The 70,281-nt window shown below is 50.4% G+C and overlaps 1 protein-coding gene across 1 annotated transcript; it reads right to left on the bottom strand.

The window, feature by feature from the left end:
- Positions 1–5,380: 5,380 nt before the first annotated feature.
- On the bottom strand, positions 5,381–17,555 carry ALB (albumin). Its single transcript, XM_084266978.1, has 15 exons — positions 17,434–17,555; positions 16,132–16,192; positions 15,231–15,363; positions 14,199–14,413; positions 13,365–13,497; positions 12,270–12,367; positions 12,050–12,179; positions 10,888–11,102; positions 9,719–9,851; positions 8,861–8,958; positions 8,589–8,727; positions 7,861–8,084; positions 6,788–6,920; positions 5,785–5,841; positions 5,381–5,575 (listed from the first exon to the last, which is right to left on the bottom strand). The coding sequence occupies exons 1-14, from the start codon at positions 17,516–17,518 to the stop codon at positions 5,791–5,793; spliced, it is 1,848 nt and encodes a 615-aa protein (XP_084123104.1). The 5' UTR covers positions 17,519–17,555; the 3' UTR covers positions 5,381–5,575; positions 5,785–5,790.
- Positions 17,556–70,281: the final 52,726 nt, after the last annotated feature.

Consider the following 70,281-nt stretch of genomic DNA (forward strand, 5'->3'; position numbering starts at 1 on the left):
ATGCTGATCTCTCCCCCATCCAGCTCTGTCCAAAGGTGGTCGCTGCGCAGGAGATGCCTTCCTGATGCGTTGCTGGCTGAACGGCCCCACACCCAACCAGTAACCCCCCTCCATGCCCTATGAGCTCGCTCAGGTGCACTGCCCCCGGGGTGTCAGGGCAAAAAGGCTGAATTAAGTCATCCCCTCCCCTTCCCAGTGCCTTTACAGCACTGACAGTTACCATCACCCATCTCCCAGTCTTGAAACACAAGCTGCAGGGAGAAGCGAAGGGCAGGCTGCAGCTCAGGCAGTTCTTTTACTGACTCTTAAAAACTCTGCTGGGACCATCAGCACGCTGAGAGGGACAATGATGGGGGATGGAATGGCTCTAGAGAGCCATAGTCGTGGTCACAGAGAGGGAGGTGGGCAGGGATCCCTGCCTGTGCTCGGAGGATGAGGCAAAGGCTCTTTGTTTCTTTAGAGGAAGCGGCTGTACCCCTGTGCTGTGCCGCAGGGAGAGGGGGAGGCTGCTCACTGCCATGTGAGATGGTGCCAGGGGCAGAAGGATTCTGGGTGGGAGGATGGAGATGTGATCACCAGAGATCTGAAATCTACAGGGACACAGGGTTGGGGCAGGAGGACACCGATGAGCTGTGTCATGCTGTTAACCAAAAAGCCCTATAGGGATAGGGAAACCCACTCTAAAGCACGAGGCCTGCAGGTCACAGAGTGTGTTCCTCTGTATGTGATGCACATTCATGCTGCAGGAGTGGATCAGAGAAAGCTTTTGTCACCCCACTGTTTCCAAAGAGCTCTCCATCACAGTTCCTCCTCCTGCCCTGGGACTCAGCAGCATCCTGTGGTGAGGCTGCTGGAGTGAATCCCCATGGGGACAACCTGGGCACTGTCCATGCAGGGAGAGATGTGGGCTGAGCCTCTTGTTTTCAGAGCAATGCCTTAATACACCCTTGTTCCTATATAAACACAAAAGTAAAGGGTGTATGGGGGTGTCACTTGAGGGAGGCAGGGCTGTGGAAGTGGCCGAGACCCCAGTGCCTGAGGATTTGGTGTGCAGGTGGCTCTTTGGCCCAGAGGAGTGTGCTGCAGAGGTTACATGTGTGTGATGTGTGGGTGGAGGCTTCCTGGGGGATGCACTCAGCTGCATCTAAACCCCTTGGGTTAAGTTTCTCTGCTGCCCCATGCCCAGCAGGATGGGTACCCGCTTCTCCCTTCGCTGGCTGTGGCAATGGCCCGTTGGCACTGGGTGCTCTGATCTGCAGGGGAGAAGTATTTGTATAGCATTCAGCTGGAGAGAAACAACCTGGCAAGCCCTAGAAAGAGAATCCCATGAAGAGCTCAGGTCCTGCTGTCCTCCAAGGCATGGAAACTACACAGCCCTACTCAGCCCCCCATGACAGAGAACCCAGCTGCTGCCAGGACTCCTCAGCCCCCACCCTGCCAGGTGCCGATGGAACAAAATCAGGAGACTGCCCTGGGCTGGGGCTGGGAGTTCCCCACAGCTGGGGATGCTCCTGCAGCCTTGAAAAGCCCCGGCAGTTGCCCCAGGGAGCCCCTTGGTTCACCACGTCACACAGCAGAGAGGTGAGTTATTTTTTCCTGGGTGTTTCTTTTTTTGGTGCCTTTCATGAATTTTTGGAGAAGGTCTCTGTGTCCTCAGCTGGTGCCTGTTCCTAGTAGCCCCCAGTCAGTGGTTCTCATTCTGTAACCCAGTGAGCAAAGCGTGTGTGGGCAGAGCTGGGAGACTTTGTTTCTGCTCTTACCCAGAGCAGAGCTTGTTGCTGACTCTTTTGCTTGGGTTGATCCCTCTGTGGCCACAGCATTACGAGCTTAGCTGGGAGTTGCTAACATTTCTGTAGCTCGTGGGGATCTGTCTCTGCAGAAAGCTGCAGTGTACAAGTGTCTCTTGAGTTTGGAGATCAGTGGACCCCAGTTACTCAAACCATTTGTCTGCACAGCCAAGAAAAGTGAGGTTTAGATCGTTGGCTGGAGAGGTGGTCAGTCGTAGCTGGGCTCTTTAGTCCTCGAGGCCTCTGCCTTGCTCAGGAGGTCCCCCTGCCCTGCTGAGCAGGACAATGTCTGTCTGGCTGCTCGTGAAAGCTTTATCCTTGTTGAAGTTGCTGCTGTTTCTGTGGGACTGAGCCCGCTGTGTCCTGTGCCTGGTGAAGCCTCCCCAGTCCTGTCTCACCTCCCACGTGTTGTTTTGGCTTTTCATGGGGTGGGATGGATGGAGAAGGTGGCTGTTAGAGAATGGGGGGCTGTTGGTGCAGTTCTTCATGGCTGCCCTGTGAAGGGCTGTGTCAGAAGTCAGTAAGCTCTTGGGTGTGTAACACACACACACATGGGCTCTGTCCATGGGCACAGCTGTACACGTGGGCAAAAGAAACAGAGGTTCTTTTAACTCCTGCTGCTGCTGAGTTGTGAGCTGGAGGCTGTGACAGGCAGCTCTCAGACATCTTCTCTGTAGGGTTAAAACAAAGCACCCACTGATCTGGAGCTTTTTGGGGTGTGGAAGCAGCGATGCTGTGGATAAGGTTTTGGGAGCTGCTGGTAGAAGCTGGCAGCAGAACCCTCTGCCTCCCTGGGAAGGAGGAATAGGTCCCTGCTGTGAGGAACAAGAGCTGGATTGAGTAACAAAGGCATAAAGGGGTGTTTTAACTGCTGGATGCAACCAAATCTGGTTTGGCTTTGCTGGTTTGTTTGTTTGTCAGGGAGAACCCTGCCCCTTTCCTCCAGGCCCTGCAGCAATCCTGCTGCAGCTGGATACAGAGTTTCCCACTGACCACCAAAGCCACCTTACTCCCTCCTGTCAGCTGCAGGTTCCTGATCACAGAATCCCAGACTGCATTAGGTCCCATGATGGGATGGCTTTGTAGAGCATCACCCTGCTTTGCCCTGGAGAGGTGGAAAGAAGTCACGGCTGGTCCTGGGTGGTTGCTGGGTGTTGGGGGGGATCTGCAGCCCAGTAGTTGATGTGGAAGGTTTGAAGTGGCAGCTGCACGCCTGTTCCCAACACAGCATCCCTTTATTGGGAAGCAAAGCCCATGTGCCAGCTGAGGATGAGCACGTGAGAACCCCTACCACTGCAGTGGGAGGAATCCCTCAAGTTAAAGTCCTTCTCCCCAGCCCACCGTCCCCGTGACTTGCACAGCAAAACACCCCTTTATCTCAGGCCCAAATCCTGCCACGGGCTGATTGCGACCGAGCTGGTCCCCCCAGAGTACAAAGGGTGACATTTCCAGCCTGTCCCTGTCTTTATCTGGCACCTGTGGGTGAGATGGTCTGGCCAAGCCCAACACGGCTGTGGGATGTCAACACGTTATCTCGGCGCCGCACGGCCGTTATCTCGATGGGAGGTGGACTGGCCTTGCAGGGACCTGCTTACACAGCACTCTGGAGCGAGGTGGGAGCTCACAACGAGTGCCTGCAGCTAAGGGAGCACAAAGTGCTTCTGAGGAGGCCTCAGGGAGCGTTTGTGGAGGGTGCTGCTCCTGAGAAGAGGAGCAGCTCCATCACTGGCCCCAGTCCCCTCCACTGAGAGAGACCAAGAGACAGTGTATGTGCCTAACGCTGCTGTGAGCCACCAAGAAGTCACTTGCTGACGCTGGGGAGTCTGAGGTGTGCTTCACTCAGGAGCTCTGGGCATCCTGAACACTGTCTGGCTCTGCCTCTGCCAGGGACAAAGTGAGATGGGCTTTAGCTTGCCAGGGGAGCCAGCCTCAGGAGCTGGGACCGTAACACACCCCCATGGAAAAGATACAGGGTGCAGAAAGCTCCACATCCCTGAACGTGGGGCCCTACTGGTCAGAGCTGTGCAGCCCTCCTGCCTGGGTGCTGTGCTCTGAGAAGGGACATCAGTGCCATATCTGTATCCCATGGGTGCCCTGTCAAAGCCTGTGCTTCAGCAGGGTGTCAGTCACTACGCTGTCCCGGCTGTTGGGAACCTGTAGTGCCAGTGGTACCATGGAGCACCCACCTCAGGGGAGAGGCCCAGCAGTTTTGAACTTGGGAAATCTTAAAGAGCCACCAGTCTTCTGCCCTCTGTTTCTTTTCCACAGCTTTGCTGTGCAGTGCTTTTTTCTGTCTGTCTCATGACACAAGGTGTTACATGTGATACTGATTTTTCCTGTGATTGTGTATGTAGTTGGTCTGAATACTGACATGTAGTAGAGGGCTGTTGCTGCTGTTCTGCACGGGGCTTTAGTCTGACACAGCTCTAAGTGTCGTGATGTGACAGTCACAGGGATCAGCTGGAATCCAAATGAGAAACTCTCACTTCTCAACAGATCTGTGGGGCTTGTGCTGGCTCCTGTGTCTCAGAACCTCCCAAGCTCTTCCTCAACCTGGCTAAACATGTCCTGGTTTCCAGCCATGCTCTCCTAGAGCAGGTTAGTTTTAGCTGCAGCGAATGGCTCCCGGCGCCTGGGATGGTGAATTAGCAGGAGCTGTGTTGGGAATCCTGCCTGTGCTCCCTCACACTGAGGGAAAAGGAGCTGAACTGCAGCTGGCAAGTGAGTCCTGCTCAAGTTGACACAGCTTTTGAGCCTTGAGGGATGCCTGTGAGTGCCCTGGGGGGTCACGTAAACTCCTCTAAGCCAACACCCAGCCGTGGCGTGCAGAGACTGTCTCCCTTCCTGATCTTCAACCCAGAGTCTCTGGGTGCCAGTCTGAGGGTACTCCTGTGGCTCTGGAGATGGTGCCTGGTTCATGAACTACAGGCACTGGGAGCCTCAAGGCTGAGGAAATGGCCCTGCTGCAACACTTCATGCTGCACAGGCTCTGCTGGCCATGCAGGGGTTGTGAGGGGCTCTCAGTCTCCGTTTGGGGTTTGTGTTCAGGGGCTGGAACTAAACATGTGGCCTAGAGCTGAGGAGTCTCTCTGGGGAGCTTCCTGCAATGAAGGGCAGGTTTAGATGTTGAGCTTTTCCAGGGATGTTTCTGAAGTCCAAAGCAGTTTTAAAACAACTTCTGGTGTGAAAAGGAGTGCCTAAAAGCTGGTGTTTGCAATGCTGGGTGAGTGAGGAGATACCAGGCTTGTGGCTGATGTAAAAGCAAACAAAAACCCAAACAATGAAATAAAAACCCCCAGAGAACCCCCAACCCTTTTCTGAGAGCTGGTCACTAATCATCTTACTCAGACTGACCTCACTCTTAGTAAGTAATTGTAATTGTGGAGTTAAAGCTGAACAGAGACCTGTAACTGATGAAGTCCACCTGAATGCCTGAGCCCAGTTCTTATCCTTTCATGCCTACCTGCCAGGAGCCCCAAACAGGAGAGAACCCCATGAGGTCCCTGTCTGTCTACACCTCCTGGATCAAGCATTTTGCATGGGGAGCACTGCAGGGCTTTGCCTGAGGGTAGTCACCAGCAGACAAGGACAGATGCAGATTTATAAAGCTTTTATTTATTATTCATTTTTTCCAAAGGAATAGGATTGAAAAGTTTCTGGAAGAGCATGTGGCTTGACAAAACACTGAAGATCTACCAAATACTCATTCAACACCAAAGGGAAAAAAGATAATGGGCAGGAGATGTTACACAGAAGTGGTTTTTCTTCACTCTTTCCCCACTGGCAACCTAGAGGGAGAAGCAGAAAGGGCTGCTTGGTAAAGGGGTAGCACACCTGTAGGCTGTGTGAGGCAGGCAAGCCAGCCATTAACAAAGATGATGTCTGGTGGTTAAAGGGAAGCTGGGTGTGTGTTTGAGTTGGAGGAGGTGAATTGGGGGAGAGTGAGCGGGGGGGTAGACAGGAGGATGACCCTATATATGTCCTTGCTGTTACTTACCAGGTGTTAAGCGCCGATCCCTAATGTGGCTCTGCTCTGGACTATTAGGTTTGCACCCTGGGAAAAGGAATACAAACAGCTGTGAGACACAAACCAAGGGAGTGAGATGTATAGTGCTTGAGTGGGAGCTTTTGCATGCTTAGCAAGCCTGCTGGGGGTTACTCCCCAGCCTCACAAGCTGTGTGCTCTTGTGTGTTGGGTGTTTTTCAGTTTCACACAGGTAGAAAACAAACTCAGTGAATTAGGGGTGAAATAATTCCCTCACTCTTCCTAAGAGATCTACCTATGCAATACTTGGGTAAGGCATAAGAAGGCTTTCCAGCAGTAAGCAGTTACTGTATCAGTAATGCAGTTCAGTGCTGTGAATGTAACCTGGTTGCTGTTGGGAGCTGTCACTTGTACCTCTGCAGATGCCCTGTGCTTGCTCAGGGGTACTGCTGCAGGGAGCTGCTGAAGGAAGGAATGGATCTGTGGTGGTTGAGTTGGAAACACGTGGAATGAGTGTTCCAGGACAGTGTCAGTGGGACTCCCCTGCCCACACACCTGCAGTTGCTAGGCCTTGCTGAGAATTGATGCAGATGCACTTTTGCTGGTAATCCTGATCCCTCAGAGCTCTGTAAGGATCTGCAGCACTAAGGGAAGTTTACATGTGCTAGAGATAGTTTAAATTCTACCCATATGTATTTTGTTCAGCTATGGCTTGTAGATGCTCAGCTCTCCTGGACAAGGTCCTGAACCTTACCTAATCCTGACCTGAGTCAGGCTTTGAGCAGAGGGCCAGAGCCCCTTTCTACATGAAACTCTTCAGTGACAACAATCTGACTACAGCTGGTACAGACAAGGTACAGGCTGTGCTCTGCAGGCCAGCTTATTGTCAGGGCAGACAGAGAAGTAACCAGAGCAGTTTGCAGATCTGCTTTCCCAGTCTGTCATCTCCTGGTGAGTTCCCAGTGGTCTGTAAATGTGCTTCTGGGGCTGGCTTGTTTTAAAGGAGATGAAATACCTCTTCCCCAAAGCATGTCTCGATATCCGACTGCTTGCAGCACTTCTCTACCATGGCAGTGAAACCATCAGCAATTGTCTTGATCTGTTCTTCTGTCATCTGGGGCTTGCGCTTGATGAGGTTCACGAGCAGCCTGGAAGCAAAGGCACAGCTCAGTTCATGCTCCCTGCTGCAGCTGGGCTGCCGGAGCCCAACCAGGGGGCAGGGGAGCCACGGGGATGCTCAGAGGGCTGGAGCAGCTCCCCTACAAAGAGAGGCTGGGGGAGCTGGGCTGGGTCAGCCTGGAGAAGTGAAGGCTGTGGGGGGACCTCACTGCAGCCTCCCAGTCCCTGAAGGGACCCCAGGAACAGGAGGGGAATGGGCTTGTTAAAGGGCAGAGACTGGCAGGACAAGGGGCTGGAGTGAAGCTGGAGGAGGGAAGGGGGAGAGGAGAGACTGGGGGGAAGTTCTTTGCAGAGAGAGTGGTGAGGGGCTGGAAGGGGCTGCCCGGAGAGGGGGTGGGTGCCCCATCCCTGGGGGTGTTCCAGGCCAGGTTGGCTGGGGCCCTGGGCAACCTTGTGCAGCTCCAGGCCTGGAGGTTGGTGTCCCTGCCTGTGGCAGGGGGGTTGGAGCTCTAGGATCCTTGGGGTCCCTTCCAACCCAGACCAGGCTGGGATTCTATGATCCTGTGCAGGTCCAGCTCTGTTACGAGTTGGGCTTTGTCAGGCTGAGAGCAGCCTGTGTGTTTCTGTGTCTCCAAGTCCTGTCCCACCACAGCCACTTGCTTGCTTTTTGTCCTCCTGGCTGGAGGTGGGGAGAAGTTTAGTAACAGGACCTGTGTGTGGCCTTGTAACACCTGCTCTGGCAGTGAACCAGTGTGAAACCAGTCAGCTAGGACACTGCACTAGAAGGAAAGCCCCTGTTTTGCTTCTTCTAAGCTACCCAGCGTCATCCACTGACAAGGATGGCCCCCACACGTGGGTCCATCTGGCTTTCTCTGCTGCCAGTGAAGTCCCAGTCAGATGCTGACACAAGGCTGTGGCTTCCTCCTGCCCTCCCCCAAAGCTTTCTCTGGGGTGTTTCTCTGCGCTTACTTCATCTGCCCGATCTCCCGTTCAGCAGGAGGAGCAGTGCACAGCTTGTCATCAAAACTGAACATGTTGGGGTCGAAGGCTGGGGGCACGTATTTGGTGTCCACCCCCATGGCAGTGAAACAGGGTCTCCTGAGGGAGTAGGAGTTGCTGCAGCACTGTGAGACGTTGTCGTTTATCGGGGTGGTCTCCTGTTTCCTGCACATGTCATGAATCACGATGCTCAGCTGGGGAGAGAAGGGAAGCAGGACAAACAAACACCGTGTTACCCTTTTGCAACGACAGAAGAAATGTGTGAGGGGTGTGTCACAGCAGCACAGCTGGAAGGGGAAGCTCCCAGACCCAAGTGCTTGCTTGGAAAGGGCAGAGTCTTAACATTTAAAATAAATTTGAAGTATTCCTGGACCTGGGCATTTCTTAATCTGCAAGCAGTCTGCCCCTTGGGCTAGGTATGTTGTGGGTCAGGGTTTTTAAAGAGATACTGTTTAGCTTTTCCTAAAGCAAGCTGTGCAAACCCAGTAGGGGTTCAGCTGAGACTCTCACAAGCTTACATCACACAACTATTTAGGTTCTCAGATCTATTAAAACCAGGCAGTTAAAATGCTGTTTGGTAGATGCTTAGCTTGGGGTTTATGAAAAATCATCTGGAGTTTACTCTTGCCAGAGTGCAATGCTTTTGGGAGCAGAGGAGATCTCCAAGGGGCGCAGAAGGAGTAGGCAGAGGTACTCACGTATCCCTCAGAGCAGGGCAGGCGCCTGGCTTCGGGCAGCTGGCAGCACTTGGTGCCCACGGCTGTCATCTTCTTCCCGATCTCCAGCAGGGTGTCGGTTGAAACCTGAGGCATTTTCTTAGTGTAGCGGATCAGAAGGCTGGAAAAGTTGCATTGAACTGACTGTTAGCTCCCGTGGGCATCGCTCCGAGGGGGGCTGTGGGGCTGATGGGGAGCCCACAGCAGCCAGCATCCCCGCGTGCGCTCCGGGAGCTTGCTCGGGGGGTACTCACGCCTTGAGGAAGTCTGCCTCCCCGTGCGTGGTGAGGAGCTCGCAGTTTGTCTTCACAACATCCTGAGTTTCTTTGATATGCTTGTTCAGTTCCTCTTGCTGCAAAGGGAATAGATGTGTTAGTGATGTTGGAGCAGGGCATCCCGGTAGCAGTCATACAGATCCCCTCTTCACCTCCCCTCAATCTTATGAGCTGCCCACTGTGCAAGGCCGGTGACTTGTGTGCAGCCCCACTGGCAGGGCAGGACTTGGCTCTCCTGCTGGGCTCTAACAAACTCCACTGCAAAGGCTGCAAGAGTAGTAGTTCTCTTTCATTTCCCCCATTAGGCATCCTTGCCAGACAATGGGGTTTGTTGTTTGTTTAACCTGGGTGGATACTTTGCCAGTGTAGGCTCATCAACCCTGAGGGACCATCTTTCTATCCCTTGGGCAAAGCTGTCAGCAGCTCAGCTGGTGCTGTGTGTTGTGTGTGGCTCGGTGGAGCACTGGGAGAGCCAAGTCTTGGTGTGGCTATGGGAGCTGGCCGTGCCACTTCCCACCCTGGTCCCTGAGTGCAGTACTCAGTACAGGTGGTTGGGCCAACCAGCAGTTAGCAGGTGTCTTTAGAGGCAGAATCTCTTCTGAGAAGCTGCATCAGGCAGCTGAGCCTAGCCTGAAGTTGTGTGAGGTGAGCCCTGAAGTCACTCTGTCATCTGAGACAACTTTGAAGTCTTGTTGTGGGCCCTGAGCTGCCTCATCTCCTGTCAGACCACTAACTGCCCCTCTCAGAAGGTGCTGTCTGCTGCTCTGTAGGAGCTTCTTGCCCCAGTTGCTCCACGAGCCGGGGGTGTAGCTATCTGCCCGCAGGCTCTGCACGCACAGCGTTCCCGTAGCACTCAGCAGGGTTGTCTGTTTTGCAGCACTTCTCCAGGAGTGTTTCGTATCCCTTGGTGATTCTCAGGATCAGCTGAGTGGAGAACTCGGGGTGTCTTCGGGAGTATTCATAAACAAACCTGGGAGAGACACAAGTCGTCTGAGTTAGAGCTCCTTGTAACAGGCTGCTTGCTTCACGTGTGATGGAGTAGCTGACAGTGACATTCCTCAGGTGAGATCCAGGTGGGCATTGAGCTTGGAGTGTTCCTGGCTTGTTTTAGCAGAATCTTTTGGTCCTTCTGAACAAAACAGCTCCCCAGGACAGAGTACTCAGTAGATACTGTATGTCTGGTTCAGCACAGGACGGGAATGGTTGGACTTGATGGTCTTAAAGGTCTTTTCCAGCCTGGTGAGTCTGTGTGTGTGCACAAATAGAAGGAAGGTGCTGATAAACTCAGCTGTGATGAGTGGGATGAGGCTGAACAGAAACAGTCACAGAATCACCAGGTTGGAAAAGACCTTTAAAGATCATCAAGGTCAACCAATCCCATCTGAAGCTAAACCAGATCCCTGAGCACCTCATCTCCCCTCTGTTAAACACCCCCAGGGCTGGGGATTCAGCCCCTCCCTGGGCAGCCTGTGCCACAGCCCCACAGCTCTGCCAGGGAAGAACTTTGCCCTCCCAGCTGAGCTGACCCTGCCCTGGGGCAGCTTGAGCCCATTGCCCCTTGTCCCATCTCCTGGCCCCTGGCTGCAGAGACCATCGCCCACCTCTCTGCACCCTCCTGGCAGGGCAGGGGAGGTGGGGAGAAGGTCTCCCCTCAGCCTCCTCTTCTCCAGGCTGAACACCCCCAGCTCCCTCAGCTGCTCCTCAGAGGATTTGCCCTCCAGCCCTTTCCCCAGCCTGGTTGCCCTTCTCTGGACTCGCTCCAGGACCTCCATGTCCTTCTGATGCTGAGGAGCCCAGAACTGGACAGAGTCACAAAGCATGAATGAGAAACTAGGGCTTCCACTAGAGTTGAAGCTGCATCAGTTAGATTGGACTTCTGCATGGTCACCTCTTATCTCCAGAGGCACAAGAAACACCCGAGAGGGACAGTTTTTTCAGAGGAGCAAAAGGTCCAGGAAAAACAGGATCCTTCACACACAAGCGTGTGCTCTGCTGGCAGTACTTACTCTGACAGGAATGCATCGTGGCCGGCCTCAAAGCTTTTGCACACTTCCTTATCGTTGACGTATTTTTCAACCAGAGAAGGAAGATCTTCAGGTTTGTCATCAAAATCTGCTTCGATGATGCACTGGCTTCGTTCCACAACTGGCTTCTCACAGCAGTGTTTGATCTTACTTGAGAAAACCTCTTGTTTAGAGCATATGTAGGTCATGAGCTCTGCCTGCAAAGTTAAAACGTGATCAGACAAGCAATGAAATAACAGTTGAAATGAGATGAATTCATCTCCTCTCTTTTTAGGCTCTTCCCTTTCCAGGCAGGTTACCCATTTAAGTTTCCTAAAGAAATGCTGCCTTGATAAAGAAAGGATGTGTCCTGAGTGTGTTGAGCACAGCAGTCACAGATCCAGGGCTGAATAAGGTTCTCCCCCCTTAGATTTTGGAAACAGAGAAGACTAACTTTGGGAAGGCAAGGGGAGTCTGTGTGGTCTGTCCCAAGGATGCCTGATGGATCATGTCAGTCCAGTCAGGGGCCCAGCTCTGACAGAGCTCAGAGCATGAAAACCCCAGAGCTTCCTAATGGCAGCACTGGACAACAGCCAGTCTAAGAAGTGTCACAGAATCATTGAATCTTTAAGGATGGAAAAGGCCACTAAGATCATAAAGCCCCACCATCTGTCCAGTACTACTGAGTCCCTGAGCTCCAGGCAGGCAGCGCTGGAATTCTGTCACTGTTGCACAGCTTTGCTCATCCTCCTGGGCAAGCTGTGCTGTAGAGCTTGCTGGCACTCCAGGAAAGCTGGATCCATGGCAGTATCCACAGGCCAGCAGAAGCCATGTGGCCTTTCTGCCTCTGCTTTCTTTTGCCTTGTTCAGGACTGACCTGAACTGAGAACCGTGGAGCAGTCTCCCTGGTCCTCTGACTGCAGCCTAATGTATGTGTTATGCTGCAAATAGCAGCTCCTTGCTGTCATGACCATAAGGGCTGGGCCTGGTGCTGGTTCAGGTGTCAGGAACATTCACTCCAGCTGCCCAGGAGCTTTGCAGGAGCTCAGGACCCTTCCTGCAGTGTTAAGTACAAGTTCCCTGACTGCAAATTAATAGCTGCACAAATTAGTCTTCCTAGCCAGTGGTCAAGTATGTAAAGGCTTTTAAAAGCCACCCAGCTTACCCTGTCATCCATGCACTCCACCATGTCCCCTTCACAGCACTCTTTGTAGATGCCCGTAACATCGCCAAGGATCTTAATAATTTCTGGGTAGGGAGCCTTGGAGTATTTCTGGCTCAGGAGGACGAGTTTGCTAGGTGGGAGAGAGGAACACCACGCCTGTTCAAGCTCCATGCTGCACAGAAAGCTTGCAGGTCCCTGACACCAAGGGGCTGGCACTTACTCTGCTTTGAAAGTCCTCTCCCCGAACTTCTCCAGGATCCCGCAGGAGTACTGGTGCTTCACAGCCAGCTTCTTGGCTCTCTTCTTTATTTCCACTTCCTGTAGTAACAGGATGCACATGGTCATGTTACACTGCTGAGGTGTGATGGGCTGAGGGAGAAGCAGGTCTGAAAAACCCCACTTGAGAAACCCAGCAGGTCCTGCTCCAGGCAGTGCTGAGAAGCCGAGCAGCGTGAGAATGCCATGGGCAGTCCTGACCAGTGTGTGCCAGCACTTCACTGCCAGGCTAGATGCCATTCCTCCTGGCACAGATGTGCTGCTGCTGACCTTACACTTCAATGTCATTGCCACCCTGTGGCTCCAAAGGAGTGTCAGCTGTCTTTCAGAGCTCCACAGTGGTTACACAGAAGTCACCAGGACTGAGTTGGAGGTAAGGAGTAGTTTGGCTCATGCTGTTCTCAAGCTTAACATGAAACCTTGGCTACCTTCTCTAAAAAGCAAAGCTAGGAGGAAGTTACCTGCTATTGATTCACTGGGTTGACAGATGATTAACCCTGACCTTTCTCTACCAGTTCTTCACACAAAGATTTGCATGAACGGGAGGGTTCCACCTGTGTCTCACTCTGTATCTGTTTGGGTAGCAAATAGGGGAAGAGCAGGGATGAGCTCTTGTACTCCTACACCTTGGCTGTGGTGGTGGCATGGTAGCCTGTCTCTCCCTAGTGCCTCTCCAGTCGTGTGCCTTCTCCCTGCAGTTTGACAGGTGAAAGCTGGGTGCTGTGTGTTACTCACACAACACTCATCGCTGCCTGATGGTGTGTTAGTGAAGGGACAAAAAGACAAGCTTACTTGTCTCTGGTTCGGTTATTTTTTCACTTAAATCCCAATAGGACTTTTTGCTACCTTCATTTCTGTAAAGTCACACACAAACACTCCCTGAAAACCATGTAGGGAAGCACAATGTTGGAGTCTCAAACTCTAACTGAACATGAGCCTTTTCAATCCTCCTCTCACTTGAAAGGGCATCGCTGCTGGGCCCAGAACAGACCTTGGTGTAGCAGACCAGTTGCTCAGTTTTCACCTACAATGACTATACCTTGTCATCCAAGCAAGCTCCAACATCACTCTCTTTGCAGCAGGCTTGCAGTGCGTGTTCATACTCAGCAGCCAGACCCAGGATGGTTGGGGCATACATGAAGGGGTTTCTCCTGGCAACAGTATAGATGAAACTGCAAGGAAAAGGAAATCACAGGTTACACATTCCAGTGACACAGGGAATGGCCTTGGATCTCTTACAGCCTCTAACTTTTGTTTCTAGTTTAGAAATGTAATCTACTTCCCCAGCATTAACCCCTACTTGTGGTAAGTGCTCTGCTAAACGTGTTTCCAAAGCAGGACTCAGCCCTGTAAGAACAGTGGGAGGCTGAACTCTTATAAAGAGTCACCCACTTGGTTTGATGTACACATGCTTTTTAAAAATGCATTGTCAAACACCTGAAAATCCTGATGCTGAAATTAAAAAAAAAAACCCAAAACAATCCATGGCCAAGGTTTTATGGCCAATATGTTCTTTACTGTTGTCTGTCTTCATCCTTTCCAGTTAGAATGGGGGTAGTGGGAGGCTGGAGCAAGTCAATTCTTAAGCCACTGTTGGAAACACTGATTTTCCAGGGGTTTTTTGGGAAAAGGGTCTCCTGAGATTTATAAAATGGGATCCCTTAAAGCCCATTTCTTAGTGGAAAGCCCTGCTCTAGCAGGGAATGCAAAAATGTGATCAGAGCTTTGGGTATTTAATGACTGAGCAACTGCTGTCTGTATGCAGGTAGGAGAATCCTTTCAGCTCCTCCAAACACCCTGTGTGTCCACAGACTCAGTGCAGACTGGGGGCCCCCCTTCTGCACCACTGAATAGCACAAACTGGCCATCTTACTGTCCCAGGAGGGACACCCGGTTGTCCTGGTACTCCTTGCAAATGGCATCAGCAGCTGGTCTCTGGTAGGGCTGCACGAAGTCTGGCTGGGGGATTTTGAAGGCCAGGAAGCACTGGTTGCGCTCGGGGTCAGCCTTGCCGCAGCAGTCGGCCATCGCGCCGTACGAGTCCCGGAGCTGCTCTACTTGGCAGATTTCATCCAGGAAGATGGAGGGCTGGAAGGGAGATGCTGAGGGTCAGAGCTATGGCTTAGAGACAGTGGGACGTGTGTGCTGTTTAAGGGTAGAAGAAAGCCCAGGCTGAGAAGTAAACGCACATCAGACCATAAATCAGAATAACCCGCTGCTTTCAGCAGGATTCCATTCATTATTTTCTGTGGTGTGACATGACAACTGGTACAATGCTTCCTTAAAAGATAATTTTAATTATAATTTAAAATACTCTGTGCCAGGCAGTGATCTCCTTTTTACTTGCAATCCAGTGTAGCAGTGTCATTTGGTCTGGATGTTACAGCCTGCAAGAGCACGAGCACTTGCGGGTCTGAAGGGCTGGGCTGCACCTGCTACACATCCAGGGATATTACAGACCCACAAGCTTGGCTTTGCTGTCTGATCTTAGAGGATTTTGCTGTTAAACTTCCCAAATGAAGTCCCTTAAATTAGCCCACATACCTTTTAAAGTCACCCCAGGGTGAAAACCCACGTGCTTTGGTCACTGTAGTACCTAGAACTAGACCTGTACTATACAGCTGGGGTGTGAGTTCTGAATGCTAAGGCTTATTTCCAGGCAATGCCAAACTGCACGTGCCCAGGGGTGCTATCTGGGCTCTAATGTGTGGCTCCACAGATTATTTAGGAACTTCTGAAAGGCAGAGTTCCAGAACCTGGAAAAACCCAGTTCTTGGTTTGAGGGCTAAAACCTGGGAATTGAACAGCAATGCCTGAAAGGATGGGGTATCAGTCCTCAGTGGGGATGGTTCTGGTAGCTGCATCACATGAGGAGACACACAAGACCCAAGGATTTGCTGCCTACCAGTGATTTTGTGCACTCAGGAGCATCCTCATTGGCCACACACTTCTGTGCCAGGTCAACAACATCCTTCACCAGCTTGGACAGTCCTTCGTAAGAACATCTCTGGAGATACTGGGCAAATGTGATCATGGTGCTGCAACACAAAACATGCTTTGGAATACAGAGCTAGGAAACCTGACAGCATTTTCAGAGGTGCTTCTGGGTTCTGAACTGCTCCAGTGACCCACAGAGTCCCACATCCCACATCCTTCCTTCTCTCACCTCTTCTCAGAGACCTGGGTTCAGTTTTACTTCTCAAGAACAAAAGCCTTGAATAAGAGATTAGAAAACACCAAAACAGACTGTGGTATGAGTGGGCTGCCCCTCTCACCAGCATGTCTGTAATCACCATAAACTCAGCTGGCTCTTGCCCTCATTGCAGATGATGACCTTCAGGGTGCCATCTTTCAGGAGCAGCCATGGTCCTGTCAGGGCCCTCTGCCATCCCCAAATCCAGTTTCAAAAGAAAATAACTGACTCATCTCAAAACATGTGGCAGGCAGCTCTGTGTGTGGTTAGTGGTTTGGGGTTTCTTTGGGTAATGTCTCAGTTCAGCCTTAGGATGGGGATGAGTTATGCTATCAAAACTGTACTACTCAGGGCTGCTTTCCATGAGGAACACAGTTTTTCTGATAAGGTTTGCAAGGATTTCTTTCCCCAGAGAGCAAGGCAGTCATTGTGACTTCTGCAAGGCTTAAAATATCTGTAGGCTTTGCATACTGACATCATAAGAAACCCAACTCAATACTGTGCCTTGAGACAGGCACGTGCTCCTCTCCAGCTCCCACAGCGTGTCCCCTTTTAGTGCCCTGTCAGCAGAGATGGAAAGCAATCAGAAAATATAAGCTGGACAACCACTCACACTGCCTTAAATGTCTCTTCCTTCAAATCATTGTAGCGATGGGCAATTTCACTCTTGTGGTCTAGGAGGAAAAACAAAGAGACCAGTGATGCTCCTTCCCTGTCACGCTGGCTGTGCTTAGACCTCCCAAAGAATCTCTACTGCACCTTGGGGAACCAAGTCTAATGCTTTGTCCAGGCCACCCTGAACTCTTTGCTCTCTTACATGACTGTTCTTGTCCGTTTGTCTGCAGACACTTAGGTTAGGCAGGCTCATCCTTCTGAAGGAACCCCAGTATGTGGTTTTAGGGCTCTTAGTACAATATTTCTCTCTGGAAGCACATGGTGAATCCAAATAACTGCTGTAATTTACTGTTAAGGACTGGCCAAGGTGTCCTTGTTCCGGTGTTCTACCCAACACGTCCCAGGTGTGCCCTTGGTGAGAAGGAAACAGGTAAATCCCTTCCCTTGGTCCTGATGGTACCAAGTGCAGGTGGTTGTTACACCTTGCTCTTGGTGAGAAGGCTCCCAGGAGATTTCCCCAAGAGATACTGAGGCATATGGCTGCAGAATTTAATGAGCTAGGATGGGGTAGTGATTTTTTTTCCAGAAATACCACTCAGGAGCATCTGGAAATTGTGAAGAGTAATTCCTTTATCTCCTGGAACACACCTGCTTTGATAGCAAGGGTTTCAGTGCAGAGACTTGAGATTTAAAGATGTTTTGCTGGCATTTCCACACAGCTCCAGGAAACCCAGCTTTCAAAATCTGGCTATTTTCATATTTCAAACAAAAAACAAAGCATCAGTGGAAAAAAACCTCTAGGAGTGCCTGCAGAAGCATTGGTTTGACCCAGGTCTAGTTAGATAATCCAGGGAGAAATGGCATGGTGAGGAGTTTTCAGCTGGCTGCCTTACAGTCCAGGCTGATGTAGGTATGGATTTTGGTCCTACCTACATGGAAATCATTGTCTCTAACTGGTGAGGAGCTCACTGATGAGCTACCATTCTAAAGACAGCACTCCCAAAATCACAGTGCACCCACCTTCCCCATGCTGGCAAGTAACAGATGCTCAATCCTCAACATCTGTTCTCACCCTACACTGATGCTGCTAAGGGACATCACCAAATTTACCAGCCACTTCAGTTCTCTGGCACGTTCTACCCATCTCCTCACCATTTCTTTGTTTAGTTTTTTTCCCCAAGTCAACCAAATCTCTCTGTTCCTTGGCTCAGGCTCACGAGACCTGTTTGTGAAGCTGCATTAAAGTCATTACATTGCTATAACAAAGACTGCATAGACAGCTAAGGTAGCCCTTTCTTACCTGCATCACGGGCAACTCTTTGCAGATTCCTGGATGTAGCAGAACTAAAGAGGAAAATAAATGAAATTAATGTTACCCACTTCATGGCTGCAGATTAAGGAGTGGGCTAATTTGCTTAGAAGTGCTAGGAAGATTGAAAGGGAAGCATTTGCTTATATTCTGTTTCCTACCCCTGTCTGTCAAACATTAACCATGGAGCTGGCATCTGTAGATTTCCATGTGGGCTGAAGAAGATTACAAAACTTGGACTGTCCTTGCAAAAATGAATTTGATATTATTTGTTTATTATGTGCTACTCGGGGCCTTTTTGTCCCCAAAAGGTTGAACCTTCCAGCACCCAAATAGATAAAGTTTTGCGTAAATTTCCTTATCAAATGACAAACAAGAGGTTCAAGGCATCAGACAAAAAAGTCAAGTCTAATCCTATAGCTGTGCCTTTCCCCCCCCCCCTCATATTTGCCCAGCAGCAGAGCATGTTGGTATTGTACAGTAACGATCCACCCAGGGCTCAGTCCACAGACTTGCTCGTAGTTGGAGAGATTTAATTTTCAGTTGCTTAATGAAGGTGAGATGGCTCAGCTAGGCTTTGGGGTAAGAGATTGGTAGCACGCAGCAGGGAGCACGGAGACACTGGCAACTGTGCCAATTGGCTACAAAATTCTTAAGGAAAGGGAAGGTGAAGTGTGGAACTGGGTCCCAAGGATTCAGGATCTCCTAGTGTTTGTAGCTCCAGAGGGGGAAAACTTCCCCCAGGCAGAGGATCTGTGTCAGTAAGCTGGAGCTGTCACTTTTACATCCCACCTCGCTCCCAGTTCTGGGATGTAGGCTTAGGGAGGCATGAGGAGGAAGGCTGCTCGGAGAGCCCCAGAGCTCTTCTCCAGCCTCCCTAGACCTGCCCTGTAGATGTGTGCTCACCTGCAAGACCTGTCACTTCAGAACCTTCCCCATTCCACATTTCTGCTGACATCTTCCCACGAGTAACCACTTATTGAGCTCCCTTTCCCTCCTGGAAAATTCTCTACCAACTAGGGGATCAGACAGAGGAAGGACTGTGAAGCTTGCACGGAGCCCTGGGATGGGGGGTAACATGGAAAGGGGTTCTCCAGAACACTTGGTGAGAGGCTCCAAATGAAGTTACAGGTGTCAGGCTCGATCCTGACAGTGTGAGGTGATAGGGTGTGGAGACCAGCCCTTTATTGGGTGAAATCACAGGGATTATAGACATTTGTTACTGCAAACATGGCAAGCTAACAGACTGCTAATTGGTTACACACGCTGTTCACACCCCACTGATTGTTTAGTGATTATGTTCTGACAAACACATCTTATAGCTAAACGTTGTTAGTTTGCCTTTGATGTCTAAAAGCATCTGCTCACCTGTTCTACCATCTCATCATGGCTGGTTCTTAACGTGTTCTGTTACCCCCAAGTACCTTGTTCTTGGCTCAGGGCAGGCTGTACCCCTGTCATCAAGCCCGCTGTGTTTTGAGAATGTGATTATCAAAATCCTCTCAGTGTGAGGAACTTTTCCTGTCTGAGGGGAACTCGAGGATATTGTCAGGGCCTGTGTCTTCAGTGGAGTGAGCTAGGCTGCCAGCAGGCTGCTGCCTTCCCCAACAATAGGGTATTTCCCTCTATGGATCTATGATTACCTTTTAATGACTGTCTCTCGCCTGGGGCTGGGTGTAACCTGTACAGCCTCACTCTGTGTGTTGCTCTGCCTCATGTCTGGGAGACAGGACCCCAAACGAGTCCATTTTTGGTTCCCTGGCAATGCAACAGCATTTAGAAAAGAAACAAGGCTTCACTTTGCTTCTGAACCTGAGTTTTCAACAAAGTGTCTAAGCAGAAGATCCCTGCAGGCAATTTTCATTTCAAACCCCCTCAAGGTGGTGCATCCTGGTTTTGGGAGAGACCAGTATTTCTCCGTGGCAAAGCACCCTACAGGGTCTGATACAATGAAATGTGTTCGAGCTGCTGCTCTTGCAAACCAGCTTTGCATCTTCCCAGGCCTGCAGCTGTGTTCTTGCTAGTGCCTTAAAGGAACAAGGGTCTGTTTTGGGCACTGAGGGTTATCTGGGTAACTCTCACCTGAGGGATGGTGGGAGGAAAGCCAAGTTTGCAGGAAAGCCCCCTGGTTTTGTCATCATGCTAGAAATAGGGATTATTTTTCAGGTGGTTGTAGCAAAATCCCAACTTTCTGGAGACTGAGGGGAAATATGACCAACAATCTGAACCTGTGGGACCTGTGTGTTGCTTTAGCCTAACAAAATCCTGGGAAAGAGCTAGTGGAATGCTTCAGCCTGTGACTGGTCTTGCTGTGTCCAGGAACCCATTGATGGAACTACTGAGAGGGAGAATGGTGGATGCAGGCGCTTAACGAATCTGTTCCAAGGTGTCAGGCAAAGTGAGTGCAAGGAGCTCATGCAGCAGGCTGACCCAGTGAAAGCCCCTGCAAACCTGCTATGTAGCCTTCCTATGGACATCAGCTTCGTTTTCCTTGCATCCTGCACCCGTGTCTCCTTGCAAATCCTAACAGAGCATTCGGTGAGGTATGAACATATGTTTAGGTGTCTTGTTGATATCTGTAAATATAAATGGGCTCCTCACCAGGGTCAGCTCAGCTGGGAGGGAAAAGTTCTTCCCTGGCAGAGTTGTGGGGCTGTGGCAGAGGCTGCCCAGGGAGGGGCTGAGTCAACTTCCCTGGATGTGTTTAAAGAAAGGGGTGTATCAGGTACTTGGGGATATGGTTTAGCATAGAATGGTAGGGCTTGATGATCTTAAAGGGCTTTTCCAACTCTGATTCTGTGAAGAGACTAACAGGCACCCAGAGTGGGACAGGCCCAAGTCAGTGTGGCGAAAAAACTGTGGTAGTGGCAAGCGATGCCCTAGCAAAGCTGCCAGAATGCTCTCAGGGGGTATCAGAGCAGTCTTTGGAGAGGGACAGTGAGCACTGGGAGGGGAAAGCGTTTTCTCTTGCCCTGAGCCCAAGGAAAGGTCTCAGTGTGTAACGTTGCATCTTGGACGCGGTCTGGAATTTTCCCCAGCAGCATTGTGCAGTGTTAGCAAGAACACCACTGCTCCCCTGGAGTTAATATGTAAGTTGGTAATACAGGGTCCATGTTTATTTCCAGATATCTTCTGTTGTCTGTCCTGTACTTAATGCCAACAGTTCATATAACTGCTGGAAGGGAGATCCGAGCTCCGGTGCCGATGTTTGTTCAACAATATTAAATATTATACTGGGCTTCCTGTTGCCCAACTGCTCCGTACGGCGCTGGGGACGCGTCCAGCCCGCCTGTCCCAGGGCTGCAGGCAGGAGCGGAGCAGGGGGGAGAACACGCTGCCATGCACACCCCTGCCTGCGCTTCCAGGTGGGAACTAGTGTTGCTCTGGGTGTGGAGGACCGAGGGATGGTGAATGCAGGAGCGACTGGCCTGGGAAAAAAAGGCATTTGTAACATCCCACAGGCTCCTGCTGTGCAAAGAGGAGGTAGGAAGGGGGTTGCTTCATTTGCAGACTCCCCCTGGAGAATCATAGACTCATAGAATGGGCTGGGTTGGAAGGGAATCCAAGGATCACAGAGCTCCAACCCCCTGCCACAGGCAGGGACACCAACCTCCAGGCCTGGAGCTACACAAGGGTGCCCAGGGCCCCATCCAACCTGGCCTTGAACACCCCCAGGGATGGGGCACCCACCCCCTCTCTGGGCAGCCTGTTCCAACACCTCACAAGGTGATGGAAAAATCCTCCCAGGGAGACCTATTTAACCCACTTCTCCTTGTGTGTGGCCAGGCTCTGGTGTGTGCTGTGTGCTCTCTCTTACCCCGGATCCAACCCAGTTAGGAAGGATGAGGAGATGCCATGGTGGAGCTATTATAGCTCTTAAGGAGTTTCTGAGCCATGGCTCGTGTGGTAACAGCCTCTTTATCAGGAGAAACCCATCCATCCACCTCTGTGTTTGAGGTGGTTTGCACGTGAAGGAGACAGCGGGAGAGAGGAAGGCATTCAGAGGTGGAAGGGAAAGCTGGTCCTGTTTCATAGGGAGTAATGTTCCTGCTAACAGCTACCTGCATCAAACTGATGTCTTATGAAAAGACTGTTACTAACCCTCCAGTTTCATGGCCCTCAACTTTATTTACTGCAGCTTCTGCTTTGTTTTAAAGACCAAAAGTTCTGTTTGTGTGACCAGCCCATGAGATAAACACCGACCCTTGAGATGTTCCCGTGCCAGGATCATAATTGCTGCCAGCAACCCTGGTTCTGTTTTGGGGGTGGTTTTGGTCTTGGTTTTGTTTTGGCTTTTTCTGTATCTAATGATAACAAGAAAGAGGGCAGCCAATTTTTTTTTTTCTTCCTCAAAATACAAAACAGCTTTCTGCCAGAGTGGATGGATCCAGTAGAGAAATGCCAGAATCCCAGAACCCCTGAGCTGGGAGGGACCCCAAAGGCCCATCAGTGCCACTCCTGGCCCCACACAGCCCAGCCCAGTCAGAGGTGGCACTGAGCACATCGTCCAGACACTTCTTGCCCTCAGCCCAGTTCGGGGCTGTGACCCCTTCCCTGGGGAGCCTGTGCCAGCACCGACCCCCCTCTCAGCACAGAACCCACTTCTCATCCCACCTGTCTGCAGGTGAAGGTGAGAGAATGCTGGAAAAGGTGTCCCCACCTCCTCTTCCCAGTCCTGTGCCTACAGACATGAGCCTTAGCTGAGGTTTCTTGGGTTTCTTCATTGGGCAGCAGCTCATTTTTTGGCTGATCCTCAGCATGTTCCCAGCTGGATGCCCGGGGCTCGGGGCGCATGCTCAGGCACCAGTCTTCTCCTGCTCTGCTCTGCTGTTTGCTCTTCTTATCGCTGGTGTTTGGCTCCCAGGCAGAACAACTCAAACATCTCAAACAGATATATTTGAACAGAGATGGACTCCTAGATATAAAAGGAGCAAGAAGGCCCATCTGACAACCAAGCACAAACATGGAAAGACTCTGATGGCTGCAGGAGAATAGGCAGAGACCTGCTAAGGTGTGGCACACAGCGTTCCATGACAGGGTGTATCATCTGGGCACGTCCTCAGTTCTGGTGTGAAGTGATTTATCTTGGCCCATCAGCCACTCACCTGCAGTTTCATTCTCTCTTTGAAATGAGCATCCTTAAATCTACCACAATGACTGTTCACAGTCTCGCTGCACCTAAACAATTCAAGTCCCTAATTCCAATAAACTCAGTTTGGAATTTGCTGTCTTGATCCCACAGTCCTCTGTGGGAACAGAGTCAAGGCCCCAGCTCTGCATCTTCAACACCTGAAGAGCTTTGCCAACCTGCACTTCATGGCAAAATCCAGACCACTGACTCAAGCAGACAGAGCATGAGGTACTCAGTGCTTGCTTCAGGTGAGGGAAGAAGACCTTGGACAGGGGAATCACAGACTCAAAGGGGTTGGGAAGGGCCCTCCAGAGCCCATGGGGTCCAACCCCCTGCCAGAGCAGGGTCCCTAGGACAGGGCACACAGGGCTGGAATCTCTCCAGAGAAAGAGACTCCACACCCCCTGGGCAGCCTGTCCCAGGGCTCCCTCACCCTCACTGGGAAGAAGTTCTTCCCCATGTTGGTGGGGAACTCCCTGTGCTCCAACTTGAGCCCATCGCCCCTTGACCTGTCCCCACAGCCACTGAGCAGAGGCTGCCCATGTCCCTCTGTGTCCCACCCTTCAACTATTGATACCCATTGATCAGATCCCCTCTCAGGCTCTTCTCTCCAGGCTGAGCAGCCCCAGCTCCCTCAGCCTTTCCTCACAGGGGAGATGCTCCAGGCCCTTCAGCATCTCTGTCCCTCCTCTGGACTCTCTCCAGGAGATCCCTGGCTGTTTGATCCCAGGGAGCCCAGCACTGGACACAACACTCCAGGTGGGGCCTGAGCAGGGCAGAGCAGAGGGGGAGGATCCCCTCCTGTGACCTGCTGCCCACACTCCTCCTGATGCCCCCCTAGTCTCAAGGCTCTCAGAACACAGCTGAGCGATGTTCCGGTGTGAGCAGAGCACACAGCTCCTTCCAGAGCAGGTGTAGGAAGGAATCCTCCTGGGTGCAGCGCTGCCCAGTTCCCCAAGTCCTCATCACAAAGAACCTCTTGCCTCAGTAGTTTTTACAGATGTCTTTGATATGCTATCTGGGGTTTCGAGCGCTGTGGTGGTGTGACTGGTGTTTGCCTGGTGATACAACTGTCAGTGGCAAGCTTGTTTCTTCCTCTTACATAATTCTCCGGGGGCCTTTGGAATCCAGCACGTTCACTTGTGGCCCAGAAACTTTTTGGCACTCTTGTTCCCAGTTTCCATGCTGCTGCTGGAGCCTCACAGCCCGTGTTGCTCTGAGCTTTATCTTCCACCTGCCTTTGCCTTTTTGTAGCCTGTTGATGTGACACCTGCACAGTTCTCTTGGTGGCTGCCCGCATCCTCCTTTAAGGAGCCACTGGAAACCCGCCCACACAGCTAGTATTGGTGTGTTTTTCCAGGAGCACACAAAGCACTGGGTTTGTTTAAGCTCTTTTTTATTTCTGTGCTTCATTTCCCACCGGTTTTGATACATTTTTGATGTGTTTTCATGTTTGATAAACTGCTGGTGACTCTGTTCTGCTGGTGCTTATGTTTGGCTGTGAGCAGCTTCATGGAATTCTAATGATCCCAGCAGAGCTGCTGGAAGTTCCCTCACAGTTATCCCAAAGAGAGAACTGTGGTTCATCCTTTTCACTGGCCTGTCTCCATTGTGGCTATTTGGTTTCCAATAGCTTAAGTGGTAATGGATTGTACCTGCCAGGAGGGTGCAGAGAGGTGGGCGATGGTCTCTGCAGCCAGGGGACAGGAGATGGGACAAGGGGCAATGGGCTCAAGCTGCCCCAGGGCAGGGTCAGCTCAGCTGGGAGGGCAAAGTTCTTCCCTGGCAGAGTTGTGGGGCTGTGGCACAGGCTGCCCAGGGAGGGGCTGAATCACCACCCCTGGGTGTATTTAAAAGATGGGTAGATGAGGTGCTCAGGGATATGGTTTAGTAGAGGGTGAATACTGTTGGGCTTGATGATCTCAAAGGTCTTTTCCAACCTGGGGATTCTGTGACCTCAAAGAAATTGTTGGTGGCACTGTGCCTGGGAAAGTGCAACTGCAGGCACCTACCAGAGCTTGGTGGCCTTTGGCAGGAGAGAAGAACCATTCTGTGGACACAGCTCAGCCTAGAGCCAAAGCTGAGAGCTTGTGTTTGGCAAGAGCTTGGTTCATATTTCCTTCCCAGGTTTGATGCTTAGCAATGAAAGTGATATTGGAAACTTCCTGGGGATGGCAGGGACCGTTTGGAGATGGGTTTTGTTTGTCTTGGACTCCTCTGAGGCGTTCAGCTCTGACCTCCAGCTCGTAAGAGAATGGTGACAAACTCTTGTGTAAGTGGGTGTATTTGCTAAAATGAGAAGAAAAGCAAGTTGAAAGTGAACTAACAGCTCTGGGAGCTGGTGCTTTTGCTCCCAACTTGAAGCACTTTAAGAGCTGAAGGAAATTGCTTGATGTCCAGAGGGGCCGTGGGACTTGGGGGAAAATTCTGGTATTTTACATGGACCCCCCCATTCTGCATACCCCACCCAGCTGTTCCTGCATCCCTGCCAGCCTCTGCCCCTCAGCAGCACTGGCACAGTAATTTGCTCCTGGTTTTCATTTGGTTTCATTGAAAACTTACAGTTTGCCCCTTCTGAGCTGACAGATATTTCCTCCATCTCCATAGAAACAGGTTCTGTGTCACTGCTAGAACTGTTCTCTGATTTAGTGCTGGTTTTCCTGCTAGGGCTGTTGCTTGGCTGCTTGGGAAGGTACTGGCTGCTTGGGAAGGTACTGACTTATCTATCTGAGACAACTTGTAAGCATTCAGGCATTAAGGAGAAAAAGACTGAACCTGTTCTCATTCTTTCCTCTGTTTCTGAGTGAACTGTTCCTGGAGGTAAAACTTTGGAGGATGGAAAGCTAGTTAATTTAATTGAAGCCTTGGAGCAGGAGTGGTGTTTCCCACCTCTAATGTGCCCAGCTGCCTTCAGAGTTTCTGTAGCCACGAGCCAAGGCCTGAACTGGCACCTGAGCAGGAGAACAGGACCTTAGGGAGACATTTGTAGGTCTGTGATGCCAGAGGAGCACCTATAGCACAAGAGAGACAGATGACTGTGTAGAGGAGAATCCTTTCAGCCCCATATGTACTGAACAAAGCTCTGTCACAGCTGTAATCAAAACTATGGCTCCTTTCAGCACTCCCATCAGAACCCAGGCTCTCCAAGCTGGTATGTGGGGAGCAGTAGGGCTCAGCCCCCAGAGGAACAGGGCACAGAGCTCTGCAAGCCTGCTGCAGCCAAGGCTGAGGCTGACCCACTGCTTCCCAGTGCCCAGGGCACCATATCTGGGGCGTTAGCACTGCCGTTTACATCAAGGATAACCCAGCTGTGTGTGTTCCTCTGCTGCAGGGAGCTCTGAGGCTCCCTGAACCAAACCTGGTGCTTTCCGCCCCCGCAGGCGAAGCCCGGAGCCAGGGAGAGGTTTCAACACTTCTGTCTTAGGCTCAGAAGCAAAGTTCAACTCGCCAAACCCAAGCATGTGTACTTTGCTACCTGAAAAAATCAATTGTTTTTAAAAGCTGAAAGCTTTTCGAGCAGCACTGGAAGAGATCAGATCTATTAGGTGCCCTCTGGCTTGTGGTTCCAGGTCCAGTATTACCTTAAACCACCACGTAGTGATCTCCTAGAAGGGAATTTGATTTACAGCAGCAGCAGAACAACAAATCGTTCTGGAAAGCTAGGATTCCTGCTCTTAAGGAAAGGGCTGAAAAGTAGTGGGAAACTGAGGCAATGCCTTTTGTATTGTTTGGTTGGCCCTTCTGGAGAGGGGAGCCTACAAGTTCAGATTGTCAGAGGAGACAGGTGATGTGTGGTACCTATTTTGAAAGCCTTCAGCATGGCCTGGTTTTCAGTCAGAGGCTCCTCAGTATGTTCCAAGAACCAGAAGAAAATGACACAAAGAGCAAACAATGTGATTAAGCTTAGCAAAGATCTGTGCAGTCCACATGGTCCTGAAATGAGACTGGTCCAGACAGCCACATCAGAGGAATTAAGAAGAGGCACCAGAGAGATCTGTGGCTTGGCCAGGTCTGAATAGCTGCATTGGTTGGTTGTGGGCTTGGGTTTTTAATCTGAGTGCTAATCCCAGAATCCTTCTCAAGTCATGAGAAGAACAATTAACAATCTCTTTGCACTTGAAGCTTTTGGTGTTGCCTCTTGGATCAATTGGCCAGTGGCTGTGCTCCCTGGGGTGCTCCTCCTCACTGCCCTCCAAGCCCAGGCTGGCAGTCCTTGCCCTCTGCTTGCTGTTGCAATGCCTTTCATTCCAACACCATGGTTCAGCGTTGCCAATCAAGCCTAATCACAACCTATCAGGCCCAAAGCCAACTCGTGAAATTAAATCCTAAGAATGCATTTAGAATGGCCTTGACCTGTCTCCTGCACTCTGTAGTGAACTCAGGTTTCTGCCTGTTCTCTGTGACCCCAAGCACTGGGAACAGGGTGGGATTGGTTTTACTCATCCCAAGGAGACCCAAGGCTCCTCGAAGTCCACACAGATCTAGCCAATGCAGCCGTGGAGTGAAGGACACACGTCATCTGGCCAAGGGTAGGTGCTTGGTTTAGAAAGAGAGGAACCTGCCCTGTCCCCACTATGGTACAGAGGAGATGCCCCTGTCCCTGTTCATAACTAGCTGGTGTATTATGTGATGTAGAGGTTACATCTGGCTCCTGGGGCTTAGTGAGCATTTTCCATGCCAGGGTGTCCCAAGGCTGCCAGATTCCCAGCTCCCCAGGAAGGGAAGCTGGAAGCTCTGCAAATTATGTGTTGAAGCCAACTTCTCCCAGTTCCTCTTGGCAGGGGGGAGAACCCAGTGCTGAGCCAGGACCTGGGACTCGGCTCCTTGTGTAGGAACACCCTTGAAAATGTTGAGAGCCCACCATGAACATGAATTTCTTGGCTGCCAAGGTCCTGCTGCATGGTTGGGTACTGTAGCCTTGCTGCTGGCAGAGCTGCAAGAGTTTTGGGATTCCCAGCTCCCTGTCAGGGAGCCTGGATGCTTTGGCATCCCAGGCCTGTGATGTTCGTGCCTCACTGGACTGCATGCCCCAAAGCAAGAAGTCCTACAAGCACAGGGTAACTCCCTGCCAGTTGGTAAAGCCAGCGTGGGTCTATAGAACATCCCTTTGCATTCCACCAAAGGGTATCAGAATCCTGATGCTCCCAGTGAAACAGTTTGGTTTCAGCCAACAGGCATTTTACATGAAAACTGTCAGACCAGGTGATTTATGTCCCACTGGCTGCTTGAGCTGAAACATCACCAGCACTCCTGCTCCTGCTGAAGGCAGCAGTGAAACTCCCTGCTGGAGCCTGAGCCTGGGCAGAGCCCAATCCATGGCAGCCACCCCAGGGTGACTTTGCCATCCACCCCCAAAGCAGCTCAAGGAAGAGGGAATGTTTAAAACCCTCAAACCTTTCACACAGCAAACATCTTCTAATCTGCTGGCCCTGACCTATGTCCAATAAAAATTCAAAGCAAGTTAGCAAACCACAACACTACTACCCCAGAACCAGGACTCAACTCTGACCCACACGGACAGGTGCCCACTTCTCAGACCAGGAATGACAAAGTCCAGCTGCTCTGCTGACCTTGGTGTCCCTCCTCAGAGACCAAGACTGGCTATTTGTGAAAGGCTTTTAGAGTGGTTAAATGGGAGCCTGAGTGTTGAATTCTGCCAATTGTAGGGAACAATCTTAAATCTGAAAGCTTGAAAGGACTGAAATAATGGCCCAAAAGATGATTAATTCCTGGAGGCTGCACTCTGGCAAAGATCACAGAATCACAGGATGTTTGGGGTTAGAAGGGACCTCAGAAGATTATCCAGTTCAACCCCCCTGCCAGAGCAGGGTCACCCAGACTAAATCACACAGGGACACATCCAGGCAGGTTTGAATGTCTCCAGAGAAGGAGACTCCCCAACCTCTCTGAGCAGCCTGTCCCAGGGCTCCCTCACAGGGAAGAAGTTCTTCCTTATGTTCCCATGGAATGTCCTCTGCTCCAGCTGCACCCACTGCCCCTTGTCCTGTCACTGGACATCCCTGAGAAGAGCCTGGCTCCAGCCTCCTGCCACTCTCCCTTTACATATAAATAATTTTAAAGGATGTTGATTGTTGTAAGATCTCTGATATGTGAGGAAGAGCCATGGTATGGGGAGGGTATGGAGGTGCAGCTATGAGTTACCAAAGAGACTGGCAGTGCCAGGACCTGAAATACAAGGACAATACACATAAAGAAGTAATCTTTTTTTTCCCCAGGGATTTCTAGAAGCCCTGTAATTTCTAAAGGATTTGGTCCTAAAATCATGGGAAGAAATCTAAGACCTTGAGGGGGGTTGGACCCGATGAGCTCTTGAGGTCCCTTCCAACCCCTACGAGTCTGTGCTGCTGGGAAAGCGCAGGGTCCATGCAGGAAGCAGAGTTCAGGAGGCTCAATGCCATCCCTACCCACACACAGCACAACAGACCCTGCAGGGCCAGGCTGGGACCCACACCCATTATCCCCAAAACGGGGAGCATAGAGCCCGAAGCAGGGTGTGATGGTCTGCAAAGCCGAACTGGCTCAGCAGGTGCCCGACTTCATGTGGCTGTCGGGTGTGAGCAAGAAGGTATCCAGCAAAGGGACCTCTGGTCTGTGGGCACAGCACAAGGGGTGATGGGCTCAAGTTGGAGCACAGGGAGTTCCACACCAACATGGGGAAGAACTTCTTCCCAGTGAGGGTGAGGGAGCCCTGGGACAGGCTGCCCAGGGGGTGTGGAGTCTCCTTCTCTGGAGAGATCCCAGACCTGTGTGCCCTGTCCTAGGGACCCTGCTTTGGCAAGGGGTTGGACCCCATGGGCTCTGGGGGTCCCTTCCCACCTCTATGACTCTGTGATTCTGTGACCTTCCATTAAAAATGTGACCATAGGAACCCATTATACAGTTGAGAGAGCAAAGGATACCGAGTGGTCTCTGGCTCTGCCTCTGAAGCTCCAGTACCCTCTCTGTGGGAACTCATGAGTGACTTTCCCTTTCGTGAGACCCACACACTCAGATCCTGTAAAACATTTGGTCTCAGCTTTAGAACAACAGGCATGGCAGCCCTTGGCCAGTCACCTTCTCTGCTTTACTGATAACATGTTTTTATCAGCCTTTGTGGCATCTCTTCATGAAACTTTGCACCGAATTTTCTGTTCTTTGGAAAAAACAGTTATTGTACCAAGTGACAACAAACAGAAACGCCTCTGACATGGACTTAGGTCACTTCTATCCGCCCACAGGAGGAAAACTTTGTGATCAAGCTGGTTGTTAACTTCAATATGGAATGATGTAATGTTGGGGCTCAAAGTTATGGTGTGGAGAAGGGGAAACTTAGACAAGGCTTCTCAGGGAATGCCTGTGTAGTTTGTGTTTGGTTTTGCTGGGGCTTTTTCAAAGGAAAGGGCTATGTTGTTTGCTTCCTGGTCATCAACTAGGCACCATCCACTTCCGCTGCTGAAGGGAAAATCAAGCACTTCCTTCCTTCTGCCAGTATCTAACTGCACTTGAAGTTGGGTAAGGACAGATCTACATGAGACAAGGCAGAGAGCCCTGTCCATTGGGAGCTGGTATTGCCTAAGAAGCTATTTGAGAACTCAATAAGGTTATCAGGTCCCTGGTGTGGGATTTGGAAATGCATTCAGCATCAGCCTAATTCTGGTCGTGTCAAAGTCAGTGCTAAAACCTGCCTGACTTCCCTGGAAACACAGTTAGATACAAAAGCCCACTGCTTGCTTTGCCCAGAGAGATGGGTCATGAAGAAAGAAAGAAGAGAAACTGCTGAAGAATGAAGCAATAATCAAACTCTTCTTTTAGTAAAGTCACAGCTAGAATCATGGATCCCATCAGTTTGGGTCAAAATCCCAATCTGTGTCTTGCTGGGAAGTCTGGATCCGTGTGAAGCAGATCTTGCTCTTGCAGCTGGGAAGGGCGATGGGATCCTGGGCTCCATCAGCAGAGGGGGGGCAGCAGGGACAGGGAGGGGATTGTCCCTCTCTGCTCTGCCCTCCCCAGCTGGAGTCCTGTGTCCAGAGCTGGGGCCCAACACAAGGAAGATGTGGGGCTGTTGGAGAGGGGTCAGAGGAGCCCCGGGGATGCTCAGAGGGCTGGAGCAGCTCCCCTAGGGAGAGAGGCTGAGGGATCTGGGCTGGGTCAGCCTGGAGAAGAGAAGGCTGTGGGGGGACCTCACTGCAGCCTTCCTGTCCCTGAAGGGAGCAGAGAAACAGGAGGGGAATCAACTCTCTGATCCTTGGGGTCCCTTCCACCCCAGACTATTCTATGATTCAAGGATAAGAGCTACAAGCACTCTCAGCTGTGTGCACACCCCCATGGAGGCCGGCAGTGTGGGCAAGGGGAAACCCCAGCAGAGATGCTGCTTGGCAGGAATGATGCAGGAGCAGTTTTTTCTCACCCAGGTGGATACAATTCCATGTAGGATGCTGTTCTTCATGTCAAAGCTTTTCATTAGGCCCTGGCTTTGGAAGGTAGGGCTTTAATTTACCAAAGCACCAAGATACATCGTGTCCTGGATCTCTCCATACAGACTTCAGACTCTCTGACATTTTAAGGAGGTTACTTCACACCAAGTTACACAGATGCTTTTAGTCTGGTTAGTGGAAGAGGAGGAAATGTCCACGTCACCCAGCAAAGAATTAATATGTGTTTAATTACCCCCTGAAGGCACAGCCAGGCCAGCTGCTCACGCTGCAGCCATCCAGAGACCAGCACAGAGGGAGAAGCTGCTGCAGGGAGCTGTGGGAAGGGGCAGGGGCTGGGACGAGCGCTGCTCTTAATGCAGAAGGCACGAGTGTGGACAGGAGAAAGCAGCTCTGTCTCGGGGCAGATTGAGATTATGGCTAAAGCTAACGGCCAAGCCTGATCCCATCCTAAGAGGGAGCTCGGGCAGAGAAAGCTACCCCAGGTAAACATCGGGAAGGAACGGGTCCGTGTCCCCACGCAGCAGCCTTTGGGTGGGAGCAGCGTGCCACCTGCTGTTAGCAGAGCCCGTCCGCCCCGGGGCTCAGCGTGGGAAGGACGCGCTGCTGCTGCGGGCAGGGGGCTGACCTTCCCCTTCGCAGACACCGCTCAAACCGCTCCTGTGCGAGCCGTTCCGGCAGAAAAACCTTCTGCCGTGTTTCTCCGTGCTGAGAGAAGCTTTAACGCGACAGGAGGAAGCGAAGGACGCAGTGATGATGTTGTGTGGTGAGCTGCCTTCCTTCCAGCCAGGAGGTGCCATTGGCTTCTTGCTCTTCTAAACCTCTTTCACGGGCTGCAGTTCTGGCTCACAGTGCTTGCTCCTGCTCAGAGTTCTCTGGGTGTATATACACCACAAGTGTTTCACTGGCAAAGCTGTCCCCTAATGATTGCCAGTTCTAGGAGCTGTCACCTTGAATGCCCCTAAACACTTTGTAGGAGTGTAGCTTCCAGTAGAGAAGTCACTGGTACTGCACTAACCAATGTTTTAGTAACGAGCTCCTTCTGAATTTCAGCTCCCCAACACCACAGCAGAGCCTGGTATGGTCACACAGCTTTTCTGCTTAAGGGATGAAAACTGTATCCCACCAACAGCCCCAGTTCTGCAAACCAGCTCCTTGCAAGGACCTGATCCATTGCAGTCTCTTCTGGGCCAGCTAAGGCACAAGCAAGACCTATTCTGGGCAAGCTCCTGGCCACCCTCTGAGAACGCTTTTACTGAGTGCAGCTGAGGAAGCCTGAGGCCCCTGGGAGGCTGAAATGGCCCTTCACCTCTGCTGGAGCCTGAATGGCATCACAAGGTTTTCGATGTGGAATAGTCTCCTCCAGCTTGTCAGCAGCCGCATCCCATTGCAGCACGTGTAGCACCAAACCGGGGCACGGAGCAGGGAGAGCATCTCATGCTAAGAAAGTCGTCTCTTTGCCATAGCTGCCTGCTGGGAGTGGATCCACATTGCTTGGAGTCCACAAATAAGAGAAAAGCTGAACACTACCAGTACGTGGATCTGTCTGCAACGTGCTGGGGTTGCAAGTTCTCTGGGACACCTACGAGGCTGACAAGAAATGAGTCCCTTCCAACCCAGACCAGTCTGGGATTCTGTGATTCTGTGAAGGCATTGGGGGGTTGGACCCCACGGTCTCTTGAGGCCCCTTCCAACCCCTACCATTCTGTAAGCTGGCTCACCAAGCAGCTGCAGGTGAATGTGTGTTTGGAGTGCCAGCAGCCCCTCTTTTCAAGCTCCGCCTGGCAGCTCGCCCTCGTTCAGCAATACAACCGACTCCACAATCACAAATGAGAAGAGAGTGACAAGGGGCCAAAATCAACATTCCCCCCATCAGCATTTTCCCTCCCATGTCCATGAAACGCTCACTGAAAGGGACCCGGGTTCAGGAACACACACAGCTGTTCACAGCAGCTCGAGTTCTGTCACTGCCCTGATGCTAAGTGCCTCCCTGTTGAGCCTGCTGGGGACACGGGACAGACAGACCCCAGCACTCCACACTGGCAGTTGAGGGAGGAGAAAATTATTTTTAGGACACAGATTTTTAAGCATCAAAAGTTTTAGTAGGATGTCATTTCCAGAACGTTAGGAAGAGTGAGAATTTGTCATCCCTGGCCCTCAATTTTGACAGTGTTGGATGAAGATGGCTCGCCAGCTTCTGGCTCCATCTGCTGTGTGAAGCTGAAATGACAGGAGGTCATTCGGTCTAAAAATCTGTATCCCAACCTTCCCCTGAAATAGGAGATGGGGAATCAGCACTGTACAGCTGTTGGAAGGAGACAGTGATGAAGCGAAGACAAAACAGCAGGTAGAGGAGGCTGAAGGGAGACCTTTTCACCACCTACAGCTACCTGAAGGGAGGGTGCAGAGAGGTGCCAGGGGACAGGAGATGGGACAAGGGGCAATGGGCTCAAGCTGCCCCAGGGCAGGGTCAGCTCAGCTGGGAGGGAAAAGTTCTTCCCTGGCAGAGTTGTGGGGCTGTGGCACAGGCTGCCCAGGGAGGGGGCTGAGTCCCCAGCCCTAGGGGTGTTTAAAAAAGGGGTAGATCAGGTACTTAGAGATCTGGTTTAGCTTAGGATGGGAATGGTTGGGCTTGATGATCTTAAAGGTCTTTTCCAACCTTGTGATTCTGTGACAGCTCAAAGGGGGAAACCCAGGCAAGTGAATGTGGGGCTCTGGGACTATCTGTTCCTCCACTGGGCTGCTCGTAGAGCCAAAGAAATGGCATGTTTTGCCTGGCAAGTCAGTCACCTCCTGGATGAAGAGCTGGTGGCTTCTCCAGCCTTGTCACTTGATAGACAGGACATCCTTGCCACACACACTCCATGACACTCAGGCAGCAAGGCTGGGGTTACCTACAGTCACAGTTGTGTGTTCTGCTCGCTGTGACCACAACAAACAGCAAATGCTTAATAGCTGCCTGTGCTTTGCAGTAAAGGGGTAAAAATCCACATGCTTGACACAAAGAGGCCACAAGCACGATTCACGGGTCTGCCCTCGCTGGTCACCCTGCTTTGGAGAGTGATGGGCAGGTTCTTTGTCCTGGATCACATCCAACTGTCATCAGCAGGGGTATTTATGAATGAGTTCCTCAGTGCAGACCTCACACCTGAAGATTTATAACTGGAGGAATTAAGACTTATAACAGGATGACTCAGAGTTAATGCTGTAACAGCGGTGTTACCATTACCACAGTCCTTTTATCAGGGACACAGGGAGGCACGGATCAGAGGTGGCTTTCAGTGGGATGTGAGGAAAGATTTGGGGGGGAAACTGGGCAGATTCAGTTTTATACTGGGCACCAGTTCTTTGCAATGTTTCATTTCAGAGGTGCTGGGGATGTGACCAGTGCATTCTGACACTGTCCTAGCTGACACCAGGCAATGCTTAAGAGCAATCAAGCAGTGATGAGCTCTTTGGGTCTCTTGAAGGCAGAAGTGGGGCTGCTGCTCCGAAACACTGCCTCTGAGACTCCCACAGCTACTGGGGCATCTGGGCCATCACAGGCCTTTGCAGTCGCATGCTTCTGTGGCTGAAACCACGCTGCTCATGGGTTTCCACCGGGCCTGGAGAAGGAAAGTCACAAGCCAAAACTGAGAGCACCATCCCGCTGCCGGCACTGCCCACCACGGGCTCTGGGCACAATGGGGGTGTGTGTGTGGGGCGGCTCAGGGCGCCTGGGCTGCGATGGCAGCTTGCGTGACTCAGGGGAGGAGGAGGAGGGCAGCTGTCCTGGGCACTCCATAGAGCCTCTTTCATCTTTTCTGTCACTTTGGCTTAATTTACCTTTGCCCTCTAACGCCCTGTGAGTTCAATCACATCAGATCTCCTTCAAGCCAGAGCCAACGACTGGAAAGAATGGAAGAATGAAAGAGAAAGGGAAGGAGGGAAGGAAGGGAGGAATATAAATCCTAGAATCCTAGGATGGTTTGGGTTGGAAGGGACCCCAGAGATCATCTAGTCCCACCCTCCACTAGCCCAAGTTGCCCAAACCTCCTACCTGGGCTTGAGCACTTCCAGAGAGAGGGCAGCAGCCACAGCTGCTCTGGGGAAGCTCATAAATAAGAACTAGAAATACGACGTTAGGAAAGAGGAACAAGCAGGTGGTGAAACGGCTTTTGGTGACGTTTGAAAGATCAGCAGAGAGGCTGTTACCGTTCCGCGGGCGCAGCCGGGCGGGCAGCGCGGAGGGAGCAGACACGAGCCGCGGGACGGGAGCATCTCTGGCGTGACTGATGCTGCTCCGCGGGTCCGCACATCTCTGTGTGTGTGAAACGATTTGCACTGCTGACAAAGCACACAAACATGCTTCTGGGGCAGCCCGGGCGCCGCTGCAACCCGGGGCCCGTTGGGGTTTGGTTTTCTTCTGGTTGGAGCTTTTTTCTCTTGGCGGGGTAGGGTTTTTTTCCGAGAAGGGGCAGCAGAGCTGCCGTTCTCGCCCGTCTCCCTTGAAACGACGAGGGGGAACGCTTGTTTTGTTGTCTGTGTACGAATACTGTCGTGATGGCTTGCAACCTTGTACCTGGCGTTGGCTCTGCTGTTGGGTTGCGGAAGGAGAAACAGGAGAGTTCACACCCTTTCCTGGAAGCCTTGGTTAATGGGCTCTGATCGATTAGGTGTCAGGCAGGGCTTTCCCTCCGGTCGCTGCTCCGGGGCAGTGCCGGCGGGTTCCCCGGCTCCTCCCGCAGCCATCGCCCCCCGCACGTTCCCAGCGCTGCGGGGCGGGAGAAGGAAGGAGATGCTGCCTGGGCGGCCTGCGGCGGGCTGGGTGCGAGTCATCACTTCCAGCCGAGCCTTGCCTTTGTCTTTTTGTTTGTTTGTTGGTTGGTTTGCTTGTTTGTTGCCCGGTCTCCCAGCCCTCTCGCCACCCGGCGCCGTGCAAGCGCCGCCGCGCCCCGCAGCGCTCCCCGCTCCCGTCCCCCTGCAAAGGACAATGGAGCAGGAGCCTGCGGCCGGCGGGCAGCAGCGGGAGGCCGGGGACCCGCTCCCCGCAGCGCCCGGGCTGCCCTTGCCCAGGGCCGGCTCTGCAGCCCCACCGGGGCCACCCGCGGGGACTCCTGAACCTGGGGGATGGGGAAGGCCACCCCCCCACCCAGCCCCAGTGGAACGGAGAGCTCGGATCAGCGGGCTGACAGACTTATGTCACTTTGGAAGGCTTTTTAATGAGCAAATTTTCTCCCTTCCAACCCCCCTTTCTGCCCCATCTACTCTGTTCATCCTCAAGCGGGTCTGCTCGGGGGGAGGGATGGGGCAAAGGGGCGGTTTCTCTCGCAGGAATGGGGGGGAAGGGGAGCTGCGACCAGCCCCGCGCCTTGCAGGGCCCCGGCACACAGAAATGCTCCCACTTTCCAAACCCGTCCAACGCAGCTTTTCCGTCTATTTCCCAGCGACGAACCTGTCCCCCCGCTCCTTCTCCCCTTCTCTCGGTCACCGAAAAGCGGCCAGTCCCCTGTCAGAGCCGTACGTACCCGCTGAGAGCAGCCAGGGAAGCGGCTGGGGGGGACTCAGGCCAACCGGTGCCCCCCGTCCGAAAGGCACAAGACGAAGGGACACCCGCTGACAGTCCCGAGCAGTGGCAGCCAGGGCAGTCCGGGGTGGGGGGAACAGGGTCACCCCTAGGAAGCCCTAAGCCCCCCGGGGGAGGGCAGGGAGAGCACCCGTGTCTGCTGCTTGTAGATAGGTAAAAAATAGGTATTTTTCTTGCTGCCTCAGCCCTGGCCGCGCTCACGATACACCGACCCGGAGAGGAGCCCAGCCCCGGGGCTGCCGCAGTACTTGGAGAAATGCACTCGGATGCTCAAACAGGGTGAAATGGAAGATCAGCCACCCGACAGCCCCATTCCCCAGTGAGGGCAGGAGACAAGGCTAAACGAAAAGCTGGACCCAGCCTGGACGGACAATTGTCGCTCCTGTTTGCTATTAGTTCACTTCCCAAATTAAATCCAAGCCCTAATTCATAACCTTCCTGAAATGCCCTTGCTGATCGGTACAATCCAGGCATTCCGTTTTCTTTAAAGAAAAAAAAAAATATCCCCAAATGTGGTAGAATTAAGGCGCTACCGGTATTTACCGTCGGGAAGACCCGCAGCAGGAGGCAGCGCTGGCAGCGCCTGTTCCCAGGGACACCTCTGGGACAAGCAGGCTCGCAAACCAAACGTTTGTGAAGCGATACACAAAAGTAGTTTGAAATAGGCTTAACAAAGACAACCCCCGCGGTAAGAGCCCTTAAACACCGCGCTGATAGCCTCCGCGTGGGAAGGAGTCCCCAGGAGCTACGAATTCAGCTGAACGACCCGCAAGCCGCCCGGGCAGCAGCGAAATAGGGAAACTCCCTCCCAGCTCCCTCTCCTTGATTTGGTTTTAACTACGGGCTCGTGGGAGCGCAGAGCCGGAGAGTCTCCATCACATGCACCTGGAGAGGCACCGAATGGTTATTTTAAAATAAAAGGACGGGTTGGTTTGTTGGTGGGTTTTTTTTTTCCCAAATAGCGTGAATGTGGCTTTTAGCAGGGATGTAACCTAAAAAATAAATCACACAGAAACCCCCCACCCCACCCGAAAGCGACCCAAAGCAAAAACCAGCTGGGACGGAGCGGCGGCTGCCGGTGCGCAACTGGGAAGGAGCAGCTCTGAAAAGAGAGCGCAGAGGGGAGCTGCGCTCCTCCGGGGCAGCGCTGTACCAGGGGAGAGGGGCCGGCAGCCCGGGCCCGGGGCTGTCGCTCTCCGTTTCTCGCGGCGGGGACGTGCCCGGGGTTGGGCCGGGGCCGGGCGGGCAGCGGCTGCCGGCGGGACGCGGTGGTTCTGTGCCGGGCTGCGCGCCCCGGCTCGCTGCTCCTTCGGCTCGGTACCAAGGACGTGGCTGTAAGAATGGGCTCGCAGAAGGAGGGGAGAGACCCGCCCTGGGAAACGGAGAGGGTTTGTTTTTTCCAGGTAAGAAATCCTTTTTCTAACCCTGATTAGAGACCTTTTAGTGCCCTGACGGCTTCGAGCGAAACAATAGCTCAGATTTGTTTCAGAAAGTTCACGAAGTAATTTTTAGTTTGGTTTTTTTTTGTTTTCTTTGATAACTACATCTGGAACGGACTGGGGAAAGGGAATAAACCCGGCTGTGCCATCTCCCCACTCTAGTTTGTGCTGCATCCCTCGGTTCTCGCTGCTGCAGCAGCAGCAAATAATGATGCGCTGGTTGTGTCCCTCCGGTCAGACAGTGCTGGAGTCTCCCGGTGCAGTAACTGGGGTCTGAATGTACCTCTATAGATTTATTTTAAGATTATTTTTCTCTTCCCCGATGAGGGACTAACGAATTGCCTGAGCAGTCGCCTGTCAGGAGAGTACAAAGCTGTCTGTCCACGCCTGAGTATCGGGTATTATAATTCAAATCCAACCCTTTTCACCTCCTATTATTGGAAAGGGTTATTGGGAGCAGGCTTTTGTGCAGGAAATCCCGTTTTAAAAATGCTTTATAGGCCATTTGCTGCAATCCTCGACATTGATCTCATTACAGCTCCCTCTCACTGCTCTTTATAAATCCTGGTATTTGCCAGCCCTTGGCAGCAGAGCCTGGTGCCATCGCTTGCTGGGGGCTGTTGCTGGGGGCAGGGTTTGCAAATACTGAGGTGCCCAGTTTCCGGGTAGGTTTGTCTGGAGGATGCATTATTATTTATTGGAACAGCCATCCAGAAGTAAATCCTGTGAGATGACTCACCCAGTATAATATCCCAGACCTCGGGGCTGCCCATTTTGTACAAGAGCTGGGTTTCTCACGCAAGGGCCCAATTCAGCCAGGCAGGGAGAAGCATCCCTTGAAGCGATGGATGGGGTAATTGTCAGACTGGATAGTCTCAAGAAATATGAAAGGTAAATTAAGGAAATTAATCTCGGTTTTAAACTGGCCATTAAAAAAAGATCTGAAGAGACACTCTTCTGGAATATATCCCTGGGCAGGTCTGTGTGTTTGCATCTGTGGTTACCTAGCTGATAAGTTAGACCATCTTCTGTGTGATAGCAACTGTGCTGATAAAGGGAAGAAATAGACCCTAAAGCTCAGCTTTGTCTTGAAATGGGAAGTTGGGAAACACATGTTGGGCAGAGATGGAATAACACGCAGTGATGAGTGCCCTTTTCATTTCTGTACTACCAAGCAAGGCAACACATTAAACCCAGGCTGAACACACCCCTAAAACTCCTGTATTCTTTTCATGGCAGCTGCATCTCCAACCAGGGAAATAGGTGGCTATGTTTGATCTCTGAAATAGTACTGTGAAGATTTTTAAGCTCATTTCTGAATAGTAGTACTAGTAATAATAATTATCATGGGATTATCCTAATGACTACGTTTTAAAGGTTTCTGTTGCATTCATGTAAGGACAGAGCTTGTAAGCAGAATAAAGCCTTGTGGCTGCTTCAGGGGTACCTGTTCCCTGGTGCCTAAATCCTCGCAGGGATCTGTCTGTTGTAGTGCTGCCAAGTTGGCTTGGGGTTAGGTATCTTCAGGGGAGTCAGAGAATCTCTAATTCCCCAGCCAGCACCCGGGGAAAAACCCCTGACTTTTGTTAAGAGAAAGAAACTAAGGAGGGAAGCAATTCCACCTTCTATTTGCAAGGTTTCAGGAGGCGGCCAGGCCTGACAATCTGTACCATATGGGGTATCTCTAGGGGCTCCTTTATCCCGATATGTCATGTCTGACACAGCTGATATATTTTACCCAGTTGCTCAGAAATTAAAGCATGCTTTGAAGACCTGGAAGACAGATTCTCCTGCTTGAACTGAAGCACAGGGCTGGAGTGAATTGAATGTTCTTGCATCCCTTGTTAACTGTGGGGTTGTCTAGGGTAAGGGGCTCGTGTTGTCTTCTTAAAATGGACTTAAGGCAAAAAAAACCGAGGCAAGATCTCCTGAGTGTGAAATCTGACATTAGAGTGTAGAGATTTTAGCTCCATTTTCAAATTATTAGGGTTTTTTCCCTCCCCCCTGCCCTTTATTTTCTGACCCTGATTTCTAATGCATGCTAGTGATGCTCCATACCAAACTGAATGTTCTGACATCGTTGTTGTTGTTGTTATTTTTATTTGGGATCTCTGGTCAGAAATTTTGATCCCATCGCTCTGTTTACATTGTGTACATTTATATGTGTGCGTTCTCACCAAATTATTGTGGTTGGAGGGGACCTCTGGCCATTGCCTGATCCCCTGCTCAGAGCAAGCTCAGCCAGGATAAGCTGCTCATCACTGGGGCCAGTTGGATTTTTACTACCTGTGAGGATGAAAACTACACAAGCTCTCTGGGCAACTTCTTTCCTGTGTTTATCCTGCCTCATGGTGAAGAAAAAAAATGCCCAAATTTTATCAATGTATATATTTTAAAATATATATACTTAATGTATCTGGAGATAATATTTATGTGTATATATAGTTAAATGGATTTTCCACTATGTCAGTTTGTGCCTGTTGCTTCCTGTCCTTTCACTGGACACCACTGAGTAGCAGCTGCATCTTCTTTCCTCCCTTTCTTCAGGAAAGCATCACTGACATTGATAGACCCCCAGGTCTCCTCCAGGCTGAAAAGTTCCAGCTCTCTCAGCCTTTCCTCACATGACAGATGCTTCAATCCCTTAATCATCTCTATGGACCTTCACTATTCTTATAACCCCTGAGACCATGTCTCTTGCTATTGCTGAGCATAGGGGAAGGATCACATCCCTCAATCTGCTGGCAAATTCCTCTTCAGGTGGGAGCTGCTCCTATCCCTGCGTGCTCAGACCATGTCTATTCCTCTTTGGTTGTCTGCCCTTGCTTCTTTTTTTTAATGTCTGAACTTCTTCAGGAGCTCCTTCATCCGTGCAGGTCTCCTACAGTTCATACTTGATTTCCTGCACATTGCTGCAGACTGTCTTTGAGCTTGGAGGAGGCTGAAAATCAGCCAGCTCTCCTGGATTGCTCTTCAGCCATATCCCACTGGATTCTTCTAAGAATTTGCCCTGAATGGGCCAAAGGCTGTTGGGTTGTCATCCTGCAATTTGCACTTTTCCTTCCTCTCAGGATCCCCAACTTCATAATTTCACAGTCACTTATACTAATTAAAAAATGAATTAAATAAGGGAAGAGAGAAAAATCATGGTCCCTATTCAAACAGGTGTTTTAAGTTTCAACTACCTAAATCCATAACCAGCTGCTGAGTGGGAATTACCATGGGGTTTTTCTTGTGAAAATTCAAGTGAAAACCATTCCTCCTATAAAAAATGTGACCTAGAACTGCAGGGCATGCCAGTGAGCTGTGGTATTACAGAGGGTGTTCCCGTTAGGAACCTGGTTTGGGGTACCTGGACTAGAGTGGACACACTTGGAGAATCGAGGTCTGTGGTGGGTGGTCCCTGGCTGGCAGGTGAGCCCCAGTGCAGCCCCTCAGCAGGAAGGGGGAGAGAATTAGAAAGGCAAAAAGTCACCAACTTACAGGTTGAGATAAAGCCCCTTCTTGATACATGATTGTGTGAAGCTGGGGATTTACCCTGAGTTTACCAGGGAACAGAAAGCCAAGAAAAGCAGCAGCTCAGAGGCAGATGCTCTCTATAAACACAGCAGGGCAGTAAGTACTGGAGACAAGCACTTAAGCCAAAGGAAAAATTCAAGTACAGGAGTAAAAGCGTTACCTGCCCTTGAATACATTGAGGACAGGCTAGAAAAAGATTTGTGGGGGTTATACTTCTGCCAGGAGCCAGTCTCACCTGCACCTCTGACTTACTGCGCCTGAAAAAATAGGTTTAGCTGAGTAGGTCTGGTTTTACTGAACCAGCCTGCCTTGGACCCTTCCCACATGGACCCAACCACTGACATCCTATCCCAGACAAATGCACCTGGAGGAATTCTGTGCCAGCAGCAGGGTGGGTTTAATGGGGGTACTTTATTCCCAGCCATCAGCCTTGTTTAGTGGGGTGAATGAAGCAAACGGAGCTGATGCAACAGCTTTCACTGGAAGATGCTCTGATCTTTCCTTTACTAATTATTTTCAAAAGAAGTTAATGTTTACCCAGACATGGAATAAAAAGGCAGTTTATTCCCTCAGCCATTTACAGTTTAAATAACTGCAGAGTCCCCAGCAGAATCTGAGATCTCTGAGCCTGTCAGTTCACTGTCTGGACTGTGGGTATTTCAGCTGTAATGTAGCACATCTCCCACAGCGTGATGCAATGGGACCCACTTCAGCTTATCAATAAGGTCATTCAAGTGCAGCTGAACTATTGCTTTTAGAGCAGTGTTACAGAAACTCCACAGAAGCCCACACTCCATGGCAGCACAGCCCAGCAGCCTGCAGCAGGGGCTGTGTCTCGCCTGGACCTTCGCCTCCAGCGCTTCCATCACGTGCAGACACTCGGCTGCCTAATGGCTGATGACCTCACTGCTCTGTGCTTTGCAGGGAGAGGTCTGGAGTTCTTCCTTGGCATGTTGACAGAGATACTTTGCAGGTAGTGTGAACAGACCTGGGGAAGAGGGGATGCTGGACAGTCCTGGCTTACAGGAGTAAAGGGGTTCTCATGTCCCAGGCTGGCACCTAAACACCTGTGTGGCTGTGCCTCCAAGGTGGTGGCTGGTTGAGGAGCAGGTACAGCACGTGCCTGCAGCTGCTTACCTGGGGAAAAGCACACACAGGTGAGCAATGTCACGGATAAGGTAAAGATACTGCTGGTTCTTCTGGCTCTGCTGTGGGATGCTGCCTGGCATTGTTCTGAGACTGGCCAGACCTACCCTGTGCATGGTAAGAGCTGCACGAGGTGTTTCCCAAAGGCTGTGTGCTGTTGGGAACCTGAAGGCCAGAGGGTCTTACTCAGCTCAGTTCACACCTGTGGCTTGATTAATGTTGAGCCCCTTCCAGATACTGAAAGGCACATGTAAGGAAAAAGTGGCTGGGGTTTTTTAATGTAGGAGGGAAAGCAAAAAAGGCCTGCTTTGGTAGCATCACCTGCAGGCAACCCCCTCCTCAGCAGCTGAGCACTCAGCCCACTGCTTCCCCTGCTTCAGCCCTCTGTCTGTCAGAGTGGCACAACTGCACATGGGCACTAATTTAATCACTTGGGGGGGTATTTTTTGCAGGCATCACTTCGAGCTGCTGGGCTCACTGCCTGAAGCACTGAGTCGCTTCGTGATCAGCAGGCTGGTCAGAGAAAGACACTGGCCCTGTGGGTGGGTCAATAAGAATGCAGCCCAGGGTTAGGGAGGGTTGCTATGCCTGAAAGGAGCAGTGGTGCAGGGAGGTGTTTTGCCCTCGGGGCTGTGGAGGGCACTCTCCAGGTGGTGAACTTCGTGGCTGGGGCAGCGTTAGGTGAGGCAAAGGGTGGAGAAGCACCTGCTCATGGCTGGATGCCTGTGGGATTTTAGAGGTGGGCAGCTCATTTTCTACTGGCAGTCTTTCTTTTGATGGAAGATAACAAGCCAAGAAGGAAAAACTAGCACCAGATCCTGGGATCCTTCTCAATCCCAGTGGATGCTGTTGACAATGGTCTTCATTTTCTCTCCAGTCCAGCAAACTCTGCTGCTTTTCTCAAGAACTTTCAGCCTCTGCCCAGGGATGGTGTTAAGAAAGACTCAAGTAATGCTTCTTAGATTTCTGTCCACACTTCAGTCAAAAATCAAGTGATTGACAAAAGAGATTAATAGAGGAAAAGGCATTTTTCCCAAAGCCTTGTCTCACTTCTGCTGACCAAAACACATAACCACCCCCAAGGGCAAGATACGGCTCCACAGCTCTGAGAGGAGGGCTGGGCTCTGTGCTCCACACCACAGAGAGCTGCAGCTGGGCCAGGGACACTAATGCAGCTGATTGCCCTGAAATAAAACCTGCCTGTTTCTCTGCTGATTTATGCCCAGGAAGTGCTAAAAGGAATTTTCCATTTGTTGCTCCTAAATGCCAAAACTCACTGAGCTGAATGTATTTGCCTACCTGACTGTGTCTGAGAGCAAAACTGATCTGTCATCTCTGATCTTGCCTTTGCATATGATCTGCACATTAGGGCCACAGGTCAGAGGAAGAGAAAACAAATGAGCAGCGTTTTTCAAAACCAGTTTCCCTGCCAACAGTTGTTCAAGAATGATGCCTTAGGCTGGCTACCTATGTCTTTGGATCAGCAATGTGCGCTTGGGGTCCCTCACCTGTACTGTCTGGTGTCTGCACTGGCTCCTTCACTGCTTCATGATGGACAGGAGACCCAGAGGTTGGTGCCCCTTTTTAAAAGCACTGATTTCTGACAGGTCTGTAATGGAGCTGCCAGGGTTGCCATGCTGCATGCCTGTGCATAAACCAAGTGGTTTTCCATCAAAGCAGCTTATATACTCCTTTGGACTTCAACTCACCATGAACAACTAATAGTTAGGTGTTTGGAAAGTGTTTAGAAAGAATTTAAAATAAATTGAGAGCAGGCTTCAGTCCTGCCATCAGGCTCAAATTGCAGCTTCTTGCATTGTTCATCCAGAAGAAAAATGTGAAGAGCATTTACAAAGAAATCAGGAGGTGTTTCTGAGATCTGGAGTTACATCTCTGGCTATTGTTACCTGGCAAGGTGCTCTTCCTGGATAAAAGCAAGGGAAGGCAATGCAACACTTACCTCTAGGTCAAGTGTCCATCATCCAGAGGTGAAATTCTCTCCTCCAGTAGTGGCAAAACTCTTTGGCATTACTGGGAGCAGGTGAGGTCTGCTGTATTTTCCCTTTAAAGGATCCCAAATGGCACAATAGCTACTTTATGGCAAGAGCAAAATGAGTCATTTGTCTTAGTCCATCAATCAGGGTCCTAATGGACAAGTGTCCACATATTAAGAAAAAAATCCCAATTAGTGTTAATTGGCATCCTTGCCTGTGATTTCTGTGGAGGATTCAGTAATGGGCATGGGAGCAGAACTCCCTCCATTTCACCCCAATGAAAGTCCCTCCCTATCAGAGCAAAAGGCTCTTGGTGTTGGCACCAGAAAGCTTTGTTACCATTGCAGTGGCAATGTGCAGGACCTTGGCTCTTGGGGCTGGTGCTGGTGTCCCATGGGGGACGAAACAAGCCCCTTTGTGCCATTGCCTGCTCACAGGCTGGCCTTTGCCCTCGGCCCTGGAGACTGAGGGACGTCTAGGGATGGTGCTGGGGGTGCTGCCTGGGAACAACACGCTGCCCTGAGACAATGTATGGCAGGAGAAAAGTGTTTCCCCCCCAAAAGAGCAAGTCGAAAAGCAGAACAATAAATAGCTGGGCTGTAGGTCTTTCCTGCCTGCCAAAACTTCGTCAGGTGCTGGCTCATGGGACTCCAGAAGACAGAATCTCTAGTAATCTTGCTGTATTTAGACGTGTTTGGGTGGCTGTTTGCTTCCTTTGAACGGTCCTTGTCCCCTTCACAGCTGGGAGCTTAATTTAAGACAGTGGTTTGCAAACCATGCAGCCTTACAGACTTAGAAGGAGGAGAGCAGAAGCATGAGCTTGCAGCATGTGTCTCAGGGAAAAAGACCATAGGGCAACAAAGAGCCCATGTGAGCTGCTGAGAAAACTATGTTCATGATTGTCACAGGGACTGGCTGAGTCCCTTAAGTACCTTCTGAGAGTCAGGGGAATGGGGCTTTTCCACCATTTGTAGGGCTTTGCATTTCAGAAGCTTTGCAAAGGAGTAGAGAAGCTGCATGGCTGATTTTCCATAGAGTCAAACAACACTGGCGTTCAGATACAGCTGTGGGCTTAGTTCACTTAATCACAGCTTTAAGCATATGACCAAGTACTGTGTCCAGCTCTGGAGTTCCCAGTGCAAGAAGGGCATGGAGCTGATGGAGCAAGTGCAGAGCAGGACCAGGAAGATGGGAGAGGGCTGGAGCACCTCTCCTATGAAGACAGGCTGAGGCAGTTGGGCTTGTTCAGCCTGGAGAAGAGAAGGCTCTGGGGAGATCTTATATGAGGCATTCACCTCTCTGTGGTGTATGATCTCTGTAATGAAACACACACTCTTTTTGTTTGAAGCCCAAACGGGTGCCCAGCATCAGCAGCCTGGTCTCCCAGCATCCTGATTCATTCACTCCCATCTCCTGTCAATGGATTTACAGTGGGGGAAGTAAGATTAAACTGGGGCTTAGAAAATATTCCAGTAGTACAGCTGTGATTGATGTCCTAGCAGAGGTGATAAGAAGAGACAAGCAAACCACCCCGTGCTGTTCCACTATAGGTACTGCACAGGTGCCTATTGAAAGGAGAATTCCAGAGCAGAAATGTTAACTTCAAAGCACACATCTATTCCAGCTGGAGCTAGTTCCTCTTGGGATTTGGGCTTACTTCTTTCCTTGGTGCTGTTGCACCCCCAACCTTGAAATCCCAGTCTCTACTCACAGACCTGCCTTTTGCTAGTGGAGAACACCATGGTCCCTAAACATTCCTACCTGTGGGAGTGTATCAAGGTCTAACAATCTCCTGCTGTTCTTGGTCAGGGACCTACATGGCACAGGTCTGCCATCACATGTGGGATCTCAGTTGCATAGGAATGATGTGCATACCCATAATAAAGCAAATCCAGAAGCTCACTGAATCAGAATTCACCAATCTGATACACAGTGCCAAAATTGTCTTGGCTCCTCTCTTCCTTGGTGAGCAGTGGACAGGACTGTTGGTCTTGGATCTTAGTTATTGAGAAAACTGAAGGGGAAAAAAAATGAAGGAATTTACCAGAAAAGAAGTAGAAAAAGTCTTTATGAAGAGAGTGCTGCAGCAGATGGTCCCTGAGGTCCCTTCCAACCTGCCATTCTGTGATCTGATTTGAAATTTTTTTCCCCCTCTAAAGAACTGTCACCTTACCAGAGCCACTCAAGCAAAATCTTCCCTTTGTCCTTCCTGAAGCATGGGAGAGTCTTCTCCAGGACTTACAACATCCAGAGTGAGATGTGACTCTCAGCCCCATGACAGGGCAGGGCACGTTTCCCACTCCTTCCTGAGCTGGCTTTTCCCTTTGTAGGGGGTGGAAGCCCACTCCCACTCACTCCAGCACGCCTCTGGAGGCTTTTCTTCCATTTATAGTCTAAGCCCCATAAGGGTGTTTTCTGACTGGAACTCATGAAGGAGGAGTGGGACACATCATGAGGAAATTCTGCTAGAGAAGTGCTGGAGAAGTGCAAAGTGTCCCAGGCCCCACACAATGACAATGCTGGAAATGAATTGTCACTGGAGGTTCCTCTGCTGTTCACCAGACCAAACTTTCTCCAAAGGAAACATGCACATAATTCATGCAAATATTCTTTGCCTTTGTTTTATAGCCATGTTTTGTTTTCTATGCTCTTTTCTTTTTCAAGGATATGGGAGATGACAGATGCAAAACAGCCAGACACTCTGCAGCTCTCTGCTGCTTTCCCAGCCTCAGACTCCAGTCCAAACGCAGAGGTAACACACACAGGCAGCCTCTGTAAGGCCACAAAGCAGGAAAACATATCAACTAGTCTTTTCTATTGCTGGCATTTTAGTCTGAGAGATGAGCTAGTGGCTGGTAGCAAACCACAGCCAGATCATGGGCAGCAGAGCTCTGGTATAAATCCCATCCACATGCACGAGGTGATAGGCATTCTCCCTTTGGATGGTGAATAAGGCTCAGGGTTATATACATGTTTTGTATCTGCATGCAGGGTGCTGAAATAGGCTTTCAAAAACTGTGTCCAGAGTGTTTTGTACAGCTTAAAGATTTCTGAAAAGTGGGAGGTGGTAGAAAACTGGGGAAGGGGGAAAGAGCCTGAGAAGAGTAACAAACAAAACAATGTCTGGCAATGGAGAATGAAGCCAGACAAACTCAAATCGCAAAGAAAACAGGTTTTAACCATCATGGTGATTCAGCAGGGGAATGTCCTACGAAAGGCAGCAATGTGAGGTCCATCTTTGATGCCCTTCACTGAAGACAGCCTGCCTTCCTGCAAGGGGCACGTCTGCCCTGTAGAAACTGTGGGTCAGCCCAGCACGAGCTGGTGGGTTCAGCAGGACAGAAAGTGAGTGAGTGGAGTGTGCAGAGGTGTGAGAGACTGAGCAGAGCCCCTGACCTAACCCCCCTTGCACTTCTGCATTTACAAACCAATAGAAACCACAGCCTCCAACTGGGGAAGAAGTCACAGTTGTCCTTGCTGTCAGTCACTGCTGGCAAACAGGGGGTAGATTCCCCTGAACAGAAATTCCAGTCTTACTAGTTTCATCCAAGAGTTTTCCTGCTCTGGCAGAGTTACTGGGAGTTTTTGCCACGTAGACCAATGTATTTTGGTTAAGAACAATCTTTGAGTGTTAAGCCAGAAAGAAAGAAAGACCCAAACAAAACCCAGAGGAACAAAAGAGAAACAAACCACCAGAGGAAAAGAAACAGTTCTCTCCATTCCTGGGAATCAAGGGGGAAAGTTGCTCTTGTAAAACTGAGGACCAGAGACTGCAATAACTCTGGGTTTTTTTCAAAAGCATTTGGCAGGTTAGCTGGTGCTGAATAGTGATGACAAAATGTTCAACAAACCAAAAATATTCCATCTGTTCACTAAAAAATGGGATCCTGTGAGGCAAGAGAAATAACAGGAAACACAGAACTCTTCCTCTCCTCCAGACAGCTCAGCACTAGCAGCTCAACCCTCCCACGTCACCAGCATTAAAAGTCATTACACTCACTGGTCTTTGAAAGCAGGGACATCTAACCCAAGCCTCCACAGAGTGGAGGTGAGCAGGGAGGGCAGGACCCAGGAAGGGCTGTTCCCAGGAGACCTGGCTAAAAGCCTGGCTGGCTCAAGCCCTGCGTCTGCGGGGATGTCAGCACAGTAGGCAGCACTGCTGCAGGGCATCTTCAGTCTCCGGAGGCACAGGAGGTTTACTTGTGAAGGAAGTCAAGCTGTTTGGGGAGGACTGGCTGTGTGGGCTCTCCTGGGCTTTCTCCTCCTCTGTTCCCCTCCTCACCTCTCTGTGCTGGCTCAGATGGCAGGGTCTGTGGATGGATGGGCTGTTTACTCAACAATACCACTGCAGGGCTGGTTTTGACACCACCACTGGCAAAGGCTGTGAAGAATTCCCTTTGGTGAATTAATCTGGGACTTCCTGAAAGAAAGGCTGGGCAAAACCAGGCATTTTGAGATGCCTGTCACCTCTAGACCTGTGAGCTCCTGATGTGGCAGGGCTGGGGACAGGCACTGGCTGTCTCTGGGAGTTGATGCAGAAATGTCTAGCCTTTCAGCTGGTCAAGCTGCTACATTATTTTAGCAGGAGAATGTTTCACAAGCCTAGTTTGAATAAAATCAGTAATTTTCTTTGGAGTACATTGTCTCTGGAGTACGTTGTGCCCTCCCAGGAAGGAGGGTGGAGGGCTGTAGTCCCTGCTTCTGGGATGTTTCTGCCTCTCTCTTCTTTTTGCTCCAGGTAGAGCTTACCTCTCTTGTTTTTCCATCTTTCAAGCCCTTCAGCTGCAGATTCAGATGGAGACACATAAGCATCTTTCAGCTTTATCCTCACTCTGTCTCTCCCTCTATGTTTACTTGGGCAAGTGCTGGGGCTGTTTCAAAGCAAGGCTGAGGAAGAGCAAGGCTTCACTGGGCAGTGCAGGGGAGCACTGCAGAATTCATCATAACTGCATATACACCTTGCATTGCCTTCTTATTATTACTGTAAATCTAATTAGAAAATGGTTTTATAAGAACAGAACAGAGGGAAACAGTCTTCCCTGGTTTGATTTCACATCTCTGCTTGTGGATGTGCTTGTAGCAGCTTTAAAAACAAGGGGAGGAAAAGAAGGTACACTGCAGTCTCCTAAATGCCAAGCTCCTGAGGCCACGTTCAGCTATGTGCCCCCAGCAGGTGTTAATGGCATCCCTTGTATTTACAAGTAAATATAGTTCCCTTCTCCAGGGAAGGGAAGAAAGTGTAAGTTTGAAGATTCATCTTCTGCAGTATTTGAGACCGTATTTGGTTTGTTCCAAACTATTCACAGTGACAGCAGAGGGGACCAAACTGAGGAAGGCAGAGTCACAGTGACTGCTGGTCCCCGAGCCTGATGATGATGATGATGATGGTGGTGATGAGGGTCAGCTGTCTCCTTACACAAAGTACTACATGGCTGCACAGAGCTGCAGAGAAGTTGGTAGCTCACTTAAAAAGCCATATTCAGTCACCAAAGCTTGGGAAGGTGTGTGGGAATGTCAAGTGACTTTAGGGGAATGATTTTCAGGATGAAATTGTAACTGGACCAAACAATTGACCCATCTCTCTGGCAGACTCAGTTTCCTCAGGGAGGAGCACCAAACCTCTCCTGAGGCATCTCTACCCAACTTTAGGCCCATGAAACCTTGTGCCCAGGTTGGACTTCGCTCTTCCAGGTGTTGCATCATGCCTCAGCAGGATGTGATGACATCAGCTTTTATGTCACCCCAGACAGAGCTCTGGAGGTAATAAGAGCTGATTCTATATTTCTGTGGGGCTGTTGGCTTGTTGGGGTTGGGTTTGTTTCCCTATTGGACTCAGAAAGGGGTGTCAAAATGGGAAACTGTGGGCAAAACTCCTCAGCCCCTCCCTGAACTGCAAATGAAGTGAGGTTCCACAAATGACAACTCACTGGACCATTGTTCTGTGGTGCTGCCCATTACTTGTTCACATCGCAAACCACTCGGAAAAATCACTTGAGATGCTACAAAACCAGAAGTTCAGCTGATAGAAATGACTCACTCCCAGTCTGACAACGCTCATTTTCCCTTGCAAAGCAGAATATATTTGGGGGTTGGACCCGATGAGCTCTCCAGGTCCCTTCCAACCCCTGTGATTCTGTGATTTTATATTTTTAAGGTGAGATTATAGCTTAAGCAGAGTACTTTCCCCTAATATCTGCCCAGAGGTGGGTGTCTCTTCTGGGATAAGATCCTGTTTATAAATGGGGCAGGCATTCTTAGCAGGCAGGAACAAAGAAAAGCGTTTTTATTAGCAGCAGGACCCACATGAACAGCTTTGACCTCAATTTAGGATTTAGCTTATCATTTCACACAGAGGCTTGCATCAAGAATTTGACACTGGTGCCCTTTTCTAATTTGTAAAGCAAACTAAAAGGAAAATAATGGAGTATGGATAAGTGCTGTTCATGAACCACTGAGCAGGCTCTATTCCACTCTGCCCAAATTACTCCACAGTCAGTCAGAAATCTCACGACAGGCTAGGTTGTCTTTTTGTTGTTTTTATTCCTCTAGAAAGGGAAGAAAAAAAAGAAAAAAAGGCCAAATTAAACCACCAGGCTTGTCTGTCCCTGCCCTGCCCTGGCCAGGAGGACTGGGGCATCGGCATTCCTGGCGCTCGCTGCTGCTGTGCTGCAGCCACGGCCGTGTGATCCCAGAGCAGCCTCAGGTTCGGCCTTAAGCCTGGTAAAGCCCTGGCAGCTTTGCTCCAATTGGCTCCATGACATTCTCTGCTCAGCTGTGATCCTAATGGCTTGAGACTGGCTGAATTCTTCTAACCCCAGCAATTAGTTCTTTCGTTTTCTAGAACTCTTCTCACTTGAAGTGTTATTTTTTTTTTGCCCAGGGAGGGCACATTGGTATTAACCAACCCAAATGTGCTTGTTGTGTGAATCATCTTGCAGGCAAAGCCACAATGCCCTACCCCCCTGTGCTGTCTGGGCTGGGTTTTTGTCCCCCAACAGCAACAAAATAAATAAAAGATTCACAAATTTCTTCAGGGTTTCCTGACCGAAAGACCAAGAGCCATGTAAAACCATCCCAAATGACTTACCAGATCATAGAATCACAGAATCACAGGGTTGGAAGGGACCTCCAGAGCCCATGGGGTCCAACCCCCTGCCAGAGCAGCTCCCCAGCTCATATTGCACAGGTCGGTGTTCAGATGGGGCTGGAATCTCTCCAGAGAAGGAGACTCCACACCCCCTGGGCAGCCTGTCCCAGGGCTCCCTCACCCTCACTGGGGAAAAGTTCTTCCCCATGTTGGTGTGGAACTCCCTGTGCTCCAACTTGAGCCCATCACCCCTTGTCCTGTCCCCACAGACACTGACAAGGGGCTGCCCATTCCCCCTGCATCCCATCCTTCAGATATTGATAAAGATTAATAAGGTCCCCCCTTCGTCTTCTTTTCTCTGGCTGAACAGCCCCAGCTCCCTCAGCCTTTCCTCACAGGGGAGATGCTCCAGGCCCTTCAGCATCTCTGTCCCTTCTCTGGACTCTCTCCAGGAGATCCCTGGCTGGTTGATCCCAGGGAGCCCAGCACTGGACAGGCCAATGCCCCATTCCTGTCTGCCAGAGCAGCCACACCAATGAAAGCTCCTTTCCAGCCATACTGACATGAGCAGCCCTTCCCCAGCCCTGCACTCTCCTGGTAGCAGCTGCTGAAGTAAGGCTGACACTTCTAAAGAATGAATGACACACATCTACTTGTTTCAGAGCAGTATATACAGATGTATAGGATCTGGGAACTGCTGAATGGCTTTTCCTCCCGTTTCTGGGAAGCACACATTCCCTCCACACGTTCCTTGCCAGGCTCATGGCTGCAAACCAGGGAATGACAGAAAGGTCTGTGATGTGCAGGCTGGTGGAGCACAGCAGGGCTCAGGGCTCCTCTGCAGCTCTGCTTGCAGCCTGTGTTACCCTGCTAGGAGGGAAGAGCAAAGGGTGCCCAGTCTGTCTCTCTGAATCAGTTTGTGGATGTATGGAGAACACATGCAAACACACAGGCTGCCATCTGCTTACATGGCATTGTATCTGCTGGGGGAAAAAGCAGCACAACAAGAGAGGTTTAGACTCTGACTGTTGTTGGGGAAGCTGGAGGTAGGACAGGAGGAGAAAGTGAAGGCAGATTAACAACCCAAAGCAGGACAGGGTGCAGGCCTATTGAGGAAAAAAAATACCAATATAAAGGAGTGAATAAGGAGAAAAATTACACTATTGCTGTCTCCTGGCTGTGTCTGCCTCACAGCTGGGTGTCTAGTTCTGCTTGGGCTGTTTGGTGATCAACAGTCTTGTGGGTCCTGGGCGTCCGTGTCATGCTGCCTTGGTGCTTTGGGGTGCTGGGACAGTACAGGTGCATCGCTCACCAACCGTACTGAGATGGCATCACTGGCAGGTTGGGCACCCAAAAGTGCTTTATGAAGCCAAAGCAGTGCACCTCAAACTAAATAACACGTGGCTAAATCCAGCCCTTGTCCTTGGCTCAACATCAGTGTTAGGAAGGCTTGTGCTGGGAACTTCTCCCAAGCAATAGGTGAGTGTGACAGGGATGGGGAATCTTCTGCAGGGAATCCTTAGCTTGCCAACAACAACCAGGAACAGAGGAGATGAGACTGGAGGGTGACTGAAGCTAGCTGAGTCCTTGCTAATTTAGCACACAAACAGCACACAGGCAAAAGCATGAAATCAATACGTTTTCTCTGGCTACAACCTGGCAGGTCCATGCCCTGGGCACGGCAGAGGACGCCTGCACGATGCAAACCAGGGATGACAGGGAAAAGCTGACTCCTTTGCCAGCCAGGCAAGTCTCCTGATGGCTGCTGGGGACGTCGTGCAGCGCTGCAGGGCTGTGACAAGAGGCTGTGGCTGCAGTGATGCTGTAGCCCTGTCTCCCATCCCTGATGGTAGTGGCAATACCATTTGCATTTCCAGTCCCTCTCACAAGGGCCCTTTCCACACCCTCCTCCAAGGTTAGTTTAAACACACCCAGCAAAGGTAACTCATTCTGCAGCTCCAAGGGGGCACGTGGCCAGAAAATGCTCCCAGCCACCTTTCTGTGTCTGTGGAGTGACCCTCTTGATCTGATTCTTCTTGACTCACCATTTTTCTGCTGCTCTCACCTCTCCTGGGCTCTGCTAGGCAGGACTGAGCCTTGCTGCAGGGGGGAGGAGAAATGGAAGCCATGGCTCAGCAAGTTTGTCCTGCAATGGGAAAATCAAGTGATAAATTAATTCACTGCAAGCAATACAAGCCTGTGCTCAGCACACTGCCCTTTGCTGAGGTCAGAAGGATTGCCTGTGCCTGAGCTTTCCCCTCCCTCTGCCAGCGTGGCTGACCAAGGAGGTGATGGACCTCTTGGGGTAGCTCTTTCCCATCATAGGCTCCACCAGTTTAATCTTCCTTCTGCAGCAGGTAGGAGTTAATTTTGCAATTGGGAAAGACAGTGTAAGCAGCAGAGTTGGGTTTCTAATGTCTTATTTTGAGGTGATGATAGATACCCAAATTTCCCAAAAGAAAGTAAGTCTATGGAGAAAAATAGAGCAACGTGCTGGCAGAAGGAAGGGTTTATGGCCAATTACCTCTGTTAAATTGGTTAAAAAGCTTCCTTGTTTTCTCCTATGCAATCCCATTACTGTGTCTCTAGTGCAGTTGCAAATAGCAGTTGTTCTTTGATTCTTTGTGCCTGTTATAAGCAAAAAAAAACCCCAACCAAGCTAAGAAAATGTTTGCTGAGAGAGTTGAGGATCATGTGAGAGTAGGAGTGATTCTTCCTAGAGGGCACGTCTCATTCTGCTTTGACCTTGATAGGCTACAGAAATACCTGAGTAGGATCTTTTCTGGCTCAGCACATATTTTAAAACCCCCTCAGTTGTGCTTTCTTTTAAAAACCTGCATTAGCTAAAACCCCCTTGCTGGATGGCCTAGTTTCCTGTGGAATTATAAAAACCCAAGATGTGCCTTGGGCAGAATGACCTTATGCATTGCATCCTTATTCCCTGCAGCTCCTCCTGATGCTTTTTGCTGCCCCAATGTGCTGGATGGTGTTTTGCACCAGTCAGTGGATCAAGGAACTGAATGTGGAAGCAAGAGTCATGGCAGACAAGATCTTTCCAAGGCATAAGCTCCCATCAGTGGGTGTGAGGGATGTCCCACCCTCACAAACTCAGCTCTTCAACTTTGCCCTGGCAGCTCTAGTCTCCTGGAAGATGCAGGTTCTGCCTGGATCACCTTCTTCCTAGGTTATTATTTAAATCATTAGGCAAATATGTGAAGGGTGGATGTCAGCACCAGTAGTTGTGAGAGAAAATGTGTAGGTGACCACCTGTTAGAGACAAGAAAGACAAGAAGACAGGAGCTGCCTCCCTCCTCCACCTCAGGACTCTGCTTAAGAGCAACATCCAGCCAACACTACCCCCTCTCTCACAGACCAAGGGCTTTTGTCCACAGGGACATAAACACTGGTGGAAATGCTGATGGACTGTTGAGCTACAGACGTTTTGCAAGGTGCCTGGCTTTCACTCCCTCCTGCTGGAGCTGCCTCACTTTGTATGAGTGATTAAATATTCATCGTGCCAGGGAGAGAAAAGCAAGAGATTGATTCTATTGCCCAGTTGTTTGGGTGCTCACCTGGGATACAAGAGATGCAGGGTCACCTCCTTGCTCTGAAGATGAGTTAATTATTTATACAAAATGGAAAAGCTCCACCCAGGAGGATGTACGTGCTGCAAGGGTGATGGCCCTCTCCTGCACTGCACAAAGCATCTTCCCCTTTAACAGGGGCAGGAGGGTGGGGGGTGTGTGTGGGGGGTGGCTTTATGCAAGTTTTCTCCTTGCCAAAGAAATGTTTCCTGCTTGCATTGTGATTTGTCAACTTCTTCCTGCCCCTGAATCAGAGCTAGCCTGGGCATCGTGCTCCTGGACAGCTCCTTGCCAAGGGAGGCACGGCCCCTTGTCCACTGGTGACTCATATCTCACCAGTGTCAAGGATTAGTATTTTACCAGGCTCTGTGCCCATCTGGCTCCTTGGCATCTCCACCCCTGGTAGCCAGAGCCGGGCTCTGAGAGGCAGCAGGGCTCAGATTCCCCCAGGGGTTCCCGGGGCTGGCAGGGGTTGCTGTGCACAGCCTCACCAGGAGGGTAAGGGACTTCCCCCCAACAAAGCAGCCTGTGAAATTCTCTCGTTCCGTTAGTTCCTCCCGAGGTGCTTGTAGGTGGATTACTGCTGTTAGTAGCCTAATGTCAGTGTTGGTCCTGCTATTTTTTCTGCCAGCTGGCACCTCTCTCTAAGGAGTTACTGAGGTGCAGAGCTAACATTTTCCCTTGCAGGGGCAGTGGGCACCTGGGCCATGTTACCCTCCACGCACGGATCACCTGAATTTCAGCATCTTCTCCCAAACTTTTAAAGAGTCTGGACTAAACCAGTGATTGATAAATGACCCAACCTGCTTCACAGGAAGGGTGTTCATCCACCTGGCCACCGACACGGCCAGATTTCCACAAGGTCATTTAACTTAGAATCATAGAATCATAGAATGATTCTATGATTTAACTTTCCCGTGCCACCTTTGGCTCACCAGCCAGTTTCCATGGTTGTCCTGGCAGCACAGTGTGAACAGACAGAGATTCATCATGGTCTGTAAGTTTACAGATGCAGATGCAATAGTGGCACGAGCTCACCCAGTTCCTTCACTTGGCACAGAGCTTGTTCTGCTGCTGTTGACTTTTTCAGTCTTCACAAAGGAGAAGTTCGTGATGAGGACAGTCACTGAGCACAGTAAAATGCAGGAGAAATATGACTATTATTTAGAAGAATTATGTTTTGTTAAAAAACCACAGCCAAGCAAAACAAGATTGAAACATAACGAGCATACAAGGAAATAAACAGTGCTTATACTTGCTATCAAAATCTGGTTCAGTTGATTCTGACTAATGGTTTACTCCCTCACCAGAGATGGCATTGGTTACTTTCTTGCCCCAGTTTACATTTATTATCACTGCAAAGTTCTGTCTTAGCACACGCTGCTTTAGATTAAGTGAATATCCACATTCTGGAGTGAAGTTGCTGATGGCACCATATGTCCTGCATTAGCTTGCATACTATTTAAAGAAATCTTAATTGCACCACCATCGCCTGAGGATGTTTTTGTGGTAAGCAATTGAGATTAATTCTCCTGTTCATGTAGAAAATGACTTCATGAAAACATTGGAATATAATAACTTTTGCCCGATTCATGCATTTTTGCTTTGATCATCTGGATTAAGGGGAAGAGAGAACTATCATTTAAAACCTGAGTACCTCAATAAACCTCCACTGGTTGTTTCTATCTGAGTAGTTCCTCCCCTGCCCTTAAACCAAAGAACGTAACAAAAATCAAACATTGATTTATAAACTTCACTAGTGAGTCTGTTCTCTGGTTTCACTGCCAAGCCGCCCATAAAAGGTGTGAAATAACTGATACAAACCCAAAAGTTGGCTTAAAGTCTTAGCTCCAGGAAAAAACTCCCCACAACCAACCAAACCACCCCCCAGGTTTGGGGAATTCTGGAGAAGAGCCCTGACTTTGAGCAGGGACGTGAACTGCGGGCTGCCCCAGCCATGTGTCACCTCTGTGCCACCCACGCCTGGCCCTCCTTTCACGGGGGTCAGAACTCACAGCTGCTGCACAGGCTGGGGAGGCAGAAAAGGCTCCTTGTTTCTCAGGGGGGGCTGGACCCATCCCTGGGTGCACGGAGGACGAGGAGGCTGGGAGCCACTGCACCAGTCCCACACTTCAACATTGTTCCAGAGTGATTTGTTCTTCGTGACAGGGTCAAGCTGCTGTGAAAAGGTTAAACAAACGGACTTTGTAAGCTCCTTTTAGGGGAAAGCTGGTCAGAAGGCCCCTTTAATCACCAATCCCCTTTAGCCCTGGGAAAAGGCACCAGCCAGGCTCACTTGTGTGGCTGCAGGGAGCTGGGGCAGGGTGGGGTGGAGGCTGGAAGCAAGAGACAGGCCCTTGGCTGGACGTGCTGGTGTGCCTCCCCCTGCGCCGAGGTGCTGCTGCAGAGGAGGAGGAGGAGGACATTCCTCTGGGGCCGGTGTGTAGCCCAGCGTCCCTAATGCTGTCTGCACCCATCCTGTCAGGAGGGTAATGAGGGGAAAGTTCCCAGACGAAAAGAAAAAGCACCTCGGTCTTCAGCAGGGGCTGGGAAGGGGCTTGTCACTGCAGCCTCCACCTTCTCCCTGCCGTGGCTGCAGGTCTGGTGCTCTGCTGGAACAGGAGCCCTCATGGGTTAATCCACACACACATGTGGCTTTTAGTTCAGCTTCTCCTGCCCCATTTTGAGGTTTGACCATCTACTGGGTACCCAACATCTTATGCACCCGAACTGCACCTTCTTGGAGATGCCCCAGGACAGGGATGGTTTCTCCTGCCACATTATTCATGGAGTAGCTTAATAAATAGCACTGGCTCCTCTCCCCTCTCAGTGAGAGAGGCAGCAGCTGAGGGCAACCTCTTTCCTCCCACCATGGACCAGACAAGGAGCAGGAGTGGCAGGGGGTGTCATTGAGGCTCCTGGCTCAACATAGTGTGCAGAAAGGGTGAGAGGATGCAAGGTGAGAGCAGGCACTGCTCCCCCCATCCTCAGAGCTCCCCTGCCCTTCATGGCTGAGTATTTTGTTAACTTGAGCCCTTGTCTCCCTCTGTTTCTACCCGTTAAGCATCCTCCTTTCCCACCTCCCACCCCCAAGCCTTAGCTGTGAGTTGCCCCACACCCACACCCAGACATGGGCTTTCATTGCAGGAGCAACACCTGCAGAGAAGCCTAAGTGGGCTGTGCTGATTCCAGCCATGCCTGTCTCCTCCCTAAGATCCTTACATCTCTCACCTTATTCTCCTCAGATCTTTCTTCTCAGCACAATCCTCTTTGGTAGTGATTTTCCACAGTGAGCCTAAGCCTATTTGGTTCCTGTTCCCCGACTGACCACTGTTTCATCCTCCTCTCCCTATGGCATCCACCCTGCTAATCTCCCTTTCCTCTCCTCTTAACTTTGCAACCAACCACAAAATTAGAAAGCTCCTCCTGTTTACTGCCATGCCCCATCAGAGATGCCACAAGGGCTGGTATGAGCAGTCTTCATCCGTTCCAGGGCAAAACAAAGCAAATCCATTCAGCCAAACCACAAAACCAGTTTCCCCCAGTGGCAGTTACAGAGCCCCAGCAATGGGACCAGGTGAAGACCATCACTCCTCAGTTCCAGCTGGATCCTGAAGTGCCTAAGGTGGGTGACCTCGCTGTGCAGTGAGGCAGCAGGGGCTCTTCTTCCCCCTCTGAATCAGGAAGCAGAAGCAGGTTCTAACTGGAGAACAGCTTCAGGGTATTTGTTCATGAGGAACTTTTTTAACTCCATTCAACCTTTGCCTGAAACATCTTCTGCCTTGATGTTATCTGTCACATCCTTTTCATTTCTAAGTGCAGTAACTGTCCTCTGTGACCAACATTTAGGAGGACAGGACAATGCTTCCTACTTGGAACTCTTCTCCCAGCAATCTTCTCGATGACTGGAATAAAAATGCAAGTCATCTTCCTATGAGCAGGTCAGTTTTGTGTCCCTTCTGCACCACTGACTCCATTTCTCAGGCAACAATTTAGTACCAAAACGGTGGATTAAGATTATTCAAAGAAAACAATGGGGAGAAAGAATATGTTAATAATTCCATTTGGTGACACAGATGTGAACTTAACAGCCTGACCACCTTCCTGCACCCCTCTGCTCTCTGACTGCCATCAGCTCATGCTGAAATAACCACCATACTTCACAAAGCTGGAGAGGATTTGGTCAGGGGCCAATCTTGCCACACTGCTTCCAAAGGTAATGAGATGGACACAGTAGCCACTGCCAGCTAAAGACCTGGTACTGAGCTACTGAAGGCAGCAGCAGCTCTGCCAGTGATTTGGGTGTGAATTAGAAGTCTGAATTCCAGATGAATCAACATATTTCCACCAGCGTGGTCAGTCTTCAGCTGAGTTTAATCTGCACCCTGCAGCAGCTGTCAGCCAGATGAATAGCTGCCTTGCCTGCAGGGACCATCGCTTCGTGGCCATAGAGCACTGGCAGAGAGCTCAAGAAATCACCCAGGCCACTCTCCCACCATCCCACCCCTGGGTGGAAACAAAGTCAACTGCTTTAGATAACCTCTTAGGAGTATTTCTTCCACCCTGCCTTTCTGTAGCACAAGTCCTGGGGTTTCTATCAAACTCTTTTCTTGGACACCACCAAGAGACAGGCTGTGCTTCTAACAGTCCTCCTGCTTTTCTTTGCTGTGTATTTCAGTGATTTCTCATTCTTCTTCAGTCAGCAATAAAAGTGCTGACCAGCAGCTTTGTAGCAACATTTTCTGTGTAGAAAACTGTTGTCCCCTACTCTGTGAAGGGTGGTGGTACCTGTGTGTGGGGGGGGGGGGGGGCGGGGGGGGGTGTTCCAGTTGAAATAAAGCCACATCCTTCAGCACTCATGTTTTCCAGATTTCCTTTATCCCATAGACTCTTTCCTGCTGATCAGTATGAGGGCAGCCAGGCTCCCCAACTCTGCAAGCAGCACATCAAAATGCCATTGGGCTGGGAGCTGCAAGGCACGTACCTTGGGAAGATGAGCAGGGGAGGAGGGAACCAGTGCCCTGGAAACCAACTGCAGGGCAGAAGAATGTGGTGCCTCTGAAAATCTGTAACTCCTATGAAAATCTGAGAGTCTGGGGCAGCTATTCCCCACAGCAACTTGGTGAGTGTGATCACAGCAGAGCTCAAGACACTTTGTTTTCTCTGTATTGGAGATTTGGATTATTCAGGCAAGTAAAGATTGGGGTGGCATGGCCCAGGTAGGGGAGATGCACTTGGACTGTTCAACAGCAAGAGTGTGGCCATCCTGACTGAGTATCAAATCTTTGTAAATATCAAATCTCTGTAAATAGTTTCTCTCTTTAAAGAAAGTTTCTTTAAAGAAAGAGAAGTTATTTCTTGGCCAGGAATAATGCTGCCACACATCCAGATGAGTGACACAAATGGGTTTGCCTTAAGCTTAATTTTTTCCTTCCTCATTAAAAAGATGCAGACACCCCAAACATGCACTCCTAGCAGTGGGGCATGGAGCCAGTGCTGTGTGTTACCCATAACTGCACAGAGGATCAGCTCTGCATTCGCTCAGCTGGATGCTCAGACCAGATCCCACAAGCACAGTGTTTTGTGGAGCACCCAAGTCTAGGCAATTTGTTCAGTCTTCACTGATCTTTTCATGTGTTCCTAACACTAGCTGCTCCTAGGTCTGGCTTCCCAAAAGCATGGTCATCAAGAGTTTGAAAAAGAAGTTTGAAGAAGAATTTGAAAAGCTGCTTCCAGCCTTTTGTCACTCTGATGAACTTTGTAGGTGAGATTCCACACTGATATTAATGAGCTCCCAAGCAACTAAAATTGATTTCAGAAAGTCATAAAACTGGGGCTTAAATATCTTCCAGAACTGGAAAAGCTCCAAAATGCAAAACCTCAGAGATGTTCAGAGCATGGACAGATTTGCATCTCCCTGATACCAGAGTCATTTAACAACACGTCACATCGCCAGGAGACAGACAGGGGTTACAACCTCCCCGAAAAGTGACCTTTGGTTTGCATCTCATTGCATCTGTGAGTCTGTGGCAATAGTGATGTTCTAGATTTGACACAGAAGAGTTGTGTTAGCATCCCTGTTGCTACAGACGTTGCGTGATTGTTTCCTGTGGGGCAGGATATCCTGTCAGCAATAGACTGATACAGCTTCTGAGACCCCTGGTAACTGAAATACCAACTCAGAGTGACATCTTACAGACTCCAAAAGGCTCTCAGAGATGGGGAAGAAGACAGAGCTTGCCTTCAAGCATGGCAGGGTCTGGTATAGGTTGTATTCTGGTTGTCCTTTAAACATCTTATTTAAATCTGAATTTTTAAGGATATTGCCAATGTGACAAGAATACAGGACAGAACAGAATGCAGGAACAGCTGGCAGCAAGAGGAAAAGTAAAAGCACAGAGAAGTGATGTGAAAGGCAGTGAGAGGGGGTAAATCAGTTTAAAACAAAGCATGGGGTAGTAACAAACAGTTTTGCTGTGAAGGGATCTGCAGAGGCTGAAAGTGAGGGTGCAGAATTGAGAGAAGATTATCTGCTGCTGGAGTTTGGAGTGCTCAGACCCTGTAACCACAGCTCACAGGGAATACCTCCGTGGGGTTCTTCCCAGAGAGAAATACTTGTTCTGATTGTGATTTCCCCTTAAAAAATATATAAATAGAAGTTTCCTGTGTGATGTATCTGAGCAAGGCTCCAGAGCAAGGGAACAACGCTTATTCTAAAATAAGTCAAACCTGGAGAAGATGAGGGAATGCCAGGGCTCAGGGGCTTCTTACAGCACCTCTGTAGCTGCGAGTGTAACTTCCATCTCAGACGGTCACCTGCTTTTTGTGCATTAACCTAGAACCAGACTGTTCGGTGCAGTCCCAGGGGGTGTTACAGAAAAACCCCAACAACAACAAGAGCAAAAGGAGAAATTCTTTATTTGAACGAATCCAAATACTCTGGAAATGGGTTTTGTTCTCTTTTTTTTTTTCCCCACAGTAAAGACACCGCTAAGAAGAAATTTAAATACATTTTAAAAAACCCAAACAAACCCAACCCCAACCGAACAAAACGAACAGAAAGACCCGAAATCGCTGGTTCGGGACAAAGCCGAAGGAGGGCAGAGACAGGTCCCCGCAGTAAAGTTACTGGGAAGATTCTCCTTCGGGATCGCCCTGCGAGGACCCCCTCGCTCTGTCGCGCTTTGCGGTGCTTGAAACTCAGGGGATTATCATCATTTTATTCCTGGGCCGGACGGAGCGATCGAACAAGCAGCCCCGGCGGGTCGAGCCGCGGTTACCCTTCGCCCAGCAGCATCAGCCCGGGTACCGCAGCCCTGGGAGCGGAGTGCGGCGGAGGGGCGGCCCGGAACGGCGTCACCCCCCAGCTGAGCAGAGAAGCTGCTTTTGGGGAGCAAACGTGACTTTCCTGTCTCCCAGCCCTCCCTGCCTCTCCACTGAGATCCCGCTGTGCCAACGGGACTGCCCGGGAGCTGCTATTCCGTGCTGGGACCGCGGTGGGGACCCCAAAGGCACCGGGAGGGGTGCAGTCACCTCGTTACTTTTTCCTAAAGGAGTGCCTGGAACCTCGCTGCTCCGGGGCCGAGAGGGCTGTCAAAACGGCACGGACCTGAAAAATGGGTTTCCAGAAAATAAAATTAAAAAAAAATAATTTTAAAAAAGTTTAAAATTAAAATAAAGTAATAAAATAAATAAAATAAAAATAAAATAAAGCAAAAAATATAAAATATAAATTATAAAATTAAATAAAATAAAAGTAAAATCCTTTCCTCCGCCCCCATTATTCTCAGGAGCGAAAGGGGCTCCAGGAGCAGCACCCCGGTCCCCGGTACCGCGGGAGGAGCGAGCGGGGGCTGCAGGCCCCGGGCCTGGAGACGGTATTGCCGGGGCTGCGGGACCGGCGGGGACAGACACGGGGGGCATTCCCCTTCCCCAGAAGCGGCCGGCCGGGGAGGCTTTGGGGCCGGGGAGGCTTTGGGGCTGGTCTGAGCATCAGCCTGCAGCCGTGGGACCGGGGGGGGGCTGTGCGCTGCCGGTGTCCCCCCGGCCGGCCCCTCCTGCGTTCCTCGGTGCTTTCCCACCCTTCCTCTCCCCAGCCGGCCGGTACCGCAGTCTCTTCCGTCTCCTTAAATTAACCCACAAAGGCGATCTCTCGCCCAGAAGTAGGGCACAGGAAAGTTTGGAGCGGGGGAGCCGGAAGATTTTAGTCGCTGGCTGCAAGACATCAAAAAGCTCCTTCATTATGAACAGCCCAGTTCCTATCCGGGGCGGGGGGACCGCCTTGCCGCCCCGCTTTGTCGCCAGGATTCATCCCCCTGCGCACCCCTTTCCTCCCATCCTCGGTCTCCGGGGCCAAAGGGACGAGACACGGCGGCCGCCTTTTAGGGGGCGGCTGGCCCGGCCTCGGCCCTCCCTCGCCACGGCCCGGGGCTCTCCGGGGCCGAGACGCTGCCCCGTCTCACCCCTCGCCCCCCCGCAGAAAAGTAGCGTCCCCCGCCCGGGTCCAGGTCCTCCCGTCCTGTCTCGCGTCCCCCGTGGGGAGCTCTGCGGGCAGGGGGAGGCAAAGCAGCGTTGAGAAATAACCCATTTTCCTCCAGAGAAATGCAGAGTCTGATGATCTACACGTCTGGATAACCCCCCTCCTCTCCCCTACCCCTCATTTGCCCTTGGGGGGGAGGCAGGAAGGGGCCGCTCAGTGCCCCCTGTCCCCCTCGGACGCCGGGTCGGGCCTGCCCCGATAGCATTGTCTCTCTCTTGCGCTTGGGGATCGTTTCCCTCTTGTACCTGCGCCCCAGGAAACCTGTAGCTCGCTGCCTGCTGCAAAGCTTCTTCCAGGCGCCGTGCAGACGCTACCCGTAGTTCTGATGGGAAGCCTCTGAGGGAACCCGCTTCGTGCTGTAAGACCCCATGTGCTGAAAACGCTGCTGAAAAGGGCAAATCCAACCGCTTTAGTACCAAATGTTTTTCTTTCCCAAGTAGAGACGAACGAAAACCTCAGGTGTCACCACGTTGTTGGTCTATCTGAGATGCAAAGGCAGGACAGCGTGTGCTCGCCCATCAGCGCAGCAAGATGCGGTACCCACAGTCGAAGGGATCCCGTGGATTAGGGGGAAACTGGTGGAGGCAGCGCTGGCTGTGCAGACTCCCCCTAAAACCGGGTAACATCCTTCTCTCTGCAGCGAAAGGAAATGCGTATTTTATCCGATTATTACCCGGCGAACAAAGCGGGCAGAAAGAGTCACTGTGTTTCTTAGAAGCTAAGCTTTCCCATAAAGAACTTAAAGTGGCTTTACACCCCCCCTGGCACTGAGACCGTGGGTGGGCGGTGGGTGCTATAAGGGATGGGGCTCTGCCTGCCTTCACCTTCCAGACAACCGCACGGTAACCGGGCACAGATCCGCACTGCTGCGCGAGTCCGAGCCGCTCGTTTGCCTGCGGACGATAGGAAACAAGCAACCAAGCAAAAGAGCTATTAAACAAGCAGTGCAAACGACATTTCGTTAGGGCAAACAGCAGTCGGTGGTTACGCTTACGTTAGGAAGTGTACTGGGTACTTCTCGTCGCGTTTTCCCCGCGCCCGGATTTGTTTGGGTTGTGTTTGTAACGAAGACAACCGCCAGAGCCTCCCGGCCCTCGTGTATTTCTTTTGACTTAATTGTGTTTTGCTGGTGTTAGAAACATACATTCAGATCAAGTAGAACTTGGACTAGAGTCTGTGGAGAAATCTCTTTGTTTCTTTCACGGTAAAACCCCACCCGAACAGACCCGGAGCTGACACTCTGCTGGCTGGACCGACTGGTGGGAACGCAGCACGTTTTCCTATCGAGGAGTCGGAAAAAGTCCACGATAAATTATTGCCACAGACAGCGTGGAACAGGTCGGATGGTGAGACGGTTTAGAGAAAAATGAAGCGTCCATCTGAGGACAGGTGTGAGGATGCGGACACGAAGGGCGCAGCGGGGAGGAGGCTGGGGGTGCCGCACTCCGGCTGGCAGCTTCCCTGCGACAGGCACCGGGTCTGAAGGGGTAAAGCCGGGAGGAGAGATGCGGTTTCTGCACCAAAGACCCTTCCCCGCGTGAGGAGCGGCCAGGTCGCAGCTGGGGGTTGGTAGGTTTTACAGCCTGCCTGAAGATGGTGCTGTTTGGATGGCAGAGGGAAGGTCTCCGGGCTGCGGGGTGCCGGGAAAGCCGCTCACCCCAGGCTCTGGCACGGCGGGTTCCCCAGCAGCCCTCCCCGCATCGGAACGGCGGAGACGCGCGGAGAAAAGGCTCAACGAGCGACTTGATCTCAGGATAACCTCGCTGCGATAAACCGGCATCTGGTAAGGTGGAATTCCACCCGCTGATGCCTGCCCGCAGCTCTCCCACCTGGTCCTGCTCAGCCTCCTGACACCCCAGCCCAGTTCAGCCCTTTTCAGCCTGCATCTGTGCACCCAGTGCCCGGAGGGAAAGGGAAGCCGGAGGGAAACACTGGCGGCTGACTTCTATTCAACAGATGGTGAAGGAATTCAGAGTGGAATTTCCCACTATGTACGAGCTTTAATGTGATTAGGCTTGATTCTAATGTGAATGCAAAGTGCTCTGCTGTAGTTTATGACAGTCAGTTCTCTCCTGGCCAGGCTGAGGACCAGATTTCCTTCTGATGGTTTTCATAAACTAATTTTTCAAAGGGCACCAGGATCTGGACGAGTAGGTTGAAAAAGAAATGCACTGGCACATGAAAGTTGTTTCCCTGCAATTAGCAGTAAATAATCTGAGGGGGAAGCTGGCTTTCTGGCAAAACACAGCTCCTGCAGAATTTATGCTTTCTCCTAAATTGCACAACAGGTTTTAAAACCATATGCCAATCTGGGAACCTCGAGCCTAGTAACTGGCTTTGAGACTTTGGAACACTTCATAAGGCCTGGATTAATCCCAACTGTATTATCTGGTGTCAGTTACTGTGAGCTGGAGACCCAGCGTACTGAGTTACCAGCCAGTGAATTGTGCAACAATGACCATATGCCATATGCTATGTTGTGTCTTCCCTCTACATATATTCTACCTATAACTTGTGCTAGATGCAGTTAAGGGGAAAGCCACGTTTGGTCCCAGTGCAGAGTAAAGCAGGCTGCATTTTGCCTAAAGCAGATGCCTCCCTGATGGCAGGCTTTAGGCCAGCTCACTGCTGACCCTCTGTACTGAAATACACGTTTTAGAACTTTAAATTCACTTCCTTCCAAGAAAATTATTATCCCAGCACTATCTGATGGCCAGCCATAGCAGCTTAACAGCTTTTAGGGCCATAGTCTTGAATGGCAGTGCAAGCTTGGCATGGATTAAGGCGTGTGAAGCCCTTCCTGCAGCCTGTTAGCTTCTCCTGTACTCCCTCTCTGGAACAGCTTTGGCTTTGCCTCTCCAGCAAAGTCCCTGGTCTGCGCTGCCCTGTGTGAAGAAGTACTCAGAGCAGAGTTATCAATGCTCGTTAGGCTTGCAGTGAGGTCTCCATTTCAGAGTCTGCAGTACCTGAGAGGTTTGCATAGGACTCTGCATCTGCAGCTCATTGTCTTATGGCATTTTCATCGTCCTCCTTATTTTTCCCCAAACGAAGTTCAAGTTAACCTTCTAATCATCACTAGAGAGGCTGTAAATAAACTGAACTGAATTTCCCCATGATGGTTAGTTGCTTTCTTGATCCATAGCAGGACTATGTAGCCCTCACCCCAAGGAGTGTCTGGCCACAGGGCTTACATCCAGCAGGCAGAGTCAAATCCAGAGTGAGTAGTTAACGAAGGTTTGATGAATTGCTTTGGTTTCCAGTGCATCCTCTGAATGAAATACAGGCATTAATGGTGGCCTTTGTCTCATTGTCTTTGCAGGTGGGAATCAGTTGCCAAAGCAATGTGTCTGGTGTCGTGGGAGCCACACTGCGCTTGAAGGTCCCGCTCGAGCACTGCCTGGGTCCCCCTTTTAGGGCACAGCACATCTGATAACCGTGTCCTGTGGATGAGACAGACTGTGTGTGAGGGTTGGAGGCTGGTGTGTGGTTTAGGGTGTCTGGGCTGTCTGTATATGGATAAATTATAGATCATTTCCACTCCAAACCACCAGGTTCTGCTATTCCGTTTTGTGTAGTAATAAGAATGGAAGTGAGTTTGTCAGACCCAAAGCATCTGTGTTGCTCATTCTCCAAAGGCCTCACAGATTCTGGTGGGGAGAGAGAAAGCAGCTCTTCCAAAGAAGTCACGAGAGTGCTTCTCAAGAATGTAGTGATGTTTCCAAAGCATTAAAAGGAGAATAAAAAGACAATCCTAAGGAGGAACACGAGCTCACTCTTTCAGAAGAACCTCGTTGGTGCGTTGGCCACAGGGAGAGGTTTGCTCTGTGTCGTGTGGGGTTTCTCTCTTAGGACATGGCTAAGTGCCCAGTGAGACCGAGTCCCACGTGAGGAAGATGATGACTTAAATTTAGACAGCTGCAAAAGAAGGAAACGTGAGGCTCAGTGGTAGAATGAGGCAGGCTAAATATTTGTTAGTCCAAGGTCAGAGGCTGTCTCAGGTGAGATCAGGACTTGATCACAGGATTCCTCTGACTTTCCCAGCCAAATGACTTCTCTTCATCCCCGTACAGACACATGGTTTTGGCCATGTACCACATAGAGTTTTTTCAGCTGGATGTGAAATTTGAGGCAGGCTTCAGAGCAAAATTATACAGCTGTTTAGGTTTGGGGTTCTCTTTACTTTTTATCTTTCTTCATTTTTCCTTTTTCTTGTTTCTTCTTTTTTCAACGGACAGAAAGACCCTGTGGCTCGTGGAAAAACCAACACTTGGAAACACTGTTCTTTGAGTTCAGTTATTAACTGCTAAATCATTTTTAAACCAGGTCTGCTTCCTATTTTTTCCCATTTCCAAATATAAAATATGTCACTGTTTTGTCTTGTGTGTTAAGATGTTAGATCAATATCTGAATAATTAGATGCAGCAGGACAATGAACAGTTTAATTAGCCTTGAGGTTTTCAGAGTATTAGCTATTAAAACTAAATAGGAAAATTGGCTTGCTCTGAACCCTTTTATTTATAAATTGCAGCTTGGCAAAAGGACAGGTCTGAGTTTATTATGCATTTGGGTTGTGCAACACAGAACTGCTAGGAACAGTCTTAATCCATCTAGACCACAGCAATCCCTGTTGCTTGAGAGGGGCTACATGCACTGTGCTCTCACAACACCTCTCAGCACCCCCCTGGCTTTGGGAGCAGCGGGAATGTTTCAGGGGGCGTTTAGCACCGCGGACCCCGCCTGGGTTTCGCTGTGACCGAACTTGTGGGGAGGGAAACGAGAAAGACGGGGCGCCGGGTGTGGGTTGAAAGCGCTTGGAGAGGTCTGTGCGTGATCCGGGGGGGACAGGGCCGGTTTGCTCTGCGGCTGCCCGGACCCAGCCAGGGAGGCAGTTCAAGCGCACCCACCCATCACACCTGTGGCGAGGGGCGGCAAACCTGTCCTTCTGTGTCGTCTGGTTTTCACCCCCGTTTCTCTCACAGCAGTGTTTCCATTTCCTCGCACACAAGTGAACACAAGCACCTATTTCAGGAGCGAATCGAACCCCCCCCCCGCTAGAGCAACTCAGCACGAGGAGAGGAAACCGGGGGGTGGGTGGGGATGGATAAAAGGGGAGATTTCAACCTGTTTCAAAATAAGAGCACACTCACCAGGCAGGTGTTTGTTGCCTTTATTTACACAGGGAAAAGATGCAAAATGCTGATTCCCAAACCCGCGTTCCCGTGTGGTGCTTTTGCAGGTGTCCTGCTCCATTCCAAGGAAGTCTGGCTGAACCTGCACCTGGGGGAAGCACCAGATAAGGCTGCAGAATAGGAATAAGTCAAGCCCAGGAGAAAGACCATGTGGCCTGTGGCCAGGGATCACTGTCTTAAAATAGGTCAGATCCAGACACTTACTCTGAAAATTCCCAACTCAGGGAAAGTCACAGATTTGGGATTACTTCCCTTAGATCTCATCCAGACCCAATCTCCTCTGGCTAGATGAAAGCCATGTAAACCTGCATACCAGCTAATAATTCCCCTAGAATCAGAGTCTGTGAAAGGCAAGGGGTTTACGCTTCTCTTCTTAAATATGCTGATCAAGATAGAACTTTAAGTAGTCTGTGTCTGCATATCCTGCTTCATTTCTGGTTACATATTTATTAGTTTTTGAAAAATGGAATATTAATCTGAATTTAAATTAAATCTAAAGAATCTATAGGTCCTCATTAGGTGTCCAAAGGTTTTCCAAAGCTCTCTACATAACACTGAGGGTTACTTAGGATCAGCAAGATGTAAGTGCTGTTTAAATCCCCATTAATCCTTCCCATGCTTCATACAAGTGTAGATTTGGTCCTTATGGAAAGAAAAAGTTCAGATTCCCCAGACTCAGCTTTCTCAAGGATAATCCACACTTAAACTTGTACCTCATAAGGTTAAGGTAGCTATTTTTGCCCGAATCTCCATGGATTTCAGGTTTTGTTTAAACTTTATTGATAAAGGGAAAACCTGTATGTGGGAACAGTTGGAATATCAGCACAGGACAGAAAGCAACCACCCAACATCAGACAAAAAGATGCTTGCTGTTTATGACTCAGAATCAAAGGGGGTTTTTAATCCACTCTTGATCCCAGAGGTACCCACAAGACTTCACTGATGATTACAAAGTTCAAGGAAATATTTCATTGTCACTTCATTTTAATTTCTTTTCCTGAATTCAATGTGAGGTTAAAATACACGTAGCCAAGCATAGTTAATTCAGAATAATATAATTGTAGTGCTTAATAAAACAATTAAAATTATGCTGGAAATGAAGAGTTCCAGATGAATCAATTGTTATTCATCCCTGAGGACTAAAATAACAACAAATCTAAGCAAACACTGTACTTTATCCTCAGAAGAACTTAGCTTAGATTTCATTGTACCA

The sequence above is a fragment of the Gallinula chloropus genome (assembly GCF_964237585.1).
Source record: "Gallinula chloropus genome assembly, chromosome: 7".
Lineage (NCBI taxonomy): Eukaryota > Metazoa > Chordata > Aves > Gruiformes > Rallidae > Gallinula > Gallinula chloropus.

Excerpts from the sequence above, each read along its gene's own strand:
- ALB (XM_084266978.1), bottom strand. The coding sequence starts at position 17,518 with ATGAAGTGGGTAACATTAATTTCATTTATTTTCCTCTTTAGTTCTGCT. Across the intron at positions 12,180-12,269 it reads GAGAGGACTTTCAAAGCAGA|CAAACTCGTCCTCCTGAGCC; the intron begins GTAAGTGCCAGC and ends TCTCCCACCTAG. Across the intron at positions 8,959-9,718 it reads CTGAGTGCTACGGGAACGCT|CAAGAGGAACTGAACAAGCA; the intron begins GTGCGTGCAGAG and ends TTCCCTTTGCAG.